The sequence below is a fragment of the Sitophilus oryzae genome, unplaced genomic scaffold (assembly GCF_002938485.1).
Source record: "Sitophilus oryzae breed Bouriz unplaced genomic scaffold, Soryzae_2.0 scaffold_1436_pilon_pilon, whole genome shotgun sequence".
In the NCBI taxonomy this organism is placed as follows: domain Eukaryota; kingdom Metazoa; phylum Arthropoda; class Insecta; order Coleoptera; family Curculionidae; genus Sitophilus; species Sitophilus oryzae.
Window position 1 is genome coordinate 2,236,682 of NW_022146100.1, and position 72,089 is coordinate 2,308,770.

A 72,089-nucleotide genomic window follows, 5' to 3' on the forward strand; every position below is an offset into this window, starting at 1 on the left:
CGCGAATATTCGCAAAAAGTTGAAAACACTTTAATTTTCCCGCCCCCCAAATTTTAAATCTTGCGAATCGCCAAAATCTTAAAATTTCTGACAGCGCCGCCATGATCATTAAAATTGGACCGATGAGAGCAGTTTCGCAAAATCGCGATTCGCGTCTACATGAACAAGGCTTAAGTCTCTTTATAGGTTCTTTAATATTGGAAGAGGTGGAATCAATATTTTGGGTCATATTTATTTAATTAAAACTAATCCCAGCTACTTAAATATCAAATTACCTAATAAAACTAAAGTAATAATTCAAAACAATTCAAACATAACCTAAAATAAAAGATCTCGCCGGCCGGCCCCGGTTGTCAAATACCCGCACATGCCCATTTAAGCAATTTTTAAACGTTATTTAGAAATAGCGCTTGGTGTAATTGATCCGCAAATTACGGTAACGTTATCAGCGAGCGTTGCGTTAAAAATTGACTCGCGCAGTAACCATGACTGACCATGATAAGGTACGCGTAAATACTGCATGACGCTATTCGGTTTTGCGATATCTCTCTAATAACTGTGCCGGTCAGGCGCTGTGCACAATTTTAGAGGTCATAAGTGGGCGTGCTATGTGCGCAAACTAGTCACCTAACTAGTGCCCGATTCCGAAAATTGGAACCACGAATAACAATAAAGAAAAAACAAAGATTATAATCTGTATAATCTGTGATACAACTGTTGCTTTTATAATAATCTGCTCGAGAAACGCAAAACGTTGTAATAAACATAATTGTATCCTTTTGAGGCCTTCCCAAATAACCACGATTTTCCTCTATTAATTGCTGGGAATAACATAGAAATTAACATTAACACAAAAATAAACATTAACATAAAAAATGTTAGATAGAAAAACCACAGTCGACTAATTGACAGCCTAATACCAAAATTTGCCACATCTATGATTAATAGTTTTATAAGGTGACATAGATCAATAATTCCAACAGACAGAGTGTTCTATACTAGAGCATCGATTCCAACGGCGTTTGATTAATAGACCAATCTGATTAAGTATTTGACAGGAGTCGGACGTGGACAAATGCTTTTTACTCCGTAGCCTATTCATCAGACGTTGACGAGGTTTTCAGAGGGATAAAGTGAACTCGAAAGTTTGGCTCGCCGTCTCTTGATTTGCGGTTGTACCATTGCCCGAAGCCTTTTTTCCTGAAAAACTTTACTTTTAAATTCAGTGAACGTATTTGGTCTTTTACGAAAGACGAGGCGAAGCTTTCAGGGTTTAGGTGTGGATTTTGGTGTTATAAACGTTGATTTAAGTTGGTTGAAGTAAAGAAAATCCTATAGTTTTAATTTAGGGTTTTAAACTAATCAAGAATCAGAATCAAAATAACTCGGTTATTTTGATTCTGCATGCATTTTACTTACCTTTCTGTTTAAACCGTTAATAAATTTGTCAATATACACCAAGAATGGAAATAAAAAGATATATGTAATAGAATAATATCAAGCTTTGTAAAATTTTATCTTTTTGGTTTGTTATTCTAAGATGGGACCATTTCAGTTTACGAAGTTATCAGTCGACATAGGCAAACGAATTTTAAAAGGCCTAAGCAAATAATCTAATGATATTTAAAACACATAAACTCTCTAAAGGTACGCATATATCCTGAGAAACTAACTAAGCAAATAATACAATCTTCTAAATAATTTAAAGTCACATAAACGAGGGTAAAGTAGAAAAAACATTCATCCCTTATTATCAAAACTCTATTTGACAGAGTGGTACCAGTTGTGTGTGTACCCTAGGGATATCTCAAAATAAACAACGCAGAAAAAGCACGTAGGCATGCTTAAGGAAATAAGTAAAATTAAATCATCCCCTCGCTAGAGGTTTTACATTGAAAATTAAAAGTATTAAATATATGTTTTAAAATCAGAATCCAAATGTTTACGAGATGAATGTCTGAAAATGATAGAAATAGGATTATCTTTTTTCCGTTCCTAGAGTTAAATAGAAATAGACAAAAATGTGAAGAAATAAAGAGTTAATTTCTAGGCGTTTTTTTTTTCTAAGGTAATCCTATGGCACGATATCATTCGTATTAGTTAAGGCTTAGATTATGAATATTATCCAGCAAATTGGTAAAAGAGTAAGATTTACACGGAAGGGTTTAAAAATTACATTTAATTAATAAATAGGACATGCTGATGCCCTCTCGGGATAAGGACCAGAAACAAGGGTGAAAGAAGTCTAGGGATCTTTCGGGGAAGGAGGCCTTCGGCCAATTAAAAAGGTGCAAAATATGCATTTGGATGGGTATTCGAAGGTTCCTCAAACAGGGGCGTGCCGAAGATGTAGTAACGCCTTTCCGAGATAGTACCAGCATCGTACATAAAACTCAGTGAGTTTTATCTACGGTGGTACCAGCATCAGTATTTTCATCTTCAAAATTAGTTCGGTACTGACTTTTAAATTAGACGGTCGAATTTACTCCGTGTAGATCTTATACCGTATGATCGAGAAAAAACGGCGTCAGCGATGGCTATGGAATGAAAATCGCTGTCATTTTATATGTAAATTTATATGGGAAATGTCATTGATGTTCATTTCCCAGCCAACTGGACGCCGTTTTTTTTCGATCATACGGTATTATCCAGTGGTCTTTTTAATTGTTTTAAAAAGTTCTCTATCTAAAGATTGTCTCAAATAAATTCTCAAGTTAGGAAATTCTAAACTATTCATGCTTAAAGTATTTTAATTGTTGTTTTAGGATTTTCTCTGATATTTTTCTTTATTAATGATTTAAGACTTTCTGTTTGTTCTAAAGGCTTTAGTAAAATTTAGATGTCATTGCATAAGTGATTATTTTGCAATTGTTCTTTTTATTAAATTCTAATTTAAATTTAATTGTTCAGTGAATATTTTTTTAACATATTAATTTTCTGCCAACGATAATTCTAAGAGAGATCTGAAAGTGTATGCGAATTGTAGATAATTTAAATTGGACTAATAAGAAGAATATTTTGTATTTTTTTTAACTTTATCATCTCTGACTTTTAATTTCAATTCTCTAATTGTGATTAATTATTTTTGATTCAATTTCTTTCTTTTTCATTAATTATAAATGTTTTGTTGTTAAATCTTTTTCTTTATTTTTTATTTATTTATTTCTTTATATTAAATATAGTTAGGTGTTGTGAAAAATCGGCATTTTATTTCTTTATTTCACTTAATCACTAAAATATTAAGTTATTTAAAAGAACACTGTGATAACCGGTCGAGTGGTTCAATCCAAAGTATCAGTCCAAGACCGAAGAGGTAGATCTACAAGGGGATCAATGCAATCTTCGACAGGTTCTTGTTGTTGATGTATTGCTGATGGATGTTGACGTAATAAGGTAAGTGGCAATAGAGTTTATAGTAACTGAATTTAGAAAGAGCCCTTACCATAAAAGTGCGATACCTTATAACTTCTATTTTTAGCTGGTTAGTTATATTTTGTTACTATATGTAAACGATAATCTATATTTGATTAAATTATTTTAATTATAATAATAATATAAAGGCCACACTACCATGATAACGGACAAAATCTTGAAAGTTTTGTCACATATACATAAACACCAATGTGACTAGAGTTACTAATAATTATTGAGTTTAGTAGAAAGAAGTGTAAGAAAAACAATGTTAAGTTATTTTCTGCCATTTGTATTCCTGACAGAATACAACCGCCAAAAGTAATTTCTATTCCCTCACAGTAAACTGATTACTGTAAACTCCCAAAATACCTCGTAAAATTTTATCGCCTATAACGTTGGCAAATTTTGGACCGCCAAAAAGAAATTCCCCACTCGGTTTTAGGACATAAAATGAAAATTTCCCAATGGTTATCTGTATTATTCTTCATTTTATTAACAAGTTATCTAGTTCCGTTGCTTATTTAAATATAAATAAAAATATTTGACTTAACTATACAGGGTGATTGAATAAAAAACAAGTGATATCACTCGTGGGAATATTTCTCATATAATAATAAAATTTAATTTTTATATCTACATAGATAGGTCCGATTCGGCTTTCTTTCCAAGCTAGAAATACTACGTAAAAGTTACTATATATTTTAATGCAAAAAAGTGTCGACAAATTCACCAGGGATGTGCATATCCTTCGAATATTTTTCTAAAAAAAACTTGTGCGCCACTGACCTCTTTTCATTCAAATTTCAAATTCACATTTATTTAGAATAATTTATTATTTAACACAATTAAGTACGCAATTAATTAGTATTTGGGCGAAAATAATGGTGGTATATTTAATTAATGATATACTCTTTTATAAAGATTTAAATAGTTTTCTTTTTGTATACAAAGGGCTAGTAATATTATCGTTTTAAAATAAAACACTAAAAAAATAAAACACTTTTACTTTTACACTGGACGTGCGTTTCGCTAACCATGTTAGCATCATCAGCAGATGATTATAAACTTATTTTTTATAGTAGCAGTTTATAATCATCTGCTGATGATGCTAACATGGTTAGTGAAACGCGCGTCCAGTGTAAAAGTAAAAGTGTTTAGGTATATTGTGGTGATTTAGTGTTTTATTTTGCTGTGTAACACCAAAGGTTTCATCCCTCAACTGTAATATTATCGTTTTGCTAAAAACGATAATATTACTAGCCTGTACATTTGTTGCTTTAAAAACAATCTAAAATGTCAATATTCCATGGGTATATTGATAAATGAGGTCTAAAATTATAAGAAAATGCATTTTCTACGAAAACTTGAGGAGATAGGTAAAAATGGTATAATACAATTTGAGAGACAATTGAATTGTGCATCTGATTCTCTCAAAATATACAAAGTGTTATATTTAAATTAAACGAGTTATTGCCGTTTAAAGGTAGTAGGTAATTATTTAATATAAATTGTTGGACACTCTGTATAAGGTAGTATAATTTTTATTATTGCAACACAATATCTCATCAATAAATAATCTTCAGTAAATATTTAGTACTAAAAACTTTGATACCCTTGGAGAAATGAGACCTTAAATTTTGTACTGCAATTACACAAAATTGGAAATGGTTCAAAAACGGTAAGGTTTAAGTGTGATAAACCTTAATCAAATTTATCTTTATTTTAATCGTAGAAACTAAAAATGTAATAATATACAGGGTGTTCCATTTAAAAAAATACAACTTTAATATTTTTTCTTTATTTGGAACACTCTGTATCATGTAAAAATATTTTTAAATTGTCCCTCTAATAGTCCTTTAACGAAACCAAAACTTACAATTTGTAAAAGTCTTAGCTACAAAACTCCGTGTCGTATGTCGTGAACAACCCTGTATATTATTATAATATAAAGAAGTGTTCTCTTTTTTATTAAAAATAGAATAAAATTATTATTCGTTGACACAGGCCTGCGACTTCCTCGCTACGTCACTTTTCCACGTGACGGACAATAATTCAATGTCACTTTAATGCATTTTCAACAAAGTGGGTAAATATTACCAATCTTCAACACTCAATTTTAGCGATACTACTAAACCGAATCGAATGAATGTGTCACGAAAACGCAACGTATCGGATCTATAGACGAAAATCTGATAAAAGTCCGAAAATTTTACCATCTTCTGGGCCTCCTGAGTCAAGCGGCGGTCGAGCAATTGTGCAAACCTAGGAAACTTCTCTTTCACATCGAATGAACCAATTAAATTAATAATTAGCTTTCCAGCACTTTTTTTTTGAGCGATGTCTCTAATTTGATTGGCCTATATATTGTTGTATATTTGTTATTCACGGCATCTTTAGATTTTCAGGGAAAAAAAATAGATTTTCGAACGATAGGATTCCGAAATGTTGATTACCTTCACAAAAAATATAAAAGTTTGTCAATTTATTATAATAAAGTTATTTTGATTTTGTGTTTTGTGGTGTGTGTATGAAACTGTTGCGTCCGTCGTCTTCCTCCATGTCAATGAAACGTTAATGAGATGGTAGGTTCTAGTAATACCATTCGAATTTTATACCGTTGTTTGGATAATAAACTATAAAAAATATTGGGAAATGCGGTATATATTAATAAATGTAATTTTATATTTGCAATATTTAATAATTAATTTATTAATAGAAAGCGTTTTGTTTAGTATGGCACAGTTGGGGAATGAAAATCGATGATAATAATTGTGTGATTTTTATGTGTATTAGACAGTGTGGTAAAAAGTAACATCTTAAAAATTATATTTAATTTTTTGACAAATGCTTATTTGTAACAACAGAGACATTCATTTTTATAACTTATTATTATATAGATTTCTGATTCAAATCCACATTTATTTAGAATAATTTATTCACGAACATAATTAAGTATGTAATTAATTAGTATTTGGGCGGAAATAATGGAGGTATATTTAATTAATGGTATACTCTTTTATGAAGATTTAAATAGTTTTCTTGTTGCATACAAATGGGCTAGTAATATTATCACTTTGTTAAAAACGATAATATTACTAGCCTGTACATTTTGTACATTTTTGTTGCTTTAAAAACAATCTAAAATGTCAATATTCGATGGGTGTATTGATAAATGAAGTCTAAATTATAAGAAAATGCATTTTCTACGAAAACTTGAAGGGATAGATAAAAAGTGGTATAATACAATTTGATAGACAATTAAATTATGCATCTGATTCTCCCAAAATATACAGGGCGTTCTATTTAAATTAAACAAGTTATTGCCGTTTAAATCTAGTAATTATTTAAAATAAAATTTTAGACACTCTGTACAAGGTAGTATAATTTTCATTATTGCAACACAATAACTGATCAATAAATAAACTTCAGTAAATATTTAGTATTAAAAACTTTGAAACCCTTGGAGAAATAAAGCCTTAAAATTTTTACTGCAATTTCACAAAATTGAAAATATTTCAAAAAAGGTAAGGTTTAAGTATGCTAAACCTTAATCAAATTTACCTTTATTTTAATTGTAGAAACTAAAAATGTAATAATATACAGGGTGTTCCATTTAAAAAATACAACTTTGATATTTTTTATTTATTTAGGACACTCTGTATCCTGTAAAAATATTTTTAAATTGTAGCTCTAATAGTCCTTCAACGAACTCAAAACTTACAATTTGTAAAAATCTAATCGTTTAGCTACAACACTCCGTGTCGTATGTGGTGAACAACCCTGTATATTATGAACCCAAAATTTAATTTCAATACAAACTGTTGTTGTCTATGAGGCCTCCGCGTTTTATGTGATGCGCCACCCTGTATTGTGCCACATTTTTAGATATTCTGTGTCAAATATTTTTATTATTGCATTTCTAAAATCTAATGTACTGTATAAAAAATTTAATGCTCTTCTATAAATAAAATTATATGATAAATGATAATTAATAATTTATTAATAATACTGTAAATATCAGGGATCCCTCATTATAATACACACACAAAGCGTAACATTTTAGAATTGAAAGTGAAGATTCATATACAGCGGTCAATAAAAATTTAAATTTTAAATTTGACCGTCGTCGCCAGTCGCCTTCTTATTAAGCTTGTCAAGTCAAAGACGCATTTCGTAATGTCAATTTTTGCATAATCTTACCAATTCAAATTTATTTGTTTTAGATTATTTAATTTCAAATTAAAATATTTTAGATTTTTTCTCTATGCATATTTTCTGATCAATTAGTAACTTTTACACATTTTTCTTAATACGGTATAGGTTTGTTTTACTTTTTTAATACCATACTCGACTATTCGGAGCTATATAATATTCAAATAGATAAATAATGTTGAAAAAAAATTGAATAATAATATAATAATAGCTCCCGTATACCGGGTGCGTCTGAAAAGTGGCTCACCCCTATAACTTCTTCATTTTTTCAGATAACAAAACGAGATTTGGTATGTTGGTATATGACATAAATTGGGATTGATTGACGTATTCAATTGTTTTCGGTCACCTCCTGTTTCACCGGAAATGACTACAACTTTTGATTTTTAAATGGCACCTTCGGTATTTTTTTACTTTATTCGATAGAAAATGATATTCTGAATAGAATGACATATCATATGTCAACTTTGATATTCTCGCTTAATAAAAAATAGTATTTTAAATTTCAATCTAGAGTGCCATGGCTATGAAACACTAATTCTTAATGAAGAAGTCTTGGAAAAATAGATTTGATCGTCTAATGTTTTTAGTGTCTTGTCCTGGCCGGTTAAAAGATGCCCAAATCGTATTTTTATCGTATCCCAATCCTTTTTTCAAATGGAACCAGGGTGGCCCATTAGCATATTTGGAAAAGGCATTTTTTTACGAATAATTTGATAATACACACTGGGTATTTTGAGTCAAATTTTCGTTACGAACCGCAAGTTATAATTCGAATGCCAAAATGGTGACATATGATATGTCATTTTATTCAGAGTGTTATTTTCTATCGAATAAAATAAAAAAATACCTAGGGTGCCATTTAAAAATCAAAAGTTGTAGTCATTTCCGTTGAAACAGGAAGTGACCGAAAACAATTGAATACATCAATCAATCCTAATTTATGTCATATACTAAAATACCAAATATCGTTTTTTTTAACTAAAAAAATAAAAAAGTTATGGGGGTGAGCCACTTTTGAGACGCACCCGGTATAGCGTTTAACGCCTTGGGAGTAGCAAGGTACAGCTTGCCATGCTCGAGCCGTTCGGCGTACAAGGAAGGTAATTAATATACCTACATATTTATAAGAAATTAATAAATAATAGAAAAATATTTTATATTTTTAACGAATACAGATTTTAAGATTTTATCCAAATAAATGCTACCAATAAAAGTGATTTCTGAAATATATTTAACTATATTAGAAATTGATCTTATTTCTGCCAAATATTCATTTACAAATTCTTCTAAATTGTCTAATTAGTTCAGTTAGTCAAGAGTAAATTTCTATTTTTTTTCAGAATATCTATGCAGCCTACGTATGCTGTGCCGTTCTCTTGATATCACGATGCTTTGGTACTGAAGACTACGAATTTGCATCAAAGCAATATAAGACTGTTAGGTACAAAAGAGGTTATAACCAATCGACAAATGGTATTAATTACGATGAAATAAAAAATAAAAAAGGATTTTTTATTGAACGAGCAAAGCGGCAGATTAACCAAAAAACCGGATATGTTTATTCTGTGCCTTCTATACCATTTGATATACCAAGTGATTCAAAGAAAATTGGATATAATTATCCTAAACCTAATGTTTCATTCACACTACCTGTTGTTACGACAAAGTTAACAACATCAAGGCGACCAGCAACTATTACTACGTATATTCCACCATCTACCACACCATTAACAACAACGACTACAGCAAGAACAACAAAGGAACAATTTACAACTACAACATATACAGAGCTGAAAACCAGTACAATTCGTCCAAATTTCTCTCAGAAAATAGGATATGATTACCCTAAACCTAATGTTCAATTTCCACCACCTGTTGTTACAACTCAGTTAATAACATCAAGTCGGCCAGCAGCCAGTACTACAACACCACCATCTACCAAAGTGTCAACAACAACAACTATAAAGCCATCCACAACTACAACTTATAGAGCGCCAACTACAAGTAAAATTCATCCAACACCAAATGTTTCATCTAAAATAGGGTATGATTACCCAGTACCCAAAGTTCCATTTCCATCAAATAAAATCACTACTCGCCTAACAACCCTAGGCCGAACAACAACCACTACTACCTATAGACCACCATCTACTAGACCATTCACTACAACTACAGTAAGAACTACATCAAAGCCATCTACAACTACAGCCTATAAACCGCCAGCAACAAGTATAACTCCTCCCACGCCAAGGGTTTCTCATAAAATAGGGTATGATTACCCAGTTCCTAAAGTTCCATTTCCATCAAATAAAATCACTACTCGCTTAACAACCTCAGGGCAACCAACAACCACTACTGCGTATAGACCACCATCTACCAGTCGATTCACTACAACTACAGTAAGAACTACAACAAAGCCATCTACAACTACAGTCTATAGACCTCCAATAATAAGTACAACTCCTCCCACACCAAGGGTTTCTCATAAAATAGGGTATGATTACCCAGTTCCTAAAGTTCCATTTCCATCGAATAAATTCACTACTCGCTTAACAACCCCTGGTCGAGCAAAATCCACTACTACGTATAGACCACCATCTACTAGACCACTCACTACAACTACAGTAAGAACTATAACAAAGGCATCTACAACTACAGCCTCTAAACCGCCAGCAACAAGCACAACTCCTTCCACGCAAAGGGTTTCTCATAAAATAGGGTATGATTACCCAGTTCCTAAAGTTCCATTTCCATCAAATAAAATCACTACTCGCTTAACAAACTCAGGGCAACCAACAACGACTACTACGTATAGACCACCATCTACCAGTCGATTCACTACAACTACAGTAAGAATTACAACAAAGCTATCTACAACTACAGTCTATAGACCTCCAATAATAAGTACAACTTCTCCCACACCAAGGGTTTCTCATAAAATAGGGTATGATTACCCAGTTCCTAAAGTTCCATTTCCATCAAATAAATTCACTACTCGCTTAACAACCCCAGGTCGAGCAAAATCCACTACTACGTATAGACCACCATCTACTAGACCACTCACTACAACTACAGTAAGAACTACAACAAAGACATCTACAACTTCAGCCTCTAAACCGCCAGCAACAAGTACAACTCCTCCCACGCTAAGGGTTTCTCATAAAATTGGGTATGATTACCCAGTTCCTAAAATTCCATTTCCATCAAATAAAATCGCTACTCGCTTAACTACCTCAGGCCAACCAACAACCACTTCTACCTATAGACCACCATCCACTAGTCGATTCACTACAACTACAGTAAGAACAACAACAAAGCCATCTACAACTACAGTCTATAGACCTCCAATAATAAGTACAACTCCTCCCACACCAAGGGTTTCTCATAAAATAGGGTATGATTACCCAGTTCCTAAAGTTCCGTTTCCATCAAATAAATTCACTACTCGCTTAACAACCCCAGGTCGAGCAAAATCCACTACTACGTATAGACCACCATCTACTAGACCATTCACTACAACTACAGTAAGAACTACAAGAAAGCCATCTACAACTTCAGACTCTAAACCGCCAGCAACAAGTACAACTCCTCCCACGCTAAGGGTTTCTCATAAAATAGGGTATGATTACCCAGTTCCTAAAGTTCCATTTCCATCAAATAAAATCACTACTCGCCTAACAACCTCAGGCCAACCAACAACCACTACTACGTATAGACCATCATCTACTAGTCGATTCACTACAACTACAGTAAGAACTACAACAAAGCCATCTAAAACTACAGTCTATAGACCTCCAATAATAAGTACAACTCCTCCCACACCAAGGGTTTCTCATAAAATAGGGTATGATTACCCAGTTCCTAAAGTTCCATTTCCATCAAATAAAATCACTACTCGCTTAACAACCTCAGGCCAACCAACAACCACTACTACATATAGACCACCACCTACTAGTCGATTCACTACAACTACAGTAAGAACTACAACAAAGCCACCTAGAACTACACACTATAAACCTCCAACAACCAGTATAATTCGTCCAACGCAAAGTATTTTTCAAAAAACTACTACGTATAAACTAAAATCTATCAAACCATCTACAACAACTATTAAGAGTGGTTATCAATATTCTGTGCCTAAAATTACGCATGCATTTCAACTACCAACAACCACTAGACGGACTGTAACTTCAACAACAAAACCACCCGTAACAGTGAAGGATATTCAGTCAAATACAAAACCTCCAACTTTTATAACAATACGTACAGCAAAACCTCCAACAACGCCAGTACATTTAAGTTCTAAAATAGTGCACCCCTCATATCTTCCCCCTTTAAAAACTCATACCATAAGTTACACAACCACAAGACCTTTCACTACTACGACAACACGTCGATCTACCACATTAAAAATACAACCATCAATTAGATATACTTTAAAACCTCCTATTATAGAAAAACAATCTCAAATTAATTATGAAGCCATTAAGCCAAATAATAGTTATCTTCCTCCAACATTAAAACCAGTAACAAGTAAACCGACATCTGTGGTAAGTGCTCCAATAACAAGGCCTACACCAACAAGACCTCCAACACCAAGATATACAACACTGAAAAAGTTGCAAACCGTTATATCAAATAAAACGTATCTTCCACCGATAACGTCTTCACCCACTGAAGTAACATCACTACAAACCTCACCTTCTAGAATTACTGTACAAACAACAAAATATACTACGAGCCCTCCAATAATATTCACAACGACAACATATACAACACCTAAGTTTAAATCTATACCTCCAAATAATGCATACCTTCCACCGTCAAAACCTCTTTCAACAGTCGTAACACCTCTTCATCCTATAACATACACAACTGCGACAAGTAATTTTTCAACAAAACAATCATCAACAAGACATACAACACCTAAGATCAAAAAATTTCCACCTAATAATTCGTATCTCCCGCCATCAACCCAGTTCTCTACTATAGTAACAACACCTAGAACCACGTCCATTAGAACTACTCTACCTCAAATTACAACAACATACACGCAACCAAAAACTTTAAGCACTACACAAAGGTATTCCACTACAACAAGGTACACGCCCTCTACAACATCTAGAACTCCTCCACCACCTACAACAAGAATTACAACTCCCATAGCAAAAATTTCAACTCCGGGCACTAGATATTTGCCTGTAGCATAGGTTTTGGGTCAGTTTAAAAATAGTAATATTTGATTTTTCTTCTTCTGATAAATCTATTCTCTGGATTGTTTGTATAAAAATGTATATGGCTTTGTATATTGTATATAATTAGATTTAGGCATTATAATAAATTTTTGTACAGCATAATGAGCATATTTATTGCAGTTTTAATTTTCTTTATTAATAAAAACTGTTAATTGTTGTGTTTTATGTTATGCAGTAGATAACTTCATAATTATTTGCAATAAATCTGAAATAATTTTCAAACCTATTAAATAGGCAATAATATAATTTTGCTTGATTCATCTACGTTAGGCATGGAGCTGAAGGCTTGGTAGGGTTTATATCTTTCTCAGCCTGGTTCCATCCAGTGTTAGATATAGGCCTCTTCTAGGTTTTTCCATGCTTCGCGATCTCTAGCCAATCTTATCCATTGTCTTCCCACCACTGCCCTGACGTCATCGACCCATCTCTTTTTTGGTCGGCCCACACTTCTTGTTGTTTCCCTAGGTCTCCATAGGATTACTTTTTGGGGCCATCGGTCTGGATCCTGTCTTGCCACATGTCCTATCCATTGCCACTTCAGACTCGCCACTCTTTTAACGACATCTATTAATTTTGTTTTTTGACGTATGTGGGTATTCCGTATTTTTTCCCTAATGGTGACTCCCAATATGATTCTTTCCATGGCTCTTTGTGCTACTTGTAGTTGTTCTGTTGTTTTTCAGATAATTGCCATAGTTTAGGGGTTTAGGGTTTATATAAATAAACAAAATACAAGAAGCAAAAAATTAAGGCCAAAAAAAAATGTTTGGCGGTGCGATCTGTAATTGTTACAGCTGCCGCTAGATGGCGAGAGCGGCTAGCACTCGCCATAGTAGTACGTTTTGTACTCAAATACTATTATCTGCTTTTCGTTTGTCAGATTGATGGTTACAGCAAAGTCGACCTGACGATGGAGATAAATCTCCGAAACCGGTCGTCGAATGTCTGTCCCCTTTTCCCTTCAGTCTGAGAATAAGCATATATGTAGGGTTTTTTTGGCCTTAGTTTCTTGCTTCTTGTATTTTGTTTAATCATATAATTATTTAATATAATTAAAAAATATTATTTAGTTTATAAAATTTTAGCATCAGTTAATTTTAAGTAAGTTCCATAAAAGTTCTTCTTTTTTTCATATAAATAATTGATTTTCTATGCTATTCTATTTTTCTGTAAAAACAACTGGAGCATTACAAGTACTGTACAATAAACTAGTTTTATGATAACATCATATTATTTATAGGAAAGGAACAAAAAAGCAGTAAAAATATGTTAATATACAGTAAATAAAGCATTAAAAGATACTATTAATCAGAATAGGCGTTTATCTTCTTCGCAGACAAGATAAAAAACAAAAGTAACAGCACTATACATCAAGTTAACTAGTTCTCGACAAAAACTTTAGGGAAAATGCCGGAAAATACACTAGGTGGAAATTATCTAGTCGTTTGTTGTTTACATCAGCATACTCGACCATTACCCTACAGTTTTCTTTTTGTCTGTGTTCGGGTAGCTAAGATAAATTACCAAGGTAATTGGCTGTATCCACGCCCTAAAAATTTATTATTTATTTGGGAATTGTTTGTTTTTGGTCACTTATTTTACTAAAAAATACCTATACGTACAGTACGTCTGTTCGTTCTGTAGCTACGGGGTATCAGTGAGAGGGGAAACGATATTCTCTCGATTATTTTCGTAAAAAATTAGACGACGCGTCCCATCAATAAAAATTCGACAAATTTGCAAGTAGCCAATGAAATGAGTGGGAGGAGCGATTTGCGGTGACCTATTTTATACGTATATATACGTTTTTATTGTATCTGGGTCAGATTTACCATAGTTATATACAGTTCGTCTGCTGGATCTGTGTATCTACTATGTAAGTAATCTGTGTATGTACTATGAAAGGAATGCGGACAAAAAACATTTAAATAAACAGCAATATATTTTATACGTCGACTTGACGAGTACGTCATTATAGTTATTATAATCTTGGACGTCATAAAAACAACTGATATATTTACATTTTAACACAGTATTACCACAGATTATACAGATTATAATCTTTGTTTTTTCTTTATTGTTTTTCGTGGTTCCAATTTTCGGAATCGGGCACTAGTTGGGTTACTAGTTTGCGCACATAGCACGCTCACTTATGGGCTCTAAAATTGTGCACAGCGCCCGACCGGCACAGTTATTAGAGAGATATCGGAAAACCGAATAGCGTCATCCAGTATTTACGCGTATCTTATCATGGTTACGATATGCGCGAGTCAATTTTTAACGCAACACCCGCTAATAACGTTACCACCTGACGTAATTTGCGGATCGATTAAAGTACGTCTGCTGGATCTGTGTTTATGAAAGGAATGCGGCCAAAAAACATTTAAATAAACAGCAATATATTTTATACGTCGACTTGACGAGTACGTCACCGCAAATCGCTCCGCCCACTCATTTTATTGGCTACTTGCAAATTTGTCAAATTTTTATTGATGGGACGCGTCGTCTAATTTTTTACGAAAAACATCGAGAGAATATCGAGCTACAGAACGGACAGACGTACTGTACACCAAGCGCTCTTTCTAAATAACCTCTGATAACGTTTAAAAATTGCTTAAATGGGCATGTGCGGGTATTTGACAACCGGAGCCGGCCGGCGAGATCTTTTATTTTAGGTTATGTTTGAATTGTTTTGAATTATTGCTTTAGTTTTATTAGGTAATTTGATATTTAAGTAGCTGGAATTAGTTTTAATTAAATAAATATGGCCCAAAATATGGATTCCACCTCTTCCAATACTAAAGAACCTATAAAGAGTCTTAGGTTTACAGTAGATGACGACATAGCCCTTCTAAGAGAATTTGTTGCTTGTTGCCCTAAACCCACTGGCAGACGTTGAACAATAAAGCAATTATATTTTCTATACGTAGTATACCTTACCTTGTTGGCGTCACGAGCTGCGGCACTTGGAGTTTAATACGTATAAAACAGCGGGAACGAAGGACAAAAATGAAATTTTGGCCGGCAGTAGAGAAAATGGGTAAAATAGAATGTTTTCAAGCGAAAATTGGATAAATTGGGAATAATTTTGAATATTTTAGGATGAAGAAAAGTGATTTACAAAAAGTATAAAATTTTCTCCTGATTTTTTTGGGGGGCATTGATCGTTTGACCTTATGGTTAATCCGCCACTGTTTGATGAAAAAATTCGAAGGTGAAAAGGTATATAAAAATTGCTAAAAATAAATAAATTACTCGCGTAATTTAAAAGAAGAAATTATTCAAGCGATTTTTTACTTCCAACCCTAGATCTGCCAAAGTGCCGGCATTATTTTCTCCAAAAGCATCTCACTATTCTGCTGCCCTCCTTTAATAATGATAACAAAAAACTCCTCGAGAGCGAGAAGTGGAAACAGACGGACCATGTTTTATCTTAACTGCTTTAATCTGGAAATGCTTTTAAATACTTTTTCGTCTATTCAGTATCATCTGTTTGTTTTCCCTAAAGCATTGCATCGTGGGATTAAGAGATAAGTAACTTTTATAAAACGTACGAGCTCGGGGAAGCATGAAACTTTCTTTTATTTCTCGTCTTCGCAGAGAAAGTTTAACGCGCCAATTTCATTTTGAACCGTCCGTTCTGTTTGGGATCAGATTTGAGCTCTCACCAACTCGGATAAACATCAATTGCAGAGTTTCTGTCTCGGAAATCGTTATAAATAAAGTCGAAGGGAGTCAGAACAGGAAGAATCCGTGTTGGTAAATATTTGGCTTTTCCTAGTTTTACTAAATCGAGAAATGGATTTACGATTTTTTATATATGTTTGTTTTTCTTTGCTTTTTTCTGTTTCACATAGCTGTAAGAAGTACTGGATACTTATACAATTATATATATTATAATAACATTTTGGAGCGGTATTTTTTTGTTTTACTGTTACTGAAGAACGACGATCATACCACAGATTAGGTATACTATATGTATACAGATAAAAATCTTATCCCCATTCGTGGTGCGAAAATTGTTTTTTATGACGATGTGCAAACGAGTAAAATTTCCTGTGCGCAAAAATAAACTCGCGTAAAATAACAATAAACAGCGTAATAGAGAGATATCGCTAAACCGAATAGCGTGCATGGACGTTAATAAGGCCAGGTGTTATTTCCTTTACGCGAGGTGGTATTAACTCTCTTCATTTATAGTTATCGGATCGGAAAGAATTCTGTTCGCGTCGCGTCCGCTATTTGAACTTAACCTAACTTTGAAATTGTTTTGTTTACTAGGTATTTTAAAACTAAAGGGTTAAAGTGCTTATTTCCAGTGCTTTATTGTTCAACGTCAGCCAGTGGGTTTAGGACAACAAGCAACAAATTCTCTTAGAAGGGCTAAGTCGTCATCTGCTGTAAACCTAAGCCTCTTTATAGGTTCTTTAATACTGGAAGAGGTGGAATCCATATTTTGGGCCATATTTATTTAATTAAAACTAATCCCAGCTACTTAAATATAAAATTACCTAATAAAACTAAAGTAATAATTCAAAACAATTCAAACATAACCTAAAATAAAAGATCTCGCAGGCCGGGGGTGCAACTTTGTTCATGTTTCAAAGCGATAGCAAAGTAATTTTGTACAACTTAACAAGTATAGCTAGAGACGTGACGAACTATAAAATAAGAGACGCCCCTCGATGCGCAGTGGACATCCCACAAATTTGCTTCAATCAGATTTTGCGTAGCACATAGACTTAAAATAAAATATAGACTGAGCATCTCATTCATAAATAGCTGGAACATGCGGTCAGATAATGTCTTGTTATTGTTTTAGGTTATAACGAGTGAGACACGAGCGATAGACAGGTTGTCTCTGTCGTAACGGTCGTTCCCTGACGACTCTGCCGAGAAACACAACACTGTCTTTCGTTTCTCAAGTACAGCTGAACTCTCCGTATCATAGCCGGGTAACTTTTTTATTTTAATGAAGCTATAATTAAATTAAAAATATATCGTATTTAAACTTTTTTAAATTTATTAAGATTTAGGACAGGTTTTTTAAATAAAAGTTTAGAAAAAAACGTCTTATTGTCCAAAAAGTATAAAAATAATAAAATACACGTTATAGAAGAAATTTTATAATCGAAATTAGGTAATTTTTGAAATTAATAATAAATTATTAATTGTAGTCAACAACATTAGGGGTTGTAAACCCTAATATTAATCAAAACAGGATCTATTCCACAGATATAATAGAATCGGCGACAGGGAGAGAAAAAAATATATGATTGTTGTAATTTTTTTTCTGGTTAAGTGATGTCTTATTTTATGTAAATTAGAGAAAACATAAATATGTTCCATTAAAGCAAGGAAGGTGATAGGAAGTGGATAAAATGAAAACTACATTTATTTAACTCGGTACTGTCTTTATTATACCGGGTGCGTCTCAAAAGTGGCTCATCCCCATAATGTTTTTATATTTTCAAATAAAAAAATCAAGATTTAGTATGTTAGTATATGAAATAAATTAGGATTGATTGACGCATTCAATTGTTTTTGGTCACTTCCTGTTTCACCGGAAATGACTATAACTTGTAATTTTTAAACGGCACTCTCGGTATATTTCTACTTTATTCGATAGAAAATGACACTCTGAATAGAATGACATATCATATGTCAACTTTTGACATTTTCGCATATGGTTTAATTGTAATTGTAACACGCGGTTCATAACGACAATTTGACTCGAAATACCAAGTGTGTGGTATCAATATATTCATAAAAAATCCTTTTTCCAAATATGCTAATGAGTCACCCTTGTTCCATTTGAAAAAATTGACATATGTATGATTAAAAAATACGATTTGTACATCTTTTAACCGGCCCAGACAAGACACAAAACCCATTACACCCTGGATTGAAATTTAAAATACGATTTGTTTTTAAGCGACAAATTTGACGAAAAGTTGACATATGATATGTCATTCTATTCAGAGTGTCATTTTTTATCGAATAAAGTAGCAATATACCGAGGGTGCCTTTAAAAATCAAAAGATGTAATCATTTCGGTGAAACAGGAAGAGACCAAACACAATTGAATACGTCAATAAATCCTAATTTATTTCATATACCTACTAACATACAAATCTGTTTTTTTTATCTGAAAAAATAAAAAAGTTATAGGGGGTGAGCCACTTTTGAGACGACCCGGTATATTAAAAAATATTGTTTCATAATGTAATATCTTTTTAAAATTCTTGTATGTTATTTTAGATTCTGAAGATAATTTTAGAATAAACCGGAATATATTTTTAATAAAAACGTTATTAATTATTAACAGGGTTATAATTATGATTTTGTTACAATGTAAGTAAGTAAATATTGTAATGTAAGAGAAAAAATTCAGATTTTACATTTTACTAAAATATTATCTAAATAAGCGCCTTTCTACAACAACACCACTGGCTCCTAATGGGTAAATTGAGAGTTGCCTACCGGTCGAAAGTCGTTTCAAGACTTAAATGGATTATTTAAGTCAAATTTCTTGCAAATTTGGCACTGGCGAACCATATTTTATAGTTCTTGAACAGAAAAAGTTAATAAAATAAACACTTAAGGACTACAAGCTAAGAAAATGCGTTAATACAGCCGGGGACATAGCGGCAACAAAGCTTTACCGCACACGTGCGACGCGTACTACAAGGTAATAAATGAATGAATAGGCTCCCTCGCCTCTAATCGGTGTTGTCATATTGTAAAGAACTTATCCTTTTTAAACAGTATCCGACTTATAATTTAGTAGTATAAGGACTATTTAATACATCTATGGAATATTAAAACCTACTTTATTAAACTATAGTATTAATATCTCAATATATGTGTATAACAAGAAAAAAAATATTGATAATATTAAAGACGTGACAACATAGGCTGGATGAGGAAGGCTCGATCGACTGTACCCAGAAGTAAACATGTGTACAAAAAAGATTGTTTGACCGCGTTGAGATGTAAATAATGTAGTCTATATTTTATTTTAAGTCTATGGCGTAGCATAACTGCATCTCTCTTCCGCCGAATGCGTTCTCTCTCTATCGTGTGCGCGACCGGTGCTATCCTCAAGTCTCTTCCTATATTTGTCAAACTGTAGCTTGAGGCACTTTGTTCAGTAGCAACATCGATTCGTAGCGATATTCTGATTTCTCGCTTTGTGTCGAGGCGACTGCCTAGACCGTGTCGCACACGTGTGCAAGAGTGTGGTAGTGATACCATATTTCGCAGCATTTGCCGAGAATACCCGATTTGATAAAGCGACAATAGTTTTGCAATGACCATAGTACCGATCATGCTTCGACATCGCTTCTAAACGATCGGTTGCTAATTTGAACAAAGTTACACCCCGGCACCGGTTGTCAAATACCCGCACATGCCCATTTAAGCAATCTTTAAACGATATTTAGAAATAGCGCTTGGTGTAATTGATCCGCAAATTACGTCAGGCGGTAACGTTATTAGCGGGTGTTGCGTTAAAAAATTGACTCGCGCATATCGTTACCATGATAAGGTACGCGTAAATACTGCATGACGCTACTCGGTTTTCCGATATTTCTCAAATAACCGTGCTGGTCAGGCGCTGTGCACAATTTTACAGGCCATAAGTGGGCGCGCTATGTGCGCAAACTAGTAACCTAACAAGTACCCGATTCCGAAAATTGGAACCACGAAAAACAATAAAGAAAAAACAAAGTTTATAATCTGTATAATCTGTGGTAAATATTTTGCTTTCGATGTTTTATTTTTCTTCAATATATCGTATTTTCCATATTTTTGATATTTTTCATTTTACCTAAAGTTAATAGAGAAAAGCGGTTCAGATTATATAAGTTTTAATTGAAACGTGCCTTTTATTATAACTGGTGTATAAAAAGTTGACGTGTATTTTTTGCTAAAGAAAATAAAAGTCTGTATCTCAAATAAACTCGGGCGTATAAAAATATAATTTTAGGTAAAGGTTACGTCAAAAGTGTATCTCCTAAAATAAAAATACGAATATAAATTTATGGGATTTTATATTTTGATTAGACTTCAAGTTGCCGACAGAATACGAATTTTGGAATTTTACTTTAAATTACTTATTCCAATAGTTTATGTACAAATGAAAACAAATTTAGGTAACTTAAATTCGGAGTAGTGGAACATTTCATTTGAGTTCCGATAAAGTCCTACTTTGAGTTTACGTGGATTTCAAACCAATCATTTCTTAACCTGAGCGAAAGACTGAAACGATATTCACCATCAGTATCACCAAAACTATCAAAACATCTGAATTCATCAGACCTCAAAAATGAGATTTTGCGTTTAAACATATTTTAAGCTCTCGTCTTGGAACTAAAGAACGTTGGAGCAATGGTTGGAGTTTTTCACTCAACCACAAATTTCTTTAGAGTGTATTATGAGAACGAGCTAACTCAATTTTTTACGTTAATAAGTTTTTATATCGTTAGAAAGAGAAAAAAATACTTTATGAATATGGAAAGCAGCTAAATTCATTACAATCTGCTAGCTCCCATTACGAGAGACAAAAAATATAGTAAATACTAGAGGGACCATTATACGAAAAGAAAATCTGTCGTTGGTGGAGTTGGAATTTAAAAATATTTATACTAAAATTTATGTAGGAGTGGGGGTAGTTTTAACCCTTCCCGTAATTTTTGTGAAGGTCTAATATTAAGGCACTTAACAAAATATAGACATCCAAAATCTCATTCAAATCGGAATAGAGAAAAAAATCTCATTCAAATCGGAATTCTGAGTAGAATGGCATATCATATGTCAGCTTGTGACATTTTCACTTAAAAAAATCGTAGTTTAAATTTTAATCTATAGTGCCAGGGCTGTGTTAAAAATAAACAAATTATAGAGGGAGAAACTTCTGAGACGCACTCGGTATATAGAGCATAAGAAATAGAATTCCAACTTCGGCAGTCTCGTTCTGGTATAAGTGATCTTTGAAAACAAAGCAGTATTTGATTGCAAGCATCAGTTGCATTATTTTTTATTATATTTTATTATTAAGAATTTAAGAAAATTTTCCTTTCTTTTTCACAAACAATTACATATTTAGTGCAGAATCAGTATTATGATCAGACCATAGACTTAAAATAAAATATAGACTACACTATTTACATCTCAACGCGGACAAACAATATTTTTTGTACACATGTTTACTTCTGGGTACAGTCGACCGAGCCTTCCTCATCCAGCCTATGTTGTCACGTCTTTAATATTATCAATATTTTTTTTCTTGTTATACACATATATTGAAATATTAATACTACAGTTTAATAAAGTAGGTTTTAATATTCCATAGATGTATTAAATAATCCTTATACTACTAAATTATAAGTCGGATACTGTTTAAAAAGGATAAGTTCTTGACAATATGACAACACCGATTAGAGGCGAGGGAGCCTATTCATTCATTTATTACCTTGTAGTACGTGTCGCACGTGTGCGGTAAAGCTTTGTTGCCGCTATCTCCCCGGCTGTATTAACGCATTTTCTTAGCTTGTAACAAGTGTTTATTTTATTGACTTTTTCTGTTCAAGAACTATAAAATATGGTTTGCCAGTGCCAAATTTGCAAGAAATTTGACTTAAATAATCCATTTAAGTCTTGAAACGACTTTTGACCGGTAGGCAACTCTCAATTTACCCATTGGGAGTCAGTGGCGTTGTTGTAGAAAGGCGTTTATTTAGATAATATTTTAGTAAAATGTAAAATCTGAATTTTTTCTCTTACATTACATTATTTACTTACTTACATTGTAACAAAATCATAATTATAACCCTGTTAATAATTAATAATGTTTTTATTAAAAATATATTCCGGTTTATTCAAAATTATCTTCAGAATCTAAAATAACATACAAGAATTTTAAAATGATATTACATTATGAAACAATATTTTTAATATACCGGGTCGTCTCAAAAGTGGCTCACCCCTATAACTTTTTATTTTTTCAGATAAAAAACAGATTTTGTATGTTAATAGGTATATGACATAAATTAGATTTATTGACGTATTCAATTGTTTTGGTCTCTTCCTGTTTCACCGAAATGATTACATCTTTTGATTTTTAAAGGCACCCTCGGTATATTGCTACTTTATTCGATAAAAAATGACACTCTGAATAGAATGACATATCATATGTCAACTTTTGACATTATCGCTTAAAAACAAATCCTATTTTAAATTTCAATCCAGGGTGCCATGGTGTTGTTAAAAACACTAAGTTTTAATCAAGGAGTTTTGGAAAAATAATTTTGATCGTCTAATAGGTTTCGTGTCTTGTCTAGGCCGGTTAAAAGATGTACATATCGTATTTTTAATCATACATATGTCAATTTTTTCAAGTGGAACAAGGGTGACTCGTTAGCATATTTGGAAAAAGCATTTTTTTATGAATATATTGATACCACACACTTGGTATTTCGAGTCAAATTGTCGTTATGAACCGCGTGTTACAATTACTATTAAACCATATGCGAAAATGTCAAAAGTTGACATATGATATGTTCACATTCTATTCAGAGTGTCATTTTCTATCGAATAAAGTAATAAGTAAGTAATAAAAATTAAAAGTTATAGTCATTTCCGGAGAAACAGGAAGTGACCAAAAACAATTGAATGCGTCAATCAATCCTAATTTATGTCATATACTAACATACTAAATCTTGTTTTTTTTTTATTTGATTATATAAAAAAATTATGGGGATGAGCCACTTTTGGGACGCACCCGGTATAATAAAGACAGTACCGAGTTAAATAAATATAGTTTTCATTTTATCCACTTCCTACCACCTTCCTTGCTTTAATGGATTGGATTTATGTTTTCTCTAATTTACATAAGACATAACTTAACCAGAAAAAAAATTACAACAATCATATATTATTTTTTTCTCTCCCTGTCGCCGATTCTATTATATCTGTGGAATAGATCCTGTTTTGATTAATATTAGGGGTTGTAAATGTTTGATTAAAATTAATAATTTTATTAATTTAATTCAAAAATTACGTAATTTCGATTATGAAATTTCTTCTATAACGTGTATTTTATTATTTTTATCCTTTTTGGACTCTAAATTGTTTTTTCTAAACTTTTATTTAAAAAACCTGTCCTAAATCTTAATAAAATATAAAAAAGTTTAAATACGATATATTTTTAATTTAATTATAGCTTCATTAAAATAAAAAAAATACCCGGCTATGATACGGAGAGTTCAGGTGTACTTGAGAAACGAAAGACAGTGTTGTGTTTCTCAGCAGAGTCGTCAGGGAACGACCGTTACGACAGAGACAACCTATCTATCGCTCGTGTCGCACTCGTTATAACCTAAAACAATAACACAACAATAACAAGACAGTGTCTGACCGCATGTTCCAGCTATTTATGAATGAGATGCTCAGTCTATATTTTATTTTAAGTCTATGGATCAGACAGTTTTGTCGGCTGCAAAATGAGAATCAGCCAATGTTTGAGATGCATTTCTTTGTGAGAAATTTTTCTTTGTGTGATTCCTCTAATGAGAACGAATGAGAAAATTCTACGATTTTGCTACCATTTTCAGTGTATTACTACATATTCAATCCGGAACAATCAAAACCACCAAAAGATTTATCTTTCCCACTACTATTAATAAATTAATTTAATTAATGAGGCAAACTTATAAGTTTTTTTTTGATAATAAGGATATCGGGATCCTCTCCTTTGAATGAATATTTGCCGCATATAACTTTAGGGCATATCAAACATTAATAACAAATAAGGGGTGTGGATAGTAGAAAAAATGCAATTTTGAGCGGTTTGGTAAAACTGATAATTTTGCTGGCTCTTGACCCAAAACAGTTTGTTTAGAAATTTATAAAAACGAGAATTATAGAAAGAAGGATTATTTACAAAAAGTTGTTAGCTTTTGAGTTATAAAAATCCCGGTTTCGGATAGATCACTCAAAAAACATATAGAATAAAAGAAATCAAAACTATCCCAAAGCTTTAGTGCTAACGATTTTTTTTAGCATAATTTCAGTAAACTATACTAGGATACATCTAGGATATAGTATAGTGTTTATAATGTTTAGTCAGATATTCTTCCCTGTGGTGTGGTCATAGCTAATGTGTTAATGTGGAAATTGACAGTACCGATTAATTATTGAACTGGATATTCGTTACTATTTGTTTAGATTACTGTTTTTAAATATTTTAGTTGCTGTCGTGGCGCCCGGCCCTGAATCTATCTAGTGGAAAAATTAATTACTTAATTACCTTCTTTTATCTAAGTTGTTCTCTGTTTAAGCTAGCACACATGCCGAGACGGAAATACTTTTGTGCAATTTCTGTACATAAAACAACTAGTAGTACTAAACTTTGTTTACCGTTCATTTTGTATAATTATTTATCCTATCCCATATTACCCAACACCTTTTTTGACTACACAAATGATCACATTTTTCTAGATTCTTTTGTAACTTCGTAATCTTTCTAGATATCCTAATTCTTACCATGAGCCTCTTTTAAACAATACTACTAGCTATTTATTTCCAAAATTTGAGATTAAAAAAAAACAATATTATTGAATTTATATAGAAAAAAAAATGGTATTCCATATTACCCAAATTACTCTTTAAAAGTAGTATTTCTAAGTCCACGGAAGATTGGGACACCATGTATATCCCTGTTTTGCTTCAAATAACGGAGATATCCATGCATATCTAGATGTAATGCGAAGAAAATGTTTATCAGTGTACTTTCAATGGGATTTTTAATTTGTATTCACTTAAGTGTTCCCCACTTAAAAACCAATCCAAGTGCAACAATTCACTGAAAAAAAAAATCTCTCAGTAGAAATGAATATGACTTTGACCCAAAAGATTGGCGCTTTTCAATAGGGCCAAGAACGACGTTTCTTTGCCCAAAGCATTAACTATCTTTTCATAAGCTTTAAAAAATTACTTTGGAGAATAGAAGAATCTATCTGTCCAAAGTATTTCACTCTTGACCCAAAATTATTATGCAAAGAAGTTCTTGCTACAAGAACAATAGTCTCTTTGATTCATGCAGAAATTTTTGATTGAAAAGGGACATTTCTTGATTAAAGAGACACTTTTCTTAAACCAATAGCGAATACCATTGACTCAACTAAAATTTATTTTGATCTAAGAGAAGTCTATACATCATATACAACAGGCATATTACGAGGTATATTATTTTCTGATAAATTTAGGTTTTCCTAGTCTGTAGTAAATAAAGTGATATTATTTCCCTCGATAGTAGGTAGTTATTTCTGCTTCTTCACTCCTTGGTATTTTTTGGGGTGGTTCATCACTCTACAAATTACAAAAAAATGTTACATCACGATTAATCAAAGTAAAGCAAACAAATTATTAAAATTATAAGCTTTGGTCACATTTTGAATTTTTTAATACGACGACTTGAAATTCTAAAATGTTTGTAATTGTTTGCATAAAAAAATCGATACCGATATTCTTATTCTCTCTATAGTCAGGCATGCATTATCTAAACAGGTGTATTAGGTAAATGAGGTAAAGAATCCATATATCCTAAAATTTGTCCATAAAACATGACAAATACATGTTAATAACGATCACTAATTTGTTATATGATATGCGTTTAAAAAGCAAATTATGCAAAATTCCAAGCAACAAAACCCGTGCGTAATATGACGTGCGACCTATCAAATGCGACGTGAGACTGATCGGACTGCCGACTGATTGTATATACCATCCTTCGTCATCGTCTTTGCGTGTCGTTATTATTTTTCATCAAAAGAGTATTTAGCTATTGGAAAAATGGCCATGCTTCTTGAATGAAGTACTTCCTAGCGTATTTTTGTTATTATCTTAAATCAAAGTAACTTTTGGTTGAATGAAAATAGATTCAAGAGAAATTTTCGAATTTTTCAAGAGTTAAGAGAAGTTTTCTTGAGTTAAGAGAGTTTTTCTTCATGGAACATATTTTCTTTTACGCTAAAATAAATTCTCTTGCCACTATTTTTTTTTCAAGAACGATGACGACTTTAGTTCAAGTCTATCTTTTTTATCAGTGTTCAAATAACGGAGATATCCATATCTAGACGTAATGTGAAGAAAATGTTTTTCTATTCATTCAAAAATTTCTATTCACTCAAGTGTTCCCCACACCAATTCAAGTGCAACGATTGATAAATTAAGTGTTTAGATATTTTATTTCAGCTCTATTGGTAACAGACTCTCAACTGTCGTCCCAGATACCTAACCGCCAATAAATTTTCACTCAATATGAAGCGATTGAAAGCTGGAACCGCCAACGGAGAAAGGATACTCCTGGAATAGCGGCAAGCGGCGTCGATATTGCGCATTGAGATCCAGATTAGGCGGTCCGCGTCCACACAAGCCATTAATTTATCTCAAATTTATGGAGCGACTAAGGTTACACAGGTAATAGTTCGATTGCGACCCCCTCGAATAAAGCTATTAAGCGATGTTGATAGCGGATTATAATTTATTCGGCTTGTTTGGCAACTTGCCGCTTGTTTGGATTTCCGCTATTGTTCGCTATTCTCCTATTCGGATATTTTCGTCATAACCATATCTACTAAACTTCTAGCTAACTCGAACAAACTAATATTAATTACAGTAATTTTTTAGCTTGAATGTTGCATATTAAAGCGGGATGAGATATACTTGTTTATTTATCTGGATTTTCTGGATTTATTGCTGTTAAAACATTGATTTTAAATACGATTTTAAATAATATCATTTATATTTCATAAAATAACGTTGATTTGAAATTTGAGGATATTAAGAAAATGCAAACAAAATTCAAATTCAAACAACATAACGGAACCAGTTTCTGGTTTTTGAATTTTCTGAAAAAAATCTACCATGGCCGTTATACCTTGCGGAACGTTTTCGATGGACCACCCTGTATAATATATGGAATGCTTTCTATAAGCAGACTACATTATAATAAATATAAAGTATATTATACAGGGTTGTTCACCACATACGACACGGAGTATTGTGGCTAAACGATGATATTTTTACAAATTGAAAGTTTGGGGTTCGTTGAAGGACTATTAGAGCTACAATTTAAAAATATTTTTACAAGATACAGAGTGTCCCAAATAAATAAAAAATATCAAAGTTGTATTTTTTTAAATGGAACACCCTGTATATTATTACATTTTTAGTTTCTACGATTAAAATAAAGGTAAATTTGATTAAGGTTTATTATACTTAAACCTTACCGTTTTTCAAATATTTTCAATTTTGTGAAATTGCAGTAAAAATTTTAAAGCTTCATTTCTCCAAGGGTATCAACGTTTTTAATATTAAATATTTAATGAAGTTTATTTATTGATCAGTTATTGTGTTGCAATAATAAAAATAATACTACCTGATACAGAGTGTCTAAAAATTTATTTTAAATAATTATTAGCTTCAAACGGCAATAACTTCTTTAATTTAAATGGAATGCCCTGTATATTTTAGGAGAATCAGATGCACAATTAAATTGTCTATCAAATTGTATTATACCATTTTTTACCTATCCCTTCAAGTTTTCGTAGAAAATGCATTTCTTTTAATTTAGACCTCATTTATCAATATATCCATGGAATATTGACATTTTAGATTGTTTTTAAAGCAACAAATGTACAAAATGTACAGACTAGTAATATTATCGTTTTTAACAAAACGATAATATTACTAGCCCATTTGTATGCAAAAAGAAAACTATTTAAATCTTTATAAAAGAGTATACCATTAATTAAATATAACACCATTATTTCAGCCCATATACTAATTAATTAGATACTTAATTGTGTTCGTTAATAAATTATTATAAATAAATGTGGATTTGAGTCAGAAATCAATATAATAATAAGTTATCAAATTAAAGTCTCTGTTGTTATAAATAAGCATTTATTAAAAAATGAAATATCATTTTTAAGGTGTTACTTTTTATCACACTGTCTAATGCCCATACAAAATTCAGTTTTTTAGTATTTGGAGCAATTATTATTAATCAACGCAAACAGTCAATTAATGTTGTTTGAATACTGGAATCATATTAATTGATCCTCTTTAACAAATATTTAAACAGTTTTTTTTATTTTTTAATGAAATAAACGAATTATATCGACAATATTAGTATCTGTACTCTTTAAAAATTTGGTACATCTTTAAAAATAATCTAAAATGTCAATAGTCCATGGGTACATGGTGTTCCATTTAAATTAAACAAGTTATTGCCGTTTGAAGCTAATAATTATTTAAAATAAATTTTTAGACACTCTGTATAAGGTAGTATTATTTTTATTATTGCAACACAATAACTGATCAGTAAATAAACTTCAGTAAATATTTAGTATTAAAAACTTTGATACCCTTGGAGAAATGAAGCCTTAAAATTTTTACTGCAATTTCACAAAATTGAAAATATTTCAAAAACGGTAAGGTTTAAGTATAATAAACCTTAATCAAATTTACCTTTATTTTAATCGTAGAAACTAAAAATGTAATAATATACAGGGTGTTCCATTTAAAAAAATACAACTTTGATATTTTTTACTTATTTGGGACACTCTGTATCTTGTAAAATTATTTTTAAATTGTACCTCTAATAGTCCATCAACGAACCCAAAACTTACAATTTGTAAAAATCTCATCGTTTAGCTACAACACTCCGTGTCGTATGTGGTGAACAACCCTGTATATGACCATGACTGAGGATGTATTAAGTTAAGACACCCAACGCAGCAAAATGGTCGGATATTTGAAATTTGTCGTTGGCGAACGTTTGCCTTGTTTATTGCTCATGTGGCTGCCAGCAAACTAAACAAGATTTAGAGGAGAGAACGTGTCGGGAATTAACAGGGAGTACTATGAATGGGACGTCCGTCGCTGTCTGCGCCGCATATCTAAACGCTACAAAGTGCTTTGATCCCTTTAATGACGGCCTACAAAGGCTCTTGATTACCTTTATGTTAACTGTATTTATTTATTATTCAGTTTTAGTATTGAAAATACTTCTGGCCGCGTTTATATGGGACCCATCTTTGAAAAAACGACATGCTCGATGCCACACGAGTTCAATAACCTGCCTAATCAACTTGTCAACACGTAAGTCGATAGTTTAGCCAGCGTTGATCATCGAAGGACGTTTGAGGGCCGAAATGAGGTCTTATTAATTTATCAGTGTGTGTGTATGTGTGTGGCCCAACTATTTTATGGATATGGATGTATGTCTGGGTCGGCGGATAAAGAAAGCCCATATTATTATAAAAATGAATGTGCGTCAAGGCATATGGGTTGTTAGGTACAGTTTGGCTATTTTAATCTAACTCTTTCCGTATGAGAAGCAAGAGGCAAATTATACGTGAAGGAGTGGAATCACATAAATAATAAATTTTTTCTTGGCGCGTAGGATAGGTAAATGCATTAAAGGGAATAATTAATTAAATCATTAAGTTCCAAAACATAATAACTCGGATCTCATCGGATCTGCTGATACATTTTGCTAAAACTTAGGCTATTAGGACGCTTATTTTTTATGATTATTATTTGTTTAATTAACAATTAGGCCAAAGAAAAAGCTTGCATGGTTTCCACCGCCAACAGGCGTAAAAACACATGAATCCAAGGCGTTGCCAAATATGTATTGGGATAAGATTTTATCCTTTGAATATTGTTGTAAATAATAATTATCATTTAATTAGTGCTAACTTATCAAAGTTCACAACATGGCAAAATTTCAGTAAAATCGGCCAACGGATCTTTGGGATATTAATAAAAAAGGTCTATTAGAAAACACCTTGACACCCTGTATCACTAAGAATCACCTCCTGAAGTTTGGCCAGATACTTAATTAACACCCTGTATTTAAAAATGGCTAGCTAGTGATCTAGTAAGCTATGTTTATTTTAATGGGAAAAAAATACATCTCATAAAAAAATAAACAAACTCATAATACAAATACTATACACGAATTAATTCATTTTAAATGTATCTAAATAGGCACTTTAATAATTAAAAAATGGTCAGGAGCACTTAAAATCACTTCATAGAATATACCAAATATGCAAATAAAATCCAATAAAAAAACCACAAATGGCACATTAAAATCTGCATTATCTGATCGAATATTGGTTAAACCTAGGAATACCCAGGTAATACCCCGAAATATGCAAAAGAAGAAGTGAGTTTAGGTTAGATTAGAATTAGGTTTTAGTTGGTTTTGCATTAATAAAAAATATAGACCTAATCTAAACTTAAGCTAAACTGACCCCCTTTTTGCATATTTTGGGCTCCTACGTGGGTATAGGAGCTCGTCATAGTGTCGTGACCGTGTTCGTGACCAATCACGAATCCGCACACCTTCATATCCATCATTAATATTTTCCTCACTAAATTCTTCACTTTTACACAAAACCATCACGATAAAAATCAAATATCAAAATTATTTAACGTTGGGAACGTTAAACTTGTTCACTATACGTATCTGGAATATATTTGTGAATAACGATCAATGATACGTTTACGTTAGACTGCCGGAGTGCTGACGTCACGAATGTCAAATTGCTTTCCAACGAACAAGGTTTAGTTCTTTTATATTTCTATTGACCTCTTCCAAATGACGCCACAAGTTAATATAAAATGTAAAAAAAACAGGTGATTGTCGACAACCGCCGACTTTTGTCTGGTATTTTCAATACGCCTATGATGGTTGCGCATGTTGCAAAATCTGTGAATTTTTTTTACAGAAACACAAGAGCATTGAATAATCTAGATTGAAATTACCAAATATAAGTAAAAAACTTATGAACTGGCAGTAAAGATCCATTTAAAAATATGGCGCGAACTTTTAGTTCTGCCAGTAGCCCGCTTGGATCGCGTCGAGCGCGTGTTTCCAGGCTTTAACATAGGAGTTTTCATTTCTTTCAGTTAGTTATTCTATGGTTTGTATTATAAAGAGGTTATTCTTGAAAATAATAGAACAATTTTATCAAAAGTTTAGATATTTTATATATTCTATAAGTAACTTTTGTAGCGTTTTTTTTTATAAACATTACCACTGCGAACGGCAGCTTTTCGTTGGTAGAGCAGTCGTGGATAAGGTATTTCACTGGAAAGAACTAATTAACAATAATAACTCGAAAATATAAATATTGGACGCCAGGCATGTACAGAGAAAGAAAACACAGTTGTATATTACTCTACCCAACGACTTTTTTGTTGATGTTTAATCATGAACAATTTAGAATTTTAATTTTAATATTTTGATCATCTCACACACCGGTTAAAGGTCTAGTATTTAATATTTTATAACTCTTGATTTTATGATATATAACATGATTTTATCCATTTACAGTTTTCCTTTTGTAAAATTTTCTAGATATGCCTGTGTTCTGCAATGTCCATATATGTTTTATTTATAATTTTATGAAGTAATTTTTTTTTTTAATTGATATGTATTGTATGACATTTTTTTTATTATTTGTATATTTGTTTTTGTGCTTTTTTTGTTTTGCTTTGTCGATGAAGCTGTTTTGGCTTTTTGTGCAATAAAGCGTTGTTTTTTTTATGTATAAATCTATGGACTGTGATGGTGAATAGCATTGTACAATTTTAATAATTATTATAGTGGTTATATGTCAAAAAAAATGGTGTTAAGAGTTGTACTAAATATCTATGAAAGTAATACCATTACAAGACGTAATGTAATGAAACCTAAGATCTAAATCATATTCTAAATATTAAATCGACATGAATGTTCTTAACAATCTAACCACTAAACATAGTCTGTACGATAATACTTAAGATGTACATTATTGTTTAAGACTGAAAATGTTTTAGATGTTAAATGTAAAACTAGAACTTAAATCTACACTTAGCTGTTCTTTATGTAGGCTTGCTTCAAACAGTAGCAGCGTGAGGTGGTCTCGCATCTCTGTACTCGGCCATCCAATACAACAAAAGGGGCCAGAATGAGGACACCATGAATTGGAACAGCCATAACTACTAACTAGCTTATGGATGGGAACGAAGCAACATGGGGCTCAAGCTACATCCACGCTGGGGCACTTTATATGCAAGAAAAATCATTCCTACTGGGGACACTCGTTCACAGGACATCCGTACATAGGATAATGGTACAAGGGAACATTACCCGTACCTTGGACCATAACTTAGGACTATAACCTTGGAAATAGTCCGTACCTTGGAACACTACTAGGACTTGTGGATACTAGGTACCTTGGATAATGCCCAGTTCCTTGACCCTAAAATAGGAAAATCTTGGACCCTAAAATATTAAAATCTTTTTAAAATCAAACAAGGTCTAATAAACAAAATGAACCTACATCGAATTACTTCCGAGGGCTCACTAAATAATAAAGAACATGTCCTTGCTTCCATGTGACATTCTGGAGGACAAAAGAAAAGGGACGCCAACGTGCCAGCAAAATACAAATACAAGTTAGGTTGGGACATCTAAAACTCTACCCTAAAAATATGCAGTAATAATATCGAATCTAAAAGGATAATATTTCATCTTTACCTGATTGAAATAGCAGCTGATTCAGATTATACAGCAAGATTTAAATAATCACCATTTCTAAAAGCTGGGATACAACAGAGCGTCAAAACAAAGTGAGGTTAAGCACGGAGAGAGTTGACAGAAGCGATGTTGACAGCGCCTCCTCAGAACGATAACAGGGTTGGCGACTAGGGAACGTAAAAATTACGCGTCAAATAAACTATCCGGCCTGAACGAGAGGGAATCCGGTGATGATAGGCCAGACATCATATATTATATATAAAAAAGACATGTAACGAACTGAAAACGTTACACTTTTGCTGTGATAACAACAAAATATAATATAATATATAATAAAACATATACACATTACACATTTTTAATACTGGACGATCTAACTATGTTAGCACCATTAGCAGATGATTAAAACTGGTTAACAAAACGCGCGTTTAGTAAATATAATGCATCCGTATTTAGTAGTAACCTATTTTTATAGTATTGTAGAAACAAAGATGCTGTAACGCAAGCTGCGCTAGATGTAATTCTGGAAAAATACTTGCAATCAATCGACTAGAAGAATGTAGAATGTTTAGGAGGGGAGTTAATCACCGCGACCTTATAGATCTCTATTGTGTGTTCCCCTTTCTTGAGTTATAACTTATCATACAGTCTCAGGGCTTTAACAAAAGCCAGTATCTGAAACGGCTCCACAGAGGCCAGCTCTCCATCCTCGACATCAGACGTACCAAAGTTCATGGCACGAATGGTCGTCGTCTCGGCGCATTCAGTGATAAGGTGTTCTGGTGTTTCCCCATCTTCCCCACAAAATCTGCATTTGCCGTTTTTTCTCAGTTTCAGCCTACTGAGGTGTTCGTTGAGGAGACAGTGTCCTGTTAGAAACCCCGTGACAATCCGAAGATTGTTTTACTTAAATCAAGGAAAACCTTTGATTTTTCTCGGTCATAAGTTCTGAGGAATTTTTTCGAGTGTTGGAGGACACCCATTCCAAGTTACGAATGGAGTCTTCCAGATTCTTCAGCTCCGCTTTCAGTTGGTTTCCGTTTGGAAAACAGAACGGTTCTGGTCCAGTTAGTGGAGTGTTCGCTTCTTTTCTAGCTAGATCATTTGCTTTTTCATTGCCTTCTATCCCTTGGTGAGCAGGCACCCAGAGTAGGAGGACTTTATTTTCTTTGCCTAATTTGTTGAGCTTCTCTAGGCATTCTTTGATAAACTTCGAATTGATGGTTACTGAGATGATCGCGTTAAGTGCTGCTTGACTATCGGATAGGATGGCAATTTCCTGTTTTTGATAGTTCCTATCTAAGATAAATTGTACGCATCTTTCGATAGCGCAAATTTCTGCCTGAAGGATACTGGGGTAGGTGCCCATTGGTTCGGAGTATTTAGTTTTCGGCCCAAATACTCCTATCCCTGTCCCTGCTTTGGTTTTGGAAGCATCAGTATACCACGTGATGGTATGGTCTTTTACATGATGAGTAAGCGTTTCTTTCTTCCAATCCTTTTTATTACTCAATACTACAGTGAGGTGTTTCTCAAAGTTCTAATTCTTGGTATCCACTGGGAGTTGGAGAAGTGGAATTTTCTAAGGGTGTTCCAAGCCCCTTACCTGAGATTAAGGGAATCTAATCTGTGGAACCAGACCAACTACGGTCTCTCAAGAATATTGCCAGTGATAGGGAAAATCATGGCGAACACGAGTCCACATCTGCTAGACCAGAAAACGGATAATATGCTCACCAAACATGATTTTGGAGAAAAGATACGGTTTCGCATCCCGCAAAAGAGAAGAGAGGGAAAGCAACAGAGTAATGAACACTCTAGAGGTAGCAGTCTACACAGATGCTTCCATAACTTCAGGAGGCAGGCATCTTCGTATAGGCAGGCATCTTCTCAGAGGAACTAGACATCCTACGATCTTTAAGGCTATCGGATGGCTGTAATGTCCTACAAGAAGAGGTTTACGCCACAAAGGAAGCGGCCAGTTGTATAAGAGAGAAAATCGCTGATAGACCAATATCGTGATATTACCTGACAGCTTGGGAGCTTTAAGAAGCATCATCATGCAATCAGTGAGATCGAAAAGTGTGATGGATTGCCGAGAATGACTGTCCTGGCTGCGCCAAGGCGGGGCTACACTGTGCTGGGTGCCAGGCCACAGCAATGTAGTGAGCAATCAAGAAACCGACAGTGGTAGATATGAAAAAGACAAAACAACTATTAGAGCACAAAAAGAACCAGTAGTACGCATAATTATTGTAGGTGTCATCACTGGAAACTGCCCCACAGGGATAAATCTTGTGAGATGGAAGATTTCCCACGACGACTACTGCAGAGAATTCGAAGAAGAAGAAGAAATCATAGTGCACCTGCTGTGCCACTGTCCGGCACTGGAATACCGACGTTTTAAAACTTTAGGGCAAGGTTTTTTGCAGTGACTAGACGAAGCAATAGAAGCTGTTGGCTTCTGTCCTTTCCCGATGTCGCTGATGTTTCAGCGACATCAAGAACGTTGCAAAAAGCTGGAAGTGCTTTAACGCAAATAAGAATGAGAGTCAGGTTTGGTACAAAAATACAGGGGTATCGCAATGGGTCCAAGGCCTCCGAGTAGATGATTCCAAACCACAGCAACTTAACCTCACCTAGAAACAAAGAACATTTATAAGTATGCAAAGAAAACTAATAAAAAGGTAGTATATAAAAGAATTTCGGTGCTTGTCAGATATAACACCCTCCGAATTTTGTACTTTTTTTATATCACTCGAAAGCATACATCGAAATAAGTATTTCAAGCCAAAAAAAAGTGTGGATGATCCATAATTTAATGAAAAAATAAACATCTAATTATTGCTACAACAGGCTACTTTCTATGCGAAAACTCCTCCAAATTTTGTCGGCGTTGCCAGATTGATTCATTTCTTCTTGAAAGGTTCACTAAAAAACACGTGCTGGTCGGAAGAAAACTGGCGTTAACAACAGATTATTTTAAAATCAAGAAAAGGCGATCGCCTGAGGAACTGCTCCTACCCATAGCTGATATTTTGCCTACGAGATCACTATTTATAACTACAAAGTTGCACGAAAGAGTTTTGATTGCGTTGGTTTCAACTTGTTTGGGGGTTAATCTGTTGTTTTTTTATATTTTAATACGAATCTGAGTGCTTTCAATGTCTTGATTTTAAAATAACTTATAATCTGTTCTTATCGTGATAGCGCTACTGTATAAGGATTTGTTCGTCCGGCGACCGGCACGTAAAATCAAGTGAAAGCAATCAGATTCGTAGTATTAAAATAAAAAACAAAACAAAAAATTAGCACACTCACGGAAAGGTTGAAACCAACGCAATCAAATTCAAAGCAATCAAAACTCTTTCGGTCTCAACTCTTTTTTTGTATCATGTAACGTACCGAATGATCGAAAAAAACGGCGTCAGCCATGGCTATGAAATGAACATCGCTGTCATTTTATATGTAAAATTATATGGGGAATGTCATCGATCGTCATTTCCAAGCCAGCTGGACGCCGTTTTTTTTCGATCATACGGTATTATGTATCATACAAACAAGAAATAACTTTGGCAACAATGCTTAGGCAGCTTACATCCTTAACAACAAATGGTGACAGACGGCTCCGGCGGCAAGTTTGAATCGAAAGAGTAAATTGATCAGGCAAATATTACAAAAGATATCACCAACTTTATTTTTGACTTATGACTTATTGATGCTTCTCACTGATTAATTCTGACCTTTATATTAGTAAAAAATGCATATAATCGTCATATTTTACAATAATTACACGCTTATACAACTTCACCATAACCTAAAAATGCACTTTTAATTTATTTATTTTTCAATAAATTGTGGTTCATCCGCAATTTTTTTTGCTTAAAATTCTTATTTAAGTGTATGCTTTCGACTGATATATAAATAAATGCCAAATTCGGAGGGTGTGTTGGATATCTGACAAGCACCAGAATTTCTAACGGCTTAAAAAATCAAAAGAAATAGCGTAAAACAGCAACATAGTATATAATAATCAAGTTAAGAAATCTATTCTTACCATGCACATCTTAGCGACGTTGACAACTTTCATTGAAATGACTTCGTCTCATTCGTCGCAATTTATCTTTCTTTTGAGAGACGAGAGATCTTTGTAATTTAAAAAGCGTTTTGGCGTGGCGGGATTAATGCTCAGCGGAGCTAAATAATCTCTTTAAAATTAAATTACGGTACTGGATCGGTTCAAAAAGAGATGAGACGCATCAAGAACTTCTTGGAAGACGATTCTTTCTAACGGTGCAGTAATGGGGTGATAATTATTTTGATATCGATTTGTTTTAATGCAAATAACAATTAAGGTATTGTTAGGCGTCTTTTGTTTTGTCGTCGGTTTAATTAAGGAGGGCTGTTTTTGTTTTAATTAAACATCTACCATGCGTTCGAAAAAAAATCGACATTAAGTAGCCGTTCAAATATCAGTTGCTATGATTTTCTAACTTATCGAAGGTTGTGTAAGAGTTGATTTAGACACTAGATAAGTCGGTAGGTCAGTGACAATATAATAGTATGGCCGAGGATTACGGTTCGGATGCTGCGTAAACAAAGTAGGCTCCGTCCAGATTAGCTTTAGCAATAAAAAAAAGATGTTAAGTTAATATACTGAATAAATTATAACTAGCAGAGTTGCAACAAGTCAGTTTTAAAATTATTTAAGTTTTAAGTCAAATTCAACATAGAGTTTAAATGATTACTCAAGAATATTTAGTTTCAATCATGGTCTGACATTATTAATTACAATATAGTAAAAAAATATATTTCTAAAACTTGAAATCGTAAAACTAAAACAAGGCAATACGCGGTGGCTAATTAATTCATTATAATAAAAATTAAATAATAAACTGTAGCGTTTTTTAAACAACTACCACTGCGAACGGCAGCTTTTCATCGGAGAGCAGTCGTGGATAAGGTATTTCACTGGAAAGAAAACTAATTAAGAACAATAAACAAAAAAATAGATATTGGGCGCCAGGCATGTACAGAGAAAGAAAACACAGTTATATATTACTTAAAACTAATGACAATATTTATTCATGATGAATTCTGATGGTAAATAGCATTGTACAATTTTAATAATTATTATAGTGGTTATTTGTTGAGTAAAACTATGTATGTAAATAATATTAAATATGTTCTATGAAAAGACTATGAAAAAATACAATGCGTGTAACGTTATAGAAAATATAAGAAAAGTAGCATTACTTTATTTAAATTGTTAAATTTTATGTGGTGTTAAATCTGATGTGTTGCAACCTGTGGATTCTAGAATCTATGTCTCGTTATTCATCTGATAATATAGCGCAATAATAATATCTATAGAAAGTAATACTATTACAAGGCGTAATATAATGAAACCTAAAATCTAAATCACATTGTAACTACTGAATCGACATAAATGCTCTTAATAATCTAACCACTAAATATAGTCTGTACGATATTATTTAAACTGTATGTTACTGTTTAAGACTGAAAATATAGAAAATCTAAAACATAAAAACTAGAACGTAAATCTACACTTAGCTGTTCTTTATGTAATCTTGCTTCAAACAGTAGCAGCGTGAGGTGGTCTCGCATCTCTGTACTGTCTGTCGGCGATCCTGTTGGTCAAAACAACAAAAGGGGCCAGATTGAGGACACCATGAATCCTTAAGGCGGGTTCTCACTTGTCAGTTTCGCTGACGCAGTCTGACTGATTCATTATCAATGAAAAATAAAAATCAACGATTGTATTCACACGTTTCATGTTTTGCTACATTCAGTATTCAGTTGGCCCAAACATTTTGGTGGTGATTTTGCAGACATGAAAATGGTTAAAATAAAATTGAAACCTGGTGTTCGCGAAGTTTTTAATTCGCGAAGTTTTTAATTCGCGAAGTTTACAATTTAGCAAATGAATTACAGAATATTCTGGTGAATCAGAAAAGAAGAAAACGTTTTTTTTAAAGCAGATACGTCTACAAGAAACCGTTGACGTTCTATTTTAACAGAACGTCAACGGTTTCTTGTAGACGTATCTGCTTTAAAAAAAGCGTGTTCACATAATAGTTTGAATTTAAATATTTTAAATAGTTTGTTTTTCTTAATTCTTTGATTTTTTTTTGCTTCCGACGATAGACTTTCCGAAACGTTAAGCATTTTTTTCTTTGTTAAGCCAATTTGTATAACTGTAAACATAACTTCTGATAAGCACTGTCCGTTTAGGTTTAACGCAGAAGTGTTTACAAAAAATAACTATTTTATTTTGTAGATTTTCATATGCAGTGCAGTGGCGAAATACCCATAAAGGATTTTTTTGGAGATATACATTAAAATAATTAATTAACTTTAATTTGTAAACTGAACAAATCACGAAAATGTAGTTCTCACGCTTCAGTTTCTATTCATTATTCGATAATGATCAGTCAAAAATGAAAAAAGTAGAACTGGTTTTCACTTTAACTGAAAGTACGAATTTACTGATCATTTAACATGAAAATGTGTTCTGACGTTCATTATTTGTTCAGTATCACTGAATCAGTCAGACTGCGTCAGCGAAACTGACAAGTGAGAACCCGCCTTTACAGCCGTAGCTACTGACTAGGCTTAGAAATGGGAGTGAAGCGGCATGGGACTCAAGCTACATCCACGCTGTGGCACTTAGATATAAGAAAAAATCGTTCTTATTGGGGACACTCGTCCACAGGACATCTGTACATAAGATAATGTCTGTACATAAGGCACTACCCGTACCTTGGACACAGTCCGTACCTTGGAAATAGTCCGTACCTTGGAAATAGTCCGTACCTTGGACACAGTCCGTACCTTGGACACAGTCCGTATCTTGGACGCAGTCCGTACCTTGGACACAGTCCGTACCTTGGACACAGTCCGTACCTTGGACCCTAAAAACATGAAACTCTTGTTTAAAACAAACAAGGTCTAATAAACAAAATAAACCTACCTCGAAATACTTCCGAGGGCTCAATAAATAATAAACAACATGTTCTTTCTTCCATGTGACATTCTGGAGGACAAAAGAAAAGGGACGCCAACGTGCCAGCAAAACACAAATACAAGTTGGGACATCCGTAACTCTACCCTAAAAATATTCAATAATAATATCGAATCTATAAAAGGTAATAACTCATCTTTACCTGTAGCCTCGAAATAGCAGCTGATTCAAATTATACAGCAAGACTTAAATAATCACCATTTCCAAAAGCTGGGATACAACACAGCGTCAAAACAAAGTGAGGTTAAGCACGGAGAGAGTTGACAGAAGCGATGTTGACAGCGCGCGCCTCCACAGAATAGTAACAGGGTTGTGTCGAACGATAACAGGGTTGGCGACTAGGGAACGTAAAAATTACGCGTCAAATAAACTATCCGGCCTGAACGAGAGGGAATCCGGTGATGATATAGGCCAGACATCATATATTATATATAAAAAAACATGTAACGAACTAAAAACGTTACAAAACATATTGTAATTATATTCCTGTAGATTGAGTGAAAAGTTTTGTTCTTAAATGTCTATTCTACATATTATAAAAGCGTGTTCGAATATTAATCTTGTGGACTATAAAACGAAATATAATTAACGAAATATCATCGTAACAACAGCTATTTTAGAAACTTCTAAATTTACTTATTTCAGTGAGGTTTATGAAAAAAAGTCCTTTGCCTCGGGTACAGATACCGCCACGTTTTGGAAATCGCTCAAAACGAAACAAAATTGAAGGAGGCTACAGGAAACGCCAAAATAAAAACCACGCCCTCCTCACGAGTAATTTTCAGGCGCTTTTAAGACTCGAAATTAGGTCGAGGCAAACCGAAGCGGGTCAAGACAACTGGAAATAAAGTGATACGCGACATAGCTGGGCGACGAAATGCGACCTTGACTTGCTTCGAAGTGTTCTCCGCATAGTGTAGAGTCTGTTTAAGATTATTACTTAGAAAAAAAGTGATAACTATCAAGAAAAAAAAATAAAAACTACATGAAAAACTAAAAATTGTATTCAATGTTCTGGTTTAATTAATATTTTTGAATATCTCTTAAATCTATTTATGTTATCAACTATAAGAGTAATATTAATGTATAAATGTATAGACTGGGGCAATCACAAATCGTAATTATAAAATGATAATTTAAAAGCAACCAATCTTTTTTCGTTTGTATCAAAATCATATTTGTATTAAATATAAACAAACTCTTAATTTGTTATCGGAAATATGCTTGATTTAGAATTTAATATTGTATTTTCAATCGCATTTAAAAATACATTTTATTTAATTTACTTTCGAAATTGAAAAAAATAAAAATGGTCTGGGCTTACATACGTTTGGTTTGTTATTTTTTATATTGTATGATTTTAGGGAATGTTTTGAAAAAAAAATATTTTTAATGGATTTTCCCATTTTCCTCTTTTATTAATGTACAGTCAAAAATGGTATCTTTGTATAAAGTTGTCTATATGAAATGTATTTCAGAATATATAAATAAAATATTTCGAATATATTAGATACAGATAACATAGTATACAGGGTGATTCACGGCAATGGCACGTTAGACTTTTATAGAAAACCGGTGATAGGATTTTTGGAAAATTTGGATTTTTGCATAAAGGCATTTGATCCATCTGTCTAAATTATTTTCAGACTTACATTGCTGTCGCTTCATACTAAAATAGCATTTTTGTTATTTTAAATAAAACACCTGGTATATTATTTAGTTTTTCGAAACTACTTTGATATCTCATAAAGTTTCTATTATACTAACCTGTACTAGTGATGGGCAAAACTGTTATTTTTAGATAACAGTTGAAACTGTTATAGTTATTTATAAAAAACAGCTTAAAATAACAGCTTAAAAATAACAGGTTTCTTTATTTTATTGCTAAATATCTGAAAGAGTATGAGTCGGTCACCGCCAGGCGTATTAACGCAGTTGCAAGTTGCAACAATGACATGCTCGGTGGTAGTATTTCCAGGGTGTCGATTGTTATCTAAAATACCTCTCTAAAAACCGGGGTTGTTTACAAATAAGCGCTGTTTACAAATTGCGATATAAAAAAGTCAAAATGCCGCCACTCGTCTATATCTATAAATTCCGATCTACCTACGCCCTACCCCTCGATCCGCGTAGATTCTGAATTGCGTAGCAGTGTACAGAGTGCATCTCACTCGACGGGCGAGAAGCTCTTAGTTATGATTTTACCATTTGCGGTCAAAAAATAGCAATATAAGAAAATGTGTAGTATATTCTTCATAAGTAAACCAACTACACACTAGAGTTTGAATTAATTTTACACTTAAACTAGCATGTACAGTTTGACAAATATAGGAAGAGACTTGGTGATAGCACCGGTCGCGCACACGATAGAGAGAGGACGCATTCGGCGGAAGAGAGATGCAGTTACGCTACGAAAAATCTGATTGAAGCAAATTTGTGGGATGTCCACTGCGCATCGGGGGGCGTCTCTTATTTTATATTTCTCACGTCTCTAGCTATACTTGTTAAGTTGTACCCGCGACTTCGTTCGCGTCGAATTATTAATTTGTAATGGTGATGATAAAGCAAAGCAAGAATTTCCATTAACATACAAACTGGATAAAATTTTCTCACATTTGCCAAAAATATGCTTTAAACGTCGAGCAGTTTAAGCAAAATCGTGGTTAATTAATTACTCAACTTTTTGGAACACCCTGTATTATTTTTTAAAAAATTTCAAAATATGTAAAAAACAAAATAAATTATCCGTGTCCAATCGTTTTCCCGAAAGACTAACCGTTTTTAAATAATAAATATTGTAATATTTGAGGGGCGTTTTCACCCTCTTGGAATTTGAGATTCGAGAAACCCCTCCTTATCGTACCTCTATACCCCACAGTCAATCCGTTTGCCAAAAATCAGCTTTAAAAGTCAAGCAGTTTAAGCATAATCATGATTACTCAGTGGTCATATTTTATGAAACACCCTGTATATATTTTGTAAAAATCTCAAAATATGTAAAACAACAAAATAAAATATACGTGTTTAAGAGTTTTTTCGAAAAACTCACCAGTTTTTAAATAAAAAATATTCTAATATTTGAAGGTGGTTTCACCCCCTTAGAATTTGAGTTTCGAAAAATCCCTTCTTATCGAACCTCTACACCCTAAAGTCAATCCGTTTTCCAAAAATCAGCTTTTTACGTCAAGGGCTTTAAGCAGGATCGTGATTAATCAATGACCAGATTTTTCAAAACACCCTGTATACATTTTTAAAAAATCTTAAAATATTATTCTGAAAATTTTTCAGAATAAATAAGTAACGGTTGCGTTATGTTATTTCTAAATAATTGTTATAAAATAACAGATAGTTAAATAACAACCCATCACTAACCTGTACCTATCAATAGAACTGTTAAGGTCGCGGTGATTAACTCCCCTCCTAAACATTCTACATTCATTCTATACCTATCTCTAATAGTTTTCGGGATAAAAAAATAAAGCATGTGGAAATTGACAAAAACATGATCTTGAATAAATCAGCGTTGGTTAAATTACAAATTCGGCATATTAGAACCTGAAATTTGGTTTAGATTGTAATCATGACTTCAATACTCTCGCAGTTAGCTTTTTCAAGGACCGATACGTTTGAGACGTGATGGAACCATTTTATTCTTAAGAGTTGTCTAAGATGTCTCTGTTGCAACTTGTTTAATACGGTTATGTGTCGGCGGTAAGGCATCCACAGGTTTCCTGTCTTTTAAACCCTATCTTTTAATTTCCAGAATGCTCTTGAGGCGTTGCTAATCCTGTGTTAAATTTCAGAGTCGATATTGGCCTTTTCCGAAATCAAACTGCCGAGGTAATTGAATTCCGCTACATATTCCAATAGTTCTTCCCCTATTTTTATAGTATTGTTATGATCTTCCGGGGGAATGCACATGATTTTAGATTTATCGATGTTCAGCTTAAGTCCCAAAGCCTCGTATGCCCATGTATATGTGTTCAAATTTCTTGCAATTGTTATAGCGTATTTGCAACTAGAGCACAGTCATCAGCGTATTGAAGTTCTGTGATAAATTTTGTACGTGTTTTTGCCCTGAATCTTTTTAAGTTGAACAAGCCGCCGTCGAATCTGTATCTAATGCCTAAACCTCTCTCCTGCAGTTTGCTGTCCACTATAATGGAGAGCGCTGCCATGAATATGTTGAATAGGAGAGGCGCTAAGACACAACCCTGCCTAACGTCTGTGTTTGTTAGGAAGGGATCGCTCATTGATCCATGATATTATGATACCCTTGATTTGTTGCTGTTATGGAGGCTTTTACACACTGTAAGAAATTTGTTGGGTACTCCGAACTTTTTCATAATTGCCCATTTTCATAAGTGCATCTCTGTTCACAGAGTCGACGGCTTTTGTTAGATCGTAAAGTTTAGACTGCTGCTCTTTTACTTTTTCCTGTAGTTGGCGGATGGAGAATATGGAATCATGACGGTACCGCGGTTGGTGCGAAAACCCGTTTGCGATTCTGGGAGGATTTTTTTATATAGGTGCGTGCAGGCGGTTTGACATAATTTTTGCAAGAATTTTTCCTCCTATAGCCAGTAGTGAAATTCCTCGGTAGTTTCCGCAATCTGATGCACTTCCTTTCTTCTTATATATATTCACTATATTCGCGTTGCAAAAGTCCCGAGTTACCTCTCCGCTTTCCCATATGACATCGAAGAGAGCCTTAAGATGACCAATACGTTCTTTACTTGCACACTTATAGATTTCCGCCGGAATCGCGTCACAGCCAGATGATTTGTTGATTTTAAGCTGTTTTGTGGAGTCCTTTATTTCCTGTCTGTTATTGGAATGTCTAATACATCGAGGCTGTTATACTGAGGTATTATGTTGAGTGCTTCTATATTGGGGTTGTTTTCTTGGCTATAATGCTCTTTCCGGCGGTTTCTGATTTGCTCTTCCTCTTTTAGAAGTTCGTCATTTTGTCCATGATTGGGCATCTTGCCTTCTTATTCGGACCGTATACTTCTTTTACAGCCTCGAAGAATTTACGACAATTGCGATGCGTGGCATACTCTTCATTTCACATTAATATTTCTACATAGAGTTATTTTAAATTAATTTTATTAAAAAATGGAAATAAATAATTTTTGCCTCGAATGCAGAGACTTTTGTCAACTTAAAACTCAAATTTCGCCTTTTGAAATGTTCAATTCATGATTATTCAATGTCAATCATGTTCTCCATAAACTAGGAAATTCTATTAACATACCATCGCCGTGAATCACCCTATATACATTGTTGCAGTTAATTGAAGTCCGCATCACATGGAACATTTTTGTTATTGACAGGTGAAATTTGATTTTTCGCAATGTGCAAATATTTTGAGGGCTGATCGATCTCGATGAGAGAAACATATGTTCTTTTTACCGTTTTTCAAAATAAAAGTCCAAAACAACCTAGATATTTTTTTTTCGAATATTTAAAAAATATTGCTTAAATTTTGAGAACCACTGGATCCTTTCTGGTTTTTTTCTCTTGTAAATTTAATCTACTACCTATGTTGTCACATTATGAAGATATTATATTTTTTAACTAAAAATTAAAAAAGATTCTAAACTTTATTTTCAAAAAATTTCAAATTTTCAGTAGACGTCAGGGTCGATATATTCTAAACCCCTAAAAATATTTGCACTTATTTAAGATTTACCCTGTATATTTCATATTTCCCATAAGTAATACTTTTTACTACAACAATGAATGAAGTAATATACTCCTGCATAAATAATACTAGTTTTAGCACCTATTTCACTCTTAACATTAATTAAATACATCGTTTAACTCTAGTTTGTCATATACACTTCGTGTAGGGCAACACACCACGTCACCATTGCACGCCATCTGCAGACTAAAATTAATTACTAATAGAATGAGAGTCATTAAATTCACCTTATCCCGTTTGTAATTATAATAAGGAACTGTTTTGGCTCGAATATTTGCACACTAAGTATAGTTTAATGGCATTAACAACTTCCCCCTTCTTTCATATCTCTTCTTATTAAGCAGTAATTGCTTATAAATGATAGCATAAAGTAAGATTTTGAAAACAATAGAAATTCGAATTATTAAATATAATCCATCTTAATTTAATTACCTACAAACATAGTTTTCACGTTTTTAATGCTCTTTACTACTGCTTTATTCCAATAACTAATTAAGTATTATACTGATAAACAATTATACTCATAAAAACAAATATTACGGTAATAAAAAAAAACACTCATGTTTCTTCTTTTTAGTTTTCTTGCTCTCGAAATAACGGTAACATTTGATAAAGTTGTTTACGACTAAATACAATAGTTTTCAAAATAATTAGAGTTGGGACTTGGAACCTTTAGTGTTACAACAGCAAAATATACACTAATTCAGCACATTACACCAAAACACTTTGCTTTTACACAGGACTGGAGAAAACTGCAGTTTTAATCATCTGTTGATCATGGCTAACATAGTTAACAAAACGCGCGTCAAGTGCAAAAGTAAAGTGTTTTGTGTGTAAAGATGTAATGTGGTGAATTAGTGTTTTATTTTTCCACTGACTTTTTGTCAGAAGTAGTAGTAGACATACACATTTATTGTGTAGTTGCCGCGTCCTTTTCTAATTTGAAGTTCAACAAAACACAAGTTTACTTAATTAGGATGAGTTGCATAGAGTATTTTTAATTTTAACAGCCGGGTGGTCGGGGTTCAAAGATATTAATAAAAGGGCGCCACGAGATTATACTCTATGAACTCGGCATAAAAGATGTTACTATTAAGTAGACTTCAACACTAACCTCGAACTGTTGAGTGCAACTACCATGAACTTCAAATATTACTATAATTATTCAAACTTCAGTGACTCTAACTTAACTATGAGACTAGAATACTACTAAAAATATTAAAGCAATTTATTAAAATATTAAAAAGTTAAATATATAAGAAATTATTTAAATCGAAAGGTTGGAAAAGGAAATAGAATTTTAAATTAAATGTAATAACTAAACCTATGACGTCAAACCCCCTTATCTAACTTAATACTAGATACAAACAGGGTGATTTACATAAATGAAATCTATATTATACTAATCTAAACTAAAATTGTACAGTCTTACTCTATTCGATTGTACTTGGAAACTTCCTCCGGCTGAGCTACGGTGTATAGCTAAAAAGTGGCTACGGCGGTGCACAGCAGCTCGATGAATGTCACTAGGGCCCTTCAGCAAATGTACAGGCAGGTGCAGGACTTCAAAAGGTGAACATAAAAACCCTAAATAATATTGGTTGTCTTGGAAAATAGCCTCAATTATAGAACAAGGACTAGCACAGCGTGTAGGAGTTAATAAAGGTAATAAAGAAGGACTAATCAAATCTGAACTTCACCTCAACGAGGGTTTATGATGTCCAACGGGTACCTCTATACGGGCAACAGGATGGAATTCTGGACTGTTCTGTGCACTACGGTCTGGATCGGTCTTCTTGCTCTACAATTACGAACAACCAAATAAGATTTAAGAAAGATAACACTCAACTAATCTTTCTACACCACGTGGGCGTGGAAAAGTCGAAAACCAGTCAACAATACGAATAAAAATCAGTTGAGCATTGACTTAGAATAGGCAGAAGAATTATAGCATACCTTGGAACTATTCGGGGACTTCTTGGGCACGTGGAATCGGAATATCGGTCTGAAAATTTGGCTATTTTAATCCCATTACGGAAATTGGTCGGCGGTGCATAAAAATCATCAAAATCCAACCACGTCTCTGACCAAATGTGTTTCGGAAGCCTTAATCCTTCTTTACGAAGACCTGCTATTCACCAACAGGGAATGCTTCACGAAATGGCAGCCAGTTCTTCACGACGATATTCTCGGTCGGGGAGTACACAAGAAGTGATGCAAGGATTCGATTTCCTTCACAAAATCAGATTTCAAACGGAAATCTCCCTCCAGGATATAGATAGAGAACTATATATCTCGACTAGTCCAACTCACAAAAAGGCATAAATAAAAAACGATGTTCTAGAATATTTTCCAACAGCCATATTTCATATCCGGTCAATGAACGAACTTAACTCAGAAATTCCACAATTAAAATGAACGAATTGCACACTGCGATCCACATCAAAAATAACCAATTTAACTACGAAATTTATCTGATAATTATAAAATTTCAATAACCAAAACAAAGGATAAATAAATCCAAAAACATCTGATTTGATCTGACAGTGACAAGTGATGACCAAAGATAAAGAGAGGTCGACAAAAATTCTAATGCTGGGCCAGTAACAATATTGTGGAGGTGTAGCTATATAATATCGCGGTGTATATCGGGTTGCATAATCGTAAAATTTAAATAAAATAATATTTAACAATAAAATTATAGTAAACATGATGCAAAAATAATAGTTATTTGCGATAATTCATGAGCTAGCACACAGATGTCGTAGCGATGAAATTTAACTGTTACATAGTTTAGTGAAGTGTCGGTATATGAGTAACGCGATTTTGGAGTGGTTTTTTGTAACGTCGTGTCGCGCTCCAAAACGAACCAAGAACCTGTTACTGAAGAACGACAATCATAATAATGACGGAACTATAAATTATTTATAATTTGCAAATAAATTCTTTATAATCGCTCTTGGAGTTAGCTCGAGCCGCAGTAACCGCATAGCGAACGTGTTTTGCTCCAGCCGTCGCGCTCCTAGGGTCGCGACTTCGTCGGTCGCGAACAGTAGTAACTGGTAAACTACGTAGCCGACGTGCGACTTGTTTCGTTCCAGCCATCGCGTTCCTAGAGTTGCAGGTTCGCTTGTCGCGAACAGATATAACTGGTAACGACCTAGACTGTGACGTGTGGTAGCTCCAGCAGCGGTTGCGCGAATGCTGGAGCGCTACTGGGGTCGAGTTTTCATGTGCTCATTAACATTTTTGTCGAAAATTTTCTTCATAAAAATTTCCTGCAATTTGTTTTGTTTGAATTTTTGTTGATTTTCATTTGTTTGAACTCTGCATTATGAGAATGAGAGAAAAAAAGGAATATATTGATATTTTTTACCTCCGACATTATTAGCTTTTCTTAGTAATCAGCTGGATATCCATTACGTCCATTTATCGATTATAATAAAAATCGCGCTTCTAAGCCGATAGTAGAAAGAAAAAGAAAACCAATTTAAAAGTTGAGAGAAAAAAAGCTTTATCATTTAATCTTAAAATAACAAGTAATCGCGAGTCCATTAGTAAAAGCTTTCAAACCGTCCATCGAATACGCCGGTTAAAGATTTTAATTTAATTTTAGAAGAATTATCTCGCATCGCCGATCATCAGTCCTTCGAATCTAAAACATTCTTGCCATTGACCAAGCCGTTTTGCGATGCAAAAATAAATCGAATATACACTCGCACAAAAACGCAACGGAAAAATTTTTGGTCAATGTCTCCTGAGCATTTTGTTTTTTGGATCATGTCGATACATGCCTTGAATGATTTTTAACAGCAAAATGAACTTGCCACCAACAATTTGCAATTTTTTTCAATACGGCAAGGCGGTTTTGGTGATTATTGTGAACTATACTCTGTTTTTTTTCTCAGGTAAGATTTCGACAGACGATGACAGAAGAAAAGCAGATGACGTCCCATACCAATCTATTTATTTTACTAAAAAAAGTTTCTAATCATTTTAAAGTTATCTATGGATGGGTTTAAATATAAATCCGTCATGCGTCGTGTCTTGTTGTTTTTAACCAGTTTTATTGGTTTATTTAAAAAATGACAGATCGTATTTCAATTTTATTGGTTTGACGGAACGATGAACGACAAAAGGACGCCAATGCGTATGAACTCGCCTTTAGATTTTTGTCATTTTTGACGCTTGTCAAAGTCTTGCCAAATTATAGGTTATAATTTTGTGTCAACTTTTGTTAAATACCCTGCGTTTTGGAAGATGATGCATTTTGATTCGTATTATTACGTGTATTTTGTGTCTTTTGAAGTCAAGTGGAGGAAAAATCGAGTGAAAATTAACTGTAGACCCAGAGCACAGTTTATGGTTAATACTCGCTGCCCAGGCAGAAAGTCTTATACACCAATGAAGTTGCCATCTATAAAGTTTGTATACCATTTCGTCGTAGATAAGTGCATCTCGTACATGGTAGAAGGATCAAACTAAACACATACTAAAAACTGGAGTAGCTGTAAAATATCGATATCATACGATAGGTGAATAATGGATTTTAGTACTGCAGAAAAATAATGTCAAAAGGTACTGGTTTAAAAAAATTAAGATTAAAGTTAATTAATCAACCTTTAAGGTATAAAATTTGGTAGGTGTTATTATTAATAAAATAGTTTGTTTTATTTACCTATGTTGTTTTATTTATTCCTGTGGAATATTACAAATTTGTATTTGTACATAAGTTATATTGATAAATATAATCATAAATGCGGGTAGTTTCATAAAGCTTGAAAGTAAATAATAGTTCTTTTTATATTTTTTGGTATGTAGTGCCTTGTTCTTGTTTGTTTTGTATTAACACATACCCGTTTTTATTAAATAAAATAACTAGATTACATTTTTTCAGTTTTATACAGTTTTTTTCACAATATTTTGAAGTAATCACTTGTCATCTTGTCAATCAAATTTTAAATATTTCCTGCTATGCGTTCCAGTTGTACCAACTTATTTCTTTGTAAAATAAAATAAACTAGTTTGAAATTAAAATGACAGACACATCTATCACTGTCAAGGATCTTCTCGTTGGACAGACTTTACTATACAATACTACTATGAACTGCCCATCATGTTCGACCTTTGGTAAACGCTTGGCAGGAGGGTTAGAGGTCGCGAAGCGGTACCAGCTTCATTAAATGAACTTCGCTTAGTCCTTAAAGAAGAATGGCAAAGCATAACGCAATATGATATACAGGGTCCGGCAATAGTGCGTCGGGCATCTGTAACTCATAGAATAAAATACTTGAGAATTTTGTTTTAGTGCAAACCTAAAGTATGTACCAGGATGTATTTCAGGAAAAAAATTTAACTTCTATAGGGTGGCTCAAAAAAGGGTGGGTGGACGTGGATGATTTTTTTATGGAACACCCTGTATATTATTGCATTTTTGGATTCCTTTCAGATCACTTTACATACACCTAAGATATAAATAAATATATTTCGATAGTTTCAGAGGGCTGAAAAATATGTATATATTTTTCAGCCCTTCTTAAAAAAATTATTAAAAATACAAGAACTGTTCTGAATTCAAAACTATATTAGGTATTTACTTTAGTAGATAGTCTGTACTTACTTTGCTATAAATATGAATATCGTAAATTATTCAGGATGTTCAAAATTCTACGCCAAACTTTCTAAAATATAAAATAATTTTTCTTCGTTTTTTTAAACGGAACACCCTGTATATTATTTTTTTATTAGATGGAGAGTTGAAAAATGAACATTTTTTGTATTTAGAGTATTTCAAAATTTCAAAATAATGGTACATTTTGCTTAAATGCATACGGGAGGAATCAGCAACGATGAACTAGCGATCCTGAAAATATGAAGAAGGGAAGCAAAATGCCTTGTGGGGCCTTGTGCCTCGTTTGCTTCCCTTCTTCTTTATTCAGCTAGCGATCCTGATGATGGCGCATCTCGTGATGATGCACCACCCTGTACGTGTTTGTGATAATTTAAATACCGTTTGGTATTTTTAAAAATAAATCTCTATATCGGTATGTATTTCCCCCAAATTATCTTCCGCCCTTCGCATTAAATTATAGATTATTGCGTTTTATATAAATTAGATTTAAATCTTAAGCTTCCAGCGTGCAGGCCGGCGAAAATTATAGCCTGTGGCGAGTTTAACGCCAGCCCGCTGTCACTTTAATGCCCAGGCAGTAAATCAAACCAAAGCAGATTTATTCCCCACCGCAAATAAGTTAAGCATGGGCGAGATTAAGCATACCTAACTGGACCTTATTTTTTTTTAGACCTTGGTTTTTGTCGCTGTAAGATTAAAATTGCGGAACTAACCAAATACCGCCTCTTCATTGTAGTTTTACTCTTCTGTTTGGAAAGAAAAGAGTTTCCTTTTTTTGTAATGCCATGCTATGTTCAAACTCAGGGCCGTTCCTGGTGAGCGTGCAGTGCGTGCACGCACGTAGGCGCAACATTTTGGGGGCGCAAAATCAGAGTGTCAATCACTACTTTGTAACAAAAAACCGATATGCTTTCTTGTTAATAAACAAACACTTAAACATACATCATAGGATAAAGTTTGCTTAGCGTCTTTTTTGCGTTGGCCGCACCGAATAAACAAGTCTAGGGCAACCTGTCGGCAACACATTGATCTCATTTATTTATTTTTCATTTTATTGATTTTATGGAAAGCACTGTTCATTAAAAAGCACGTATGGGACGCGGTCCAAAGAAGAATTTTGAGAATGGGTATGCCTCGTGAAACTCGTAGGGATCTGATTCGGGCCGTGAATGCAGCGTGGCAGGCTGTACCTCAAGAAGAGATCGACAACCTGATCATGAGCATGGAGAGACGATGTAGGGCTGTAATGAACAGAAGAGGAGGCCATACCCTTTATTAAGTATAAATGGTTTTATCTTTTTTTTTAATTCACAGTTTAGAATATAAAAAAAATGTGTGTATTTTTTTGAGTCCAATAAAAATCAAGGTAAATTTGAAAAATTCGGTAAATTTCGCATTTTTATTTCCAATACGTCCTGTAAACTATTTGTTTAATTTAATTTTATTATATCAGAAATGCAAATAATAAAATTACTGACGATGGCTGGATAAAATTGTAATATCCCTAGACTTTTCCGGTGTGTGTATACTCTTATTTTTACAAGCTAAATAAATAAAATAAATATTTTCAATATTATATTCCATTAAAATATCTAGTACTCTATAAATTATTTTATAGTTTACGCTCTTATGGAGGGCAAGCTGCCAACTTCTAGTTAGATATATCTTGAAAGGCATAAATTTCCGTACCGTCGAGACCGATTGAAAGCTGAGACCATTCAGAAAGGACGTCGATTGCATACTGGAGAGAACCGGGAGTCGAAGCTCCGCATACAGATCGGGATTTTACCTCCCCCATATCTATGCGAGCTGTTAATTTACACCAAATTTATGTGGTGAGGTTACAGGTAATCTCTGCTATTGTAAACCCAACGTAAACCGATTAAATGGTATTGATATTGGTTGATAATTAATTCCATTTATTTGTTTGTCAATACTATTGCGAAGAGATAAGAGAATGTAAAGATTTCGATTGATTTTGAGTTAAAAACCAGAACGACTTTCATTTAGAGAAAAAAATGTGTTGGACTTGACTTTTTTTTCATTTAAAAGTAATAGAATTACAGTACAGGTGTGTTGTAATATGAAATAGCTTCTTGGTCTGTCGTATCATTACTATAAACTCTGTTTTTTTTCTCAGGTAAGACTTCGACAGACGATGACAGAAGAAAAGCAGATGACGTCCCATACCAATCTATTTATTTTACTAAAAAAAGTTTCTAATAATTTTTAAGTTAACTATGGATGGGTTTAAATATAAATTCGTCATGCGTCGTCACTTGTTGTTTTTAACCAGTTTTATTGGTTTATTTCAAAAATGACAGATCGTATTTTAATTTTATTGGTTTGACGGAACGATGACGCCAATGCGTATGAACTCGCCTTTAGATTGTTGACGTTTGTCAAAGACTTGCCAAATTATAGGTTATAATTTTGTGACAACTTTTGTCAAATACCCTGCGTTTTGGAAGATGATGCATTTTGATTCATGTTATTACGTGTGTTTTGTGTCTTTTGAAGTCAAGTGGAGGAAAAATCGAGTGAAAATTAACTGTAGAACCCAGAGCACAGTTTATGGTTAATAATCGCTGTCGCAAATCGAGACGAAAAACATGAAATAGAAATTCAGAAAACCCAATTATAAGTATGTATAGGTTGAAGAAATGTAAGTAATTCTAATACTACTTACGATACTTGGAAAACTTAAATTTTATTAAAAAAAAAAACGCAAATATAGACGCATGTTAGAAACAGCAAATTTTTAAGTTTTTTCTTCGGGTTATTTAATATAGGCAACCCTATAGACATTACAACGTTTATAATACGTCGTTAATTAATGCGGATTGTCTCCGAATGGTATCGGTAAGCGCGTTTAATGCAATATCAACGACGATAATTATTAAATATCTATTCATTTTCGGTGCGCGTGGGAAATAATTATTGTACCGAATCATCCTGGATTTGAAAATGTAGTACCACTGTACCAAATAGAATTAAAAGTATCAAATTTGGTACAAATGTACCACTGCGGCAACACTGTTTTCTAGAATATAATCGGCACGGACATGATCCCCGTTGTCCACTCGGTGTTATATTGAAGGCCCGGACGTGGCTCGGTGTCTACTTTACGGAACGTGCTCGGCTCGGGTACGGTCCGGTGTACCGTGAATCATCCTTAAAACGTGGCACGTTCTGCCATATTCTTTCCAGCATCATGCAAATGTTTTAAGGACAATGCAGATTACACTAACATGTTATAAACGCCATTATTAAAATCTTTGATTTTTAGGAATGACCACAGAATTATCCTATTTAATATTTGATCCTCTTTTTATGACCAGCGTGAAATGTTAGGAAAACGCCTATTTTATAAAAATATTAGTCTGACGCTTCCGAAAAATTATTTGTTTGATTTCCGTGTGTCATGGCGTCTCTGTTAAGGTGCGTATTCATTATCCGAACGAACGAATGAAAGTGCGGTATATTTGGACGGGGACCGAACGCATGCGGCCGTTCGTTCGTTCGTTCGCTCGACCATCCGTTTCGAGTCGGTACATCAAAGGCGTTCGCCAACAAATGCCTCCGGTCTTCTCGTGCGGTCCCCGTCCATACCACTAGCGAACATTCGTTCGTTCGTTCGTTCGCTCGACCATCCGTTTCGAGTCGGTACATCAAAGGCGTTCGCCAACAAATGCCTCCGGTCTTCTCGTGCGGTCCTATCGTGCGGTCCCCGTCCATACCACTAGCGAACATTCGTTCGTTCGTTCGTTCGCTCGACCATCCGTTTCGAGTCGGTACATCAAAGGCGTTCGCCAACAAATGCCTCCGGTCTTCTCGTGCGGTCCTATCGTGCGGTCCCCGTCCATACCACTAGCGAACATTCGTTCGTTCGTTCGTTCGTTCGTGCGGATAATGAATACGCACCTTTACACAGACATGTGTAAGATATGTGGTCAATGTATATGATTTAAAATTATTTTGAAATGTACAAGGTGTGTCCCCATACAGCACATCAAATCACATTTACGATGTGTTTACATTATTAGATGTAGACGCAGGGTGACACAATTCCCCCGATGTAAATATGCTACCTTTACACATTGTAGTTCAACACGTATGCATAAAGGTTAAACGTCCGCTTCACAATGTAGCCACAGTATAGCATTTACGTATACACAAAGTAAGGGATACACAGTGTGCCGTAGGATACACAGTGCTTGTGTATTACGTTTAAAGTATGTTTACACATTGCAGTTGTGACTACCGCGTGTATACGTATGTATTTTGCTTCGTATATACATCTTGTGCTAGATAAAACTACTTCTTATGAACGAATTTAGGAAATAATACAAGTTTTGATGCCTAACTTTTCGTTCTTTTTAAGAAATATTTATTCAATGATACCAATTATATCTTTTTAGAACGAAAATTAAAAAGGCAAAACATTGTATTTTCCAAAAGTATCTCCATCGTAAGTTCAAAAGAAGTAGCCTTAAAATTGTTCCATTTTTGTTTTGTATTAAATGTACCACTTTTCTTCCATAAAATGGATTAAGTGGTTAAAAAATAAAATTCCTCTACTTCTTTTTATCATGAAACGCAGTATCGCAAATAACACAATAATAATAATTATTTACACTACAGAAACCAGAAGTAAGAAAACACTGTAAAGGAACAGAATTTGTATAAAATGTATTAAAAATATAAGTACCTAGTATAACAACATACTAAAATAGTAAAAACTGGTATATCGCCACGATTTGGTGGACCTCGTTTAGTCATTTTTTTCTCCTCTTTTCCCTCCAAGCAGTTGGTTTGTTAGCATACTCATTCAACGAGCACTCTGTTGGACTTTGTTGTATTTTATTTCCAGATTAACAATCTCACCCTTAAATTTTATATGACACTGATTATTGAATATTAAACATATCTGTATATTGATCCATCAATAACTTACCGAATATCAGTGTAAGAAGTTCTTTGAAGTATTTAAATCTTTCTTTCTCTGGTTCATTTAGATTTTTATTATTTCCAAACTAAAAAAAATTATATTGCAGAGCTAACCTCTTTATCATTTATACGAGAATATTTGGAGTTTTCATTCATTGGAGTCAAAATTTGTTAAATTGGGTATCGAGTAAGGGAAGAGTCGCTGCTATAATATTAATAATACTCTTAGGAAGGTATAACAAGGTAATTAAAAACTTGTGCTTACCTTAAAATCTCTTTTAAACTACACACAAATAGAACATTTATATAGAGCTTCCGAATGATAGACAAAAATGGCTGCTAACACATACCACTCCTAGAAAGGAGAAAGGAGAGAGGACCCATAAGATACACTTGGTCGGTGTATCTACGCTGAGGCTATCCGCGCGTGCGCACACCTTCATTTCATGCTAGAATGTAGACACAACAGTAAACTATTACAAAGTGTCTATATAGATATTTATATTATGTGTATACGTCACATTTATACAAGGTGTGTACTATAGGCACAACTATGATACGAAGTATCACACATACATATGATTTATACATTGTATGTCTTATACCTATACCGACGCGCGACGTCAGATTTCATCATTTTAATTATTATTATTTGTTACGTTACAAAAAACTCTTTAGAATCTTGAGTGTATACGGTATACAACTAGTACACACTGTATCACACAATTCTATCAATATAAACCTGCGTGTATCTCATATGTATATGTTAGAACTAGATGAACACTTAGGTTCACTTTAACATATTTTGTTCCTCATGTGTCTCCCTTGTAGAAACGTAATTTCATTTGGACGTGCTGTATGGGATATAGTTCACAATAATTAATAGATTTAATAATTTTAAAGTGTTTAATATCATCAGTATAAATTAAAATTCTACAATGCAAAAAGACAGATGTAACACAATTAATAAAAAATGTTGAAAAGCAGGCTAAAAGTAGATGCTATAATTTTAGAAAGTTTACTAATAAACTTCTAGAACAATTTAGCACGTTTCTAGACGATTAAGCTTGTTTTTTTCAAGAACAGCACTATTAACGACTTTTAATTCAAACGAATCAATTTGTTTCTCCTTTTATATTGAAGATAAGCCTTTAAAGCTAACTCAAAAATTAGCACAACGAGAGTCAGGAGAACTCCGTAGAGGTAAATTAAAAGTACGTATAAACAATCATCTATCCGGACCGACTGGAAATTTCCCACTTTATTATTGCAAACTGGCTTTTGAACTGTGCGCACTTTGGCTCTGTGGACAATTCCACGTTCGTGTAACACCAGCATCCTGAAATTAAAATAGTTTAATAATTAAGAGAATTTAAACTTAACGTCGCGTCGGGGAGAATTTTCAACAAAATAAAATGCTTTTAGCCTTCTTAGTAAAAAAATGTTATTATGGTAAAATGCTTTCATTTATTTAGCCACTCAGCTAATAACAAAATGTAGGCTTATTTATCATATTATTTTGCGCGATACTCATTTCCTAGCCATCGTCGTTTTTTTCAATCATAGCTGTTTTTTTTGCTGACGCCGTTTTTTTCGATCATATTGTACAGGGTGGGCCAAATTGGACGCTTTTAAAGGGAAACGCCCTTTTCTAGACGATAGACTAATATCGGTGTCTGAAAACATGATCGTGAAAACCGCACATTAATATCTGTTACTGTTTCAGAATTATGGGGTGTTTTTCAAAAATGTGCATTTTTGTGCATGCGATAATTTTTTAAATATGGCGGTAAAACATATATTTATTATAGAAATTTTATTTTTTACTCGATTTTACTTAATAACGCGGCAGATCCACATTTTACTTAATAGAACGGGCAGATCCACAGAAACTGCTCTGTACCAATTAACGGAGCTAATACAGGCAAGTCTGGATAGCAAAGAAACAGCAATTTGTGCCTTCTTGGATATTGCGGGGGCGTTTGACAATATACCACATAAGGTGGTCAGGCGATCTCTAGAAACAAGAGGGGTGAACAGAACTATTATTCGCTGGTTTTGGGAAATGCTGTCAACACGAACAGCAGAGGCTCAGATGGGCACCAAAACTGTAGCTGTTAAAACAACGCAAGGAACTCCACAAGGTGGAGTAACCTCCCCTTTGCTGTGGAGCTTGGTGGTGGATGAACTACTAGATGAATTAACTCTAGCGGGAATACACTGCATTGGGTATGCAGATGACATAGTCATGATCGCTCGGGGGAAACATGAAGGCACCTTGTGTGATATTATCCAAAGAGGACTCCGTATCACTGAGAGATGGTGTAGGACTGTCGGGCTGAGTATCAACTCAGACAAAACCGCGATAGTGCCATTCACCAGAAGGCGAAGTCTGAAAAACTTGAAAAGAATCCAACTAGATGGAAAGGAAATACTGCCAACACAGGAAGTTAAATACCTGGGAATAACCCTGGACAGTAAACTCCTGTGGAACAGGCATATTAAGAACACTACCAGCAAAGCCATAAAGGCTCTCATGATATGCAGAAGACTGGCCGGAAATAGATGGGGCTGCTCCCCTAACATTTTGCGCTGGATGTATACCATGATAGTAAGACCCATGATTACTTATGGAGCAGTTGCCTGGTACACAAAACTAGAGCAACGGACGGCAAGGCTAAACCTATGCAAAGTCCAGAGACTAGCATGTGTTTGCATCACAGGAGCCATGAGAACCTGTCCAACAGCAGCAATGGAGGTCATTCTAGATCTAACACATCTGCACATTGTCATTGGTAGATATGCCAATGCGACAATGATTAGAATGGTCATTAACGGAATTAGTACTGGGAGAATTGTCAGATCAGGGGCTTGGAACACCCTCAAAAAGGAAATACCACTCCTGCAACTCCCAGTGGACGATATGCCAAGAACGTACAACTTTGACAAACATGTCAATGTAGTATTGAGCAATAAGAAGGATTGGAAGAGCGAAACGCTTGCCCAGCAGTTAAAAGACCATACCATAACTTGGTATACTGATGCTTCCTAAACCAATACGGGAACAGGGATCGGAGTGTTTGGGCCGAGAGCTAATTACTCCGAACCAATGGGCACTTACCCTAGTATCCTACAGGCAGAAATCTACGCTATCGAGAGATGCGTACAACTTATCTTAGATAGGAACTATCGGAAACAAGAAATAGCCATCTTATCTGATAGTCAAGCAGCGTTAAAGGCGATCAACTCAGTATCAATCAATTCGAAATTGGTCAAAGAATGCATAGAGAAGCTGAATAAATTAGGCAAAGAAAACAAAGTCCTCCTACACTGGGTGCCTGCTCACCAAGGGATAGAAGGCAATGAAAAAGCAAATAATCTAGCTAGGAAAGGAGCAAACACTCCACTAACTGGACCAGAACCGTTCTGCTTTCCAAGTGGTAACCAACTCAAGGCGGAACTCAAGAACTTGGAAGATTCCATCCGCAACCTGGAATGGAAATCTTGCAATGGTCTAAGACACTCGAAGAAGTTTCTGAGGGCTTATGATCAAGAAAAATCACAGATCTTCCTGGGTCTGAGTAAGAACAATCTTCGGATTGTCACGGGGTTTTTAACAGGACACTGTCTCCTCAATGAACACCTCAGTAGATTGAAACTAAGAAGAAACGGCGAATGCAGATTCTGTGGGGAAGATGGTGAAACACCAGTACACCTCATCACTGAGTGCGCCGAGACGACAACCATTCGTGCCATGAATTTTGGTACGACTGATATTGGAGATGGAGAACTACCCTCTATAAAACCGTCCCAGATACTGGCTTTTGTCAAAGCCCTGGGACTGTATGATGAGTTATGATTCAAGAAAGGGGGACACAATGGATCAGTAAGGTCGAAGTGATTAACCCCCCTCCCACTCATTCTAAATTCTAAAAAATTCTACTTAATAACGCAATACATACCCAACTCGTATAACATCTGTATATCCGGAGTTCTTCGGTACAGGAACATAAGATATTGCCTACAAAATTATACAGGGTAAGTCTTAAATAAGTGTAAATATTTTTAGGTCTGGTAGATCTAAATAACAGAAACATATTTTCTCTTTATCGTTTTTCAAATAAGTCCAAAATAACCGAGTTATTTAAATCTCAAAATAAAAAAAAAATGTTAAAAAATATAATAAGAAAATATCAAAAGTTGACATATGATATGTCACTCTATTGAGAGTGTCATTTCCTATCGAATAAAGTAGAAATATACCGAGGCTGCCATTTAAAAATCAAAAGTTGTAATAATTTCCGGTGCAACAAGAAGTGACTAATAACAATAATTGAATACGTCAGTTAATCCTAATTTATGTCATATACTAACATACCAAATCTCGTTTTTTATCAGAAAAAAATAAAAAAAGTTATAGGGGTGAGCCGTCGGGCGAGCCACTTTTGAGATACACCCGGTATATTACGGTTAAGGTCCAAAATATAGTTAATCTCAATATTACCCGGTTAATATCGAGAATAAGGTAAAACAAAACAACAACCTACATCTATATAACCAGCGAGTTCCTGAAAGGCGCATATATCATAGTTGGTGTAATTTCTCATGTTGGCCAGTGAAGCATGAGCAATAGGTGTAAAATACGCAAAATGTTCTTTCTGGATCTTTCGAAATCCATCCTCTATGCTGAAGTAGTTATTTGGGTAAATTTTCTTTATATAAAGTTCTCTTAGTGGTCCATGCTTTGGTTTCTACAAAAGAAGCTAAATATTTGTGTGATCGAATTTAAATAGTTCGTCAATTAAAGACCACTATTAAAATGTTATAGAGAGAAATCTCTGCACTTTTTGGATCTAGGAAATTGCCCATAAACAATTGACAGGAATGAAAATTACCCTTAAAGACCGACCTATAGCAATGGTCGGTCTTTGGCAATTTGGCAAGCCTATGGCAATTGGTCTTCCATTTTTGCCAGACCAATATTACTTTTTACTTTTTTTATTTTAACTCAAACAAAATCAATATTAATGGAAAAAACTATGAAATAACCTTGCCGGTATTGAATTTAACCCAAAAATATTATCGGATCATATTATGCATATTCACTACCCAAGTAGCAAATTTTATTTCATAAAGGCTGTATAAACAGCTATGTGATAATTTTTATAGGATACCTCAATTCATATAACGTGCTATATGACCGTAATATGATAGTTTTACAACCAAAAAAGGCCCATTTTTATACAACCGTTTAGTAGTATAGAAGTTCTACAAAAAGGGTATACAACTCTTATGCAACTATTTTACACAGCGTTATATGACTATTATATAACTAGTTTTATTGTGTATTACGTGGTCACATCTAAACAGTTATTGCTTGTTTTCGGGTATCAATTTTGCTTCGGTCATTTGTTTTGGGACATTTTCCCGCACTTTTTATCTTACTGAAAGGTAATGCTTCATGAAATGCACGTTTAAAGCCCCGACCTCGAATTTGTTATTGAGTAGATCAGAGATTGATCGTATTTCTGCAGCCGATCTTAACAAAATGAGAATGCTCGCCGAGTACGCCACGAAAATAAACATGAAAAACAGGAAAAACCACAGCATTAATATCCTGGCAGAAAGTGTAACTGGCTCGATATAGGTACCTGTAACAAGAAACATTATTTCCTACATTTTATTGCGGAAAAGAGCCCTTCTAAAAGATTGCTTTCTCTGATTTTGAATTTTACAAATTTACTGCTTACTTTGAGTTACTGAAGAATGCTTTTAGATATCCAGTGACTTAATTTTTAATTATGTGGTACAACGTTTTTCATTATTCTAACAGACGTTCATGCTGACTTGACAAAAGTACTTGTGTGCAAGCGTACTTGTACAAGAAACTTGAGCGCATGTAGGAAGAAGCTTGTACAAATCAATGATCATATCGATTGATTTCTGTTTTGTTTTGACGCTATTAATAATGTGATAATAATTGGTGGATAATTAAATTTCTTAAATTTGTTTTAAAACCAGCTAATCGAGCAAAATCAGAATACCCAACTATTTAGTATTTAGCTTTTAGCCAATCTTTGTTGATCGCTCTATACGTATAGGTAATATAAATCAATTGAATAGTAGAAGGTAAAAAATAGTTTTCGAAACATTGTAAAGTATATATTTTGAGTAAATTTAATGTCAATTATTAAGAATTGTCATACATACCTTGCTGACACAGAGCTTCTAATGATAATAACACCATATCACTTACGCTGACAGAACGCTGATTTTCTGGCATTATATTTTCCTACAAATTTTAATATACAAACAAATGTATCGGAATATCTCGCATGTTAGACGCAATATTTTTACCTCGTAATTAGTCCAGCTAGTCCTTTCCCAACGTAGAGCAATATAGAGCGCGACCAAAAACAGAAACGTTATTAGAAAAGTAGCAAACCAAACCTGCTTGGTTAATGTCAAAACATAAATATTCTTCACGTAACTCAAAGGAGGTTTTTTGAGAAAAAACTTGATGCCTAACAAATTAAGAACTCCCGAATATCGAACAGCCCTTAGCCTTTCATGATTTATAAATAGAGCTCCTGCAAATCATTAATATTTAATATACACAGTGATTCAGTGTTCTGAAAGAGATTCACATATCGTCTTTTCTATTTTATATTCTCAGCGCATAATTATTTAACAGTAATTTCGAAATTTTAGAAATATATAGGGGAATTTAAGTGTATTTTTATACTAAGTTAGAGCTAAGTTAAGAATATGCGGTCATTGGATTTCTTATAATATTGCATTTCCAAATTCTTAATAATCTTTCATAATCTATTCAGGGAAATTCTTAAAATATTACCATTTTTATTTTCAATTTTCGGGGTGCAGACTTTAGTAATTTTTAGTAACCCTGTATATCAAAATAAAACACTAAATCACCACAATACACCAAAACACTTTTACTTTTACACTGGACGCGCGTTTCGTTAACCATGTTAGCATCATCAGCAGATGATTATAAAATAAAATACAATCTACAATTGGAGCGTTTATATTATACTCGCTCAGTGGGCACAGAGTGGGCGTGGCAAGATCTAGCCAACCGAGTCAGAACCCACCGAGCGTCATTGAATTCATCAAATTGAATACCCGACCTTTCCAGTAGAGGTGTTTTATCCTTTTTTTACTGGAAAGGTCGGGTATTTATGAAATTTCTTGTAAAGATTGTAATCAGAAATATGTTGGGCAAACTAGAAGATCAATATTAACTAGATTTAAAGAACATTTAGCTAAGATAAGATATGGTAGACCTGATAAATCTTGCGTTGCCGAACATATTATTGATAAAGAACATTGTATAGATCTTAATAACTTAAAATTACTTAAACAAGTCTCAAATTACAGGCCATTAGATGTATATGAAAGCATCAGAATTAACAAATGTAAAGATAGTATGAACAGAGACAACGGTTCAATTCCTTCAAGTTCTTTGTTCCTACTACTCTAGTGGCGGAAATCTAACTGTTACGCTCGGTGGGTTCTGACTCGGTTGGCTAGATCTTGCCACGCCCACTCTGTGCCCACTGAGCGAGTATATAAACGCTCCAATTGTAGATTGTATTTTAGTTTATAATCATCTGCTGATGATGCTAACACGAACTGTAACCCTGTATATACAGGGTGGTCTAAATTGTATACTAACTTCGGCAGTATATTCTACAGATAAAAATAAATAAAAAAGTTCGTATAATTGTATATCCTAAAATACTTCGTTTCGGAGATACAGGGTGTAGAAGTTTCATTTTTATTTCAATTTTTTCTAGAGACATTTCTTACGTAAAAAATTACGGAAATACATTGACCTCCTTCAGAACACTGCACTGGGTATTAATATTTGATATACCTCCAATATCAATATCGTTATCCAAAATTCCTTTAACCAAAACTTTTAACTGTTTACCCTCAACATATTCTACAAAATTGCCATATCCATGACTGTCGTATATGTCAAGTTTGAGAGTGCTGTTAAGGTACTGGGTAAGACTGTACAGACTGGGCATTTCTTGCAAAAAGTTAAATTCATCGGTAGATCTAAAACATATACAGGGCGAGTCTTAAATAAGTGCAAATATTTTTAGGGGTAGTATATTTTGATCCTAGAAACACGATTTTGAGTTTTTTTCTGCGAACAAAAATTTCTGAAAATTTGGAATTTTCTGAAAAAAAATTTTGGATTTTTTTTTAGTTTTTAGTTAAGAAACATAATTTCTTGATAATATACTATTTAATATAACTACTAACTACTTACTATATAACTACTAACTAATTCTACTTACTATACAGGGTTGTTCACCACATACGACACGGAGTATTGTAGCTAAACGATGAGATTTTTACAAATTGTAAGTTTTGGGTTCGATGAAGGACTATTAGAGGTACAATTTAAAAATAATTTTACAAGATACAGAGTGTCCCAAATAAGTAAAAAATATCAAAGTTGTATTTTTTTAAATGGAACACTCTGTATATTATTACATTTTTAGTTTCTACGATTAAAATAAAGGTAAATTTGATTAAGGTTTATTATACTTAAACCTTACCGTTTTTGAAATATTTTCAAATTTGTGAAATTGCAGTAAAAATTTTAAGGCTTCATTTCTCCAAGGGTATCAAACTTTTTAATACTAAATATTTACTGAAGTTTATTTACTGATCAGTTATTGTGTTGCAATAATAAAAATAATACTACCTTATACAGAGTCTCTAAAAATTTATTTTAAATAATTATTAGCTTCAAACGGCAATAACTTGTATATATAATATAACTTGTATAAACGGCAATAACTTGCATATTTCTGATTACAAAACATTACTTGTTTAATTTAAATGGAACACCCTGTATATTTTACGAGAATCAGATGCACAATTTAATTGTCTATCAAATTATATTATACCATTTTTTACCTATCTCTTTAAGTTTCCGTAGAAAATGCATTTTCTTGTAATTTAGAACTTATTTATGAATATACCCATGGACTATTGACATTTTAGATTATTTTTAAAGATGTACCAAATTTTAAAAGAGTACAGATACTAATATTGTCGATATAATTCGTTTATTTCATTAAAAAATAAAAAAAAACTGTTTAAATATTTGTTAAAGAGGACCAATTAATATGATTCCAGTATTCAAACTACATTAACTGACTGTTTGCGTTGATTAATAATAATTGCTCCAAATACTAAAAAACTGAATTTTGCATGGGCATTAGACAGTGTGATAAAAAGTAACATCTTAAAAATGATATTTCATTTTTTAATAAATGCTTATTTATAACAACAAAGGCTTTAATTTGATAACTTATTATTATATTGATTTCTGACTCAAAAATCCACATTTATTTATAATAATTTATTAGCGAACACAATTAAGTATGTCATTAATTAGTATATGGGCGGAAATAATGGTGTTATATTTAATTAATGGTATACCCTTTTATAAAGATTTAAATAGTTTTCTTTTTGCATACAAATGGGCTAGTAATATTATCGTTTTGCTAAAAACGATAATATTACTAGTCTGTACATTTTGTACATTTGTTGCTTTAAAAACAATCTAAAATGTCAATATTCCATAGATATATTGATAAATGAGGTCTAATTTAGAAGAAAATGCATTTTCTACGAAAACTTGAAGGGATAGGTAAAAAATGGTATAATACAATTTGATAGACAATTTAATTGTGCATCTGATTCTCCTAAAATATATAGGGCATTCCATTTAAATTAAAGAAGTTATTGCCGTTTGAAGCTAATAATTATTTAAAATAAATTTTTAGACACTGTGTATAAGGTACTATTATTTTTATTATTGCAACACAATAACTGATCAATAAATAAACTTCATTAAATATTTAGTATTAAAAACATTGATACCCTTGGAGAAATGAAGCTTTAAAATTTTTACTGCAATTTCACAAAATTGAAAATATTTCAAAAACGGTAAGGTTTAAGTATAATAAACCTTAATCAAATTTACCTTTATTTTAATCGTAGAAACTAAAAATGTAATAATATACAGGGTGATATTTTTTATTTATTTGGGACACTCTGTATCTTGTAAAAATATTTTTAAATTGTAGCTCTAATAGTCCTTCAACGAACCCTAAACAATTTGTAAAAATCTCATCGTTTAGCTACAATACTCCGTGTCGTATGTGGTGAACAACCCTGTATATAATACTATTTATTTAAGATCCAGTGCGGTTCTCAAAATTTAAGCAAAAAATCATTTTAGTATAAAAAATAGTATAAACCTCATGTCATCAAAATCTGAGTTAGCTACTGCTTTATCCTTTATAAGAACAGCTCCAAGTCTAATTACTGCTTTGTGGAAATCTTTCCTTCCTCCAGGTAATAACACTATTTTTGATGTATCACTGAATCCAACATCTACAGTCCAATTTCCATGATCCTCAACAACTAAAAATTGCCGTAGAAACTTAATGTCTTAACTTTTAATCTCGCTTTTAATATAATTCAAAAAAAATATTACAGACAACTAATTATGGTTCAAAAGTATCTACTTTATCAGTATAAACCAATTTATATCAATATTTTACTATTTTAACAGTTTATGATTAGCACATAATAAAAGAAAACAGCTTTCATTTTTGAATTTGCAAATTTTTGAACTCTAAAGATGGTTTAGGTAAATATCTAAACTAAATAAAATCGTTGATAGCATTATATTCATCACGTACAGTCTGAAGAGCTACAAATAAAAATAAATGAGCTTGGTGTGGTTGTCGTATTGCTTTAAAATACAATTATTCTTATTATTTTATATCTCTAGAAGTTTGAAATTTTGATTTTATTTCGGACAGAGCCATATACCAAAAAACTACGCAGATTACTTAAATACTTATACAGTATTAGAGAATTGGATTTTAAACAAGCCGGAGATAAAATCCTAATTATTTAGAAAGTGTCCAAAAGAAATTAAAAAGAAGCGGAACTCGCTTAAAAGTTTGTAACTTTTAAATCTCTGAGTTAATTGAAGCAGTTTATTTTTGAAAGTTGAAACGCTTGTCCTGAAGAAAAAGAAATGCAGTTTATTTTTATACTCAATCACCTTTAATAAATTAAATTATTCTTATTTAAAAAACACAACATATAAAAAATTTGTTTAGTAAGAGTTAAATATGCAATAATTTTTACAGTACTGTAGCGTTTTTTAAATAACTACCACTGCGAACGGCAGCTTTTCATCGGAGAGCAGTCGTGGATAAGGTATTTCACTGGAAAGAAAACTAATTAATAACAATAAACCAAAGAAATAGGTATTGGGCGCCAGGCATGTACAGAGAAAGAAAACACAGTTGTATAATACTTAAAACTAATGACTATATTTATTCACGATGAATTCTGATGGTAAATAGCATTGTACAATTTTAATAATTATTATAGTGGTTATTTGTTGAGTAAAACTATGTATGTAAATAATATTAAATATGTTCTACGAAAAGACTATGAAAAAATACAATGCGTGTAACGTTATAGAAAATATAAGAAAAGTAGCATTACTTTATTTAAATTGTTAAATTTTATGCGGTGTTAAATCTGATGTGTTGCAACCTGTAGATTCTAGAATCTATGTCTCATTATTCATCTGTTAATATAGCGCAATAATAATATCTATAGAAAGTAATACTATTACAAGGCGTAATATAATGAAACCTAAAATCTAAATCACATTCTAACTATTGCATCGACATAAATGTTCTTAATAATCTAACCACTAAATATAGTCTGTACGATATTATTTAAAATGTACGTTACTGTTTAAGACTGAAAATATTTTAGATGTTAAATGTAAAACTAGAACTTAAATATACACTTAGCTGTTCTTTTATGTAACCTTGCTTCAAACAGTAGCAGCGTGAGTTGGTCTAGCATCTCTGTACTGTCTGTCGGCCATCCGGTTGGCCAAAACAACAAAAGGGGCCAGATTGAGGACACCATGAATCCTTACAGCCGTAGCTACTGACTAGGCTTAGAAATGGGAGTGAAGCAGCATGGGACTCAAGCTACATCCACGCTGTGGCACTTAGATGTAAGAAAAAATCGTTCTTACTGGGGATACTCGTCCACAGGACATCTGTACATAAGAGAATGTCTGTACATAAGGCACTACCCGTACCTTGGACACAGTTCGTACCTTGGACACAGTCCGTACCTTGGATACAGTCCGTACCTTGGACACAGTCCGTACCTTGGAAATAGTCCGTACCTTGGACCCTAAAAATATGAAACTATTGTTTAAAACCAAACAAGGTCTAATAAACAAAATAAACCTACCTCGAAATACTTCCGAGGGCGCAATAAATAATAAACAACATGTCCTTTCTTCCATGTGACATTCTGGAGGACAAAAGAAAAGGGACGCCAACGTGCCAGCAAAACACAAATACAAGTTGGGACATCCGTAACTCTACCCTAAAAACATTCAATAATAATATCGAATCTATAAAAGGTAATAACTCATCTTTACCTGTAGCCTCGAAATAGTAGCTGATTCAAATTATACAGCAAGACTTAAATAATCACCATTTCCAAAAGCTGGGATACAACAGAGCGTCAAAACAAAGTGAGGTTAAGCACGGAGACAGTTGACAGAAGCGATGTTGACAGCGCCTTCTCAGAGCAATAACAGGGTTGTGTCGAACGATAACAGGGTTGGCGACTAGGGAACGTAAAAATTACGCGTCAAATAAACTATCCGGCCTGAACGAGAGGGAATCCGGTGATGATAGGCCAGACATCATATATTATATATAAAAAAGACATGTAACGAACTAAAAACGTTACAGTACGTATGTCCGTTCTGTGGCTACGGGGTATCCGTGAGAGGGGAAACGATATTCTCTCGATGTTCTTCGTAAAAAATTAGACGACGCGTCCCATCAATAAAAATTCGACAAATTTGCAAGTAGCCAATAAGATGAGTGGGCGGAGTGATTTACGGTGACGTACTCGTCAAGTATAAAAAAAGTATAAAATATATTGTTGTTTATTTAAATGTTTTTTGTCCGCATTCCTTTCATAGACACAGATCCAGCAGACGAACTGTAGCTTATGTCGATAGAGCTAAAAGAGGAAGTTAAAGCACGACATACGTATTACGTATCTCTCAATACGTAATGTAGAAATTTACGTTGCAGATCAGCTAAACAAGAGATAAAGCTATTAACTCTTGTAAGAAATAAGAAGATGCTTTACCGTATGAGCGAATTCGTGGCACAAAACCTGCCCGAGATGTAGATGGCGTTACCGTCAGCCTGTCCGAGAATTATGCGCGCTGATAGTGATTTACAACGCAGCGGTTAAAGAAATACCACAAAACACAAATACAGAAGAAGTGCAAGAGTCCTGTTAAATATTGGAAAGTGAAATTGACGTATACATTTGACATAACAGACCAACATGGTACAAAGAATACAAGGTATGATATTGCGCAGGTTGGTCGCTACGTTACAGGTGATAACAGGCGCTATTGGTCAGCACGCTCCGCGCGCCAGTTCAAATCGTCAAGATATTGTTATAAACCTGTTTTTTTGTTTATATACCGTCATTGAATTATCGCTAAGCAAGTTACTGTGGAGCAGTGCGTAAGGAGTTGGGCTAGGAAGCGAGAGACCGGAGTTCGAATCTCGGCCGGGACATAACTTTTTATTTATTTTTTTAAATACTGTTGTATTCTATAGTTTATTTTTGTAGTATAAAAAAAGAACTATTTATTCTGTTATTTTTTCATCTCCGGTATTAATATAAATTGACTGTTGGTACAATACCTCATTTAATATAAAATAATATTCTACTTTTTGAAATGTATCAGGCCCTAATTGTACCTAAAAGTAATATATTTTTAATGATATACCATATTGTAAACTATTTAATATTTCAGTCACTTAAAAAGTTAATTTGCATTGAATAATTGCCTACCATTAAAGGAAATTTGAGCTATATAATCTTTGATGGGCATATTCTGGGTATGCAAATACTTCCTCTAAATTTTGGGTGTCGTTCAACGGATTTATTCTCAAAACCAGAAACATCTACATATAAAAAGAAAAGCACAGGTCACTAATTATAATAAACTTCACCCTTGGAATTACTTCCACTAATTATAATAAACTTCACCCTTGGAATTACTTCTATCACAATTACAATACATTCATCTGCATTGGCATTTTCTATTTTCGATGGGAAACAATAAACTTCCCAATATTTTTTAAATGATGTAACAATTCCTCTTGTGGTTACTTTTCCATAGATATCCTCAACTCTGTCCTCATGTGAATTCAGAGGCAATGAAAATGAAAATTATTTACCATAAACATCGCAAACTAAAAACCTAATAAACAATTTTATACCGAATATAGAAATAAATTCAGTATTCTTACCTATCGTCCAAATCCATGTTAATAGATAATTATTATTTTTAAATATATTTTTGGAACTGCTGGTTTTAGTAATTATTAAATTAAACGAACTAAAAAGTCTTAAAAATAAACAATTCTTAACCATAACCCCAAAAAATGCAGATCTCCTGTCAACTTTCTTTATTTTTTATTTATTCATTATTTTCCTAGTGACGTCACAGGTGGTATGCGCGAACTGAACGAAATTGGAGCCGCTATCGATCATACCTTGTATTCTTTGTACCATGACAGACCAACATGTCTACATATTCAATTGATAATAAAATGCTGCCTAGATTTGCAACCCTAAAAGAAAATAATTAATAATTATTTAAAGCATATTATTTTCAATCGTTAGCTAATAATTTTTATTAATTAATATAACTTATCCACAATCTGGCAAAGAGTGAACCATTGCAGGTAATGAAGAACGTAGGTAATGATTCCACGTACTAAATTTACCAAAAAATGCATTGCAAGTTATAAGATAATCGAGATACAAGCGGTGTCGAAAATGCATTAAACTCAAATTTGCCTTCTAGTTTAGGAATTAAGAAGGCGAGTACAAATCTATGTGTAGAATATTTAGTTTCATAAAAAAGTATCAAAGTAAAATGAAAACTGCATCATTGTATCTCTATATACTCATAGCGGAGAAATTCCATAAAACACACGAAAATGGGATACACTGTACAGATGTGATGCGCAGTAGTGAACGCAACTTCTACCGGCAGCCAGACGGCCCGCACGATGTTCAAGAGAGCATAGCAAAAGATATACCGTATG

The 72,089-nt window shown here is 33.4% G+C and overlaps 2 protein-coding genes across 2 annotated transcripts; one reads left to right on the forward strand and one right to left on the reverse strand.

Annotated features, from left to right (window-relative positions):
• Positions 1 to 485: 485 nt before the first annotated feature.
• LOC115876546 (mucin-2-like) lies at positions 486 to 12,839 on the forward strand. The gene is made up of 2 exons (XM_030892357.1): positions 486 to 503; positions 8,970 to 12,839. The coding sequence occupies exons 1-2, from the start codon at positions 486 to 488 to the stop codon at positions 12,837 to 12,839; spliced, it is 3,888 nt and encodes a 1,295-aa protein (XP_030748217.1).
• Positions 12,840 to 58,087: 45,248 nt separating this feature from the next.
• On the reverse strand, positions 58,088 to 64,880 carry LOC115876547. Its single transcript, XM_030892358.1, has 6 exons — positions 64,724 to 64,880; positions 63,181 to 63,413; positions 63,034 to 63,115; positions 62,269 to 62,474; positions 61,371 to 61,574; positions 58,088 to 58,162 (listed from the first exon to the last, which is right to left on the reverse strand). The coding sequence occupies exons 1-6, from the start codon at positions 64,878 to 64,880 to the stop codon at positions 58,088 to 58,090; spliced, it is 957 nt and encodes a 318-aa protein (XP_030748218.1).
• Positions 64,881 to 72,089: the final 7,209 nt, after the last annotated feature.

What these genes read in the sequence shown, in the direction of transcription:
- LOC115876547 (XM_030892358.1), bottom strand. Translation starts at nt 64,880, where the DNA reads ATGCCCAGTCTGTACAGTCTTACCCAGTACCTTAACAGCACTCTCAAA. An exon ending in TCATGAAGCATTACCTTTCA is followed by an intron (nt 61,575 to 62,268) that starts GTAAGATAAAAA and finishes CTTCTTTTGTAG; the next exon opens with AAACCAAAGCATGGACCACT. An exon ending in AACTCGCTGGTTATATAGAT is followed by an intron (nt 58,163 to 61,370) that starts GTAGGTTGTTGT and finishes TTTTAATTTCAG; the next exon opens with GATGCTGGTGTTACACGAAC.